The sequence below is a fragment of the Myxocyprinus asiaticus genome, chromosome 5 (assembly GCF_019703515.2).
Source record: "Myxocyprinus asiaticus isolate MX2 ecotype Aquarium Trade chromosome 5, UBuf_Myxa_2, whole genome shotgun sequence".
Taxonomy (NCBI): domain Eukaryota; kingdom Metazoa; phylum Chordata; class Actinopteri; order Cypriniformes; family Catostomidae; genus Myxocyprinus; species Myxocyprinus asiaticus.
Genome location: NC_059348.1, coordinates 2,642,401 through 2,714,489, shown reverse-complemented (window position 1 = coordinate 2,714,489; position 72,089 = coordinate 2,642,401). Strand labels below are relative to the sequence as shown.

Genomic DNA, 72,089 nt, shown 5'->3' with positions numbered 1-72,089 from the left:
TGTGTTCGCAGTAGGTGACGCAGTGAAAGAGATGGGCGCTGTCAATTATATTAAAATATTGATGGACAAGCTATATTCAATTTATAGCACATCTAACAAAACCGAATGGAGCTGAGAGAGTCTGCAGAGAGTTTAGATGTCCAGCTATGCAAAATCATATAATGAGTTTTTAAACGAGACTTAAAAACAGATACAGATTCAGCAGATCTAATCTCCCAGGGCAGGCTGTTCCATAATCGTGGGGCCTTCACTACAAACACTTTATCACCTTTAGCTTTACATCTTGATCTTGGAATAGCCAACAGTTCGTGACAAGAATATCTAACTGGTCTAATTGTTTCATAAGGTTTTAAAAGTTTGTAACACGACAGTTTTTTTGTTGAAGAGGAGGATATCTCATCTCCAACAGATACTACAAATTTCCTATTTGACAAATAGGTAACAAACCAGTCTAAAGCCACCCCAGATATTCCCACCCATCTCTTCAATTGCCCCCCTGAATAATAAGACTGTCTATGTCAAAAAAGTCAAATGTTTTATGGGACATACTGTGTTGCTTGTTTTAATCATCTAAACCTATCTTTACAGCTATCTGAGCATTTAACTAGAAGAATGATGAAGGTAGAATCCAGGCAGGTGGGAAAACATGAATCTGCCCAGTTATTACCCCCCTGAAAAATAAGACTGTCTATATCAAAAGAGTCAAATGCTTTATAGGGCATACAAAGTTGCTTGTTTAATCCACCAAACGCCTTTTTATGACTATCTGAGCAACCAGTCAAAACAATAAGGGAGATAGAATCCAGACAGGTAGGTTAAATGACCCCGCCCAGTAGGGTTGGGAACCGAAAACTTGTTCAGAACCGGTTCCATTCTTTAAAAAATACCGGAATCGGATGATCTTCGTGACTTTCGGTTCCATTAACGGTTCTCTGCGTGCAATTTTCCGCCGATGCGGCTGGAAAAGCGTCCTGAAATAGTCTGACAGTGTTTCCAGCAGCACATCTCTGCAGCAGCGCTGCCCTCTACTGACTCTACACCGTAAAACACAGTTCTACCAGTGCATTTGATTCCTGATCTCGAGCAGGCTCTTTTGAATCTACAGGTGCATCTCAATAAATTAGAATGTCGTGGAAAAGTTCATTTATTTCAGTAATTCAACTCAAATTGTGAAACTCGTGTATTAAATAAATTCAATGCACACAGACTGAAGTAGTTTAAGTCTTTGGTTCTTTTAATTGTGATGATTTTGGCTCACATTTAACAAAAACCCACCAATTCACTATCTCAAAAAATTAGAATATGGTGACATGCCAATCAGCTAATCAACTCTAAACACCTGCAAAGGTTTCCTGAGCCTTCAAAATGGTCTCTCAGTTTGGTTCACTAGGCTACACAATCATGGGGAAGACTGCTGATCTGACAGTTGTCCAGAAGACAATCATTGACACCCTTCACAAGGAGGGTAAGCCACAAACATTCATTGCCAAAGAAGCTGGCTGTTCACAGAGTGCTGTATCCAAGCATGTTAACAGATGCACAACCAACCGAGAGAACCGCAGCCTTATGAGGATTGTCAAGCAAAATCGATTCAAGAATTTGGGTGAACTTCACAAGGAATGGACTGAGGCTGGGGTCAATGCATCAAGAGCCACCACACACAGACGTGTCAAGGAATTTGGCTACAGTTGTCTTATTCCTCTTGTTAAGCCACTCCTAAACCACAGACAACGTCAGAGGCGTCTTACCTGGGCTAAGGAGAAGAAGAACTGGACTGTTGCCCAGTGGTCCAAAGTCCTCTTTTCAGATGAGAGCAAGATTTGTATTTCATTTGGAAACCAAGGTCCTAGAGTCTGGAGGAAGGGTGGAGAAGCTCATAGCCCAAGTTGCTTGAAGTCCAGTGTTAAGTTTCCACAGTCTGTGATGATTTGGGGTGCAATGTCATCTGCTGGTGTTGGTCCATTGTGTTTTTTGAAAACCAAAGTCACTGCACCCGTTTACCAAGAAATTTTGGAGCACTTCATGCTTCCTTCTGCTGACCAGCTTTTTAAAGATGCTGATTTCATTTTCCAGCAGGATTTGGCACCTGCCCACACTGCCAAAAGCACCAAAAGTTGGTTAAATGACCATGGTGTTGGTGTGCTTGACTGGCCAGCAAACTCACCAGACCTGAACTCCATAGAGAATCTATGGGGTATTGTCAAGAGGAAAATGAGAAACAAGAGACCAAAAAATGCAGATGAGTTGAAGGCCACTTTCAAAGAAACCTGGGCTTCCATACCACCTCAGCAGTGCCACAAACTGATCACCTCCATGCCACGCCGAATTGAGGCAGTAATTAAAGCAAAAGGAGCCCCTACCAAGTATTGAGTACATATACAGTAAATGAACATACTTTCCAGAAGGCCAACAATTCACTAAAAATGTTTTTTTTTTATTGGTCTTATGATGTATTCTAATTTTTTGAGATAGTGAATTGGTGGGTTTTTGTTAAATGTGAGCCAAAATCATCGCAATTAAAAGAACCAAAGACTTAAACTACTTCAGTCTGTGTGCATTGAATTTATTTAATACATGAGTTTCACAATTTGAGTTGAATTACTGAAATAAATGAACTTTTCCATGACATTCTAATTTATTGAGATGCACCTGTAGTTCGATTTCCGAAAGAATCATCCTAATGAGCCGGTTCTTTTGAATCTACAGCCCAAAACATACAGCGCTTACGGTACAGTTCGATTCCCAAAAGAATCATTCTAATGAGCTGGTTCTTTTGAATCTACAGCGCAAAACATATAGCGCTTCCATTTATAGTCCAATATATGAGTAATCTTTATACTGATGTGCAAGTTATGAATGTCCAACTCGAAATTAAATAAGAACTGTTGAAATCTCACAAGCCTGAAGTACAACATTAGGCTACAAAATACAGTCTAAACTGTCCCTGGAACTGTGACTGTTTATTTAATGATCAGCTGTGAGACTTAAATCAAGCAGTGCAGTTACTGAATAGTATGACAATGTATAATTAAAGATACATGAGATTTGTTGTAATAAGTATAATTTTCTAAAATAATAAATGAATTAATTAAATATAAAGAATAGTTAAAGAAAACACTTCACCAATGCCATAGCTCAAAACAGAAACAAACCTAGACAGTAACTAAAATGATAAACAAGAAAGAAAGAAAAGAAAAAAAAAAGAAAAAAGAAAGAGGGCATTACTTAAATTAAAAGAAAATTACACATTAAAGTAAAAAGTTTGTAGGCCGTGCAAATTGTACATGTTCTGAGTGCTTTTTTGTTAAGAGAAGATGAAATTGTAATCAAATAATGTTTTATCTCTTGTAAGAATACCAAAAAAATAGGTTTACAATTCAAAAACTTACATTTATGAATATAAAATCTACATAGGAAAATAATTAGATTTATTATAAAGCAGGCATTTGGATCCGCTTCAACAAATCCAAAAATAATAGTTTTGAGATTCATTGAAAAACTTTGCAAGATGTTGCTTGAGATAAACAAATTAATATCTTTCCAAAGTTGCAGAGTATAACTGCACGACCAAAACAAATGAAGAGGAGTTTCAGTGTCATTCTGACAAAAAGAGCAATTAGTGTCAAAATCAGATCTGAATTTTTTCTTTAAGATATTTTTGACAGGGTAAATATTATGAATTCATTTAAAAGATATATCTTTTACTTTGTTTCTGAGGAAAAATCTTTGTTGCATGGACCATATATTTTTCCTATTTAAATGATCAAAGAGTCCATTCCAATATGAGACTGCAGGAGGGGCAGAGGCAATGTTCTCAAGGAATAGAGCTCTTATTTTATGATTCCTTCCTTTTTTTTCCAGTGAAACATATCTCACCAATAGGTGTGTTTACAGTTTCAGGAGAGGGTAATGAACCTAAAGAGAGAGTATTATTTTTGAAAAGCACGTGTATGCCAGATGGAATAGTATCCATAATTGTGGCAAACTCTTTAAGAGTTACTGGTATATTATATTCTGAAAGAAATTCTGTATACCTAAAAAGCAGACCTTCATTATTAAAGAGCTGTCTAACATGAAATATTCCATTACTGAATCAGTGATTATCGAACAAAGATTTATTCTTAAATAAAATGTTCCTATTGTTCTATATGTAACACCGATGAGGAGAAAAATTATGCTTGTAAATTAGAGTCCATGCCAAAAGAACTTGTTGGTGAAAGTTAGATAGCTTGACAGGGAGTTTTTGAATATCATCACTTTGTGCCACCAAGTTGTGAGAAGGCAAGCTGAGGGAAAAGATTCCAAATAGAGGTGGGATTTTTAAGGAATCGATTAAGCCAGTTTATTTTAATTGTGTTATTTAGTGAGCTAAAATCAATGAAGTTTAAGCCACCCTTTTTCAAATAATGAGATTTGTTTTTCCATAAAAATTTAATTAAGATTCCATCACACGTGGGCTTATCAACGTACAATGACTGAGCGGCATAAGTTAGGCGAGACAGACCCTCTGCTTTAACAAGCAAACCTCTGGAGGGGAGTACGTTGACGCCATGCAAAGGGCAGACGTGTGAGAGACAGCTCTGCACACTTTGCTAATTCTTTAAAATTATTTTCATGATATAATCCGGTGAAATTTGATACACCCAGTTACACATTTACTGTTTGAGGCAAAAATGGCAAAGAAGTCAAAATCCTCGGGCTCTGGAGACATTAAAAGACACTTACGGGTTCAAGATGAAAGCCCAGACAGGCCTGTGGACCGGGGACTCGATTTGGATGGCGCGGTGGGAGAAGGAATCCAGCGTCAACTGTCCAACATGTCGGTGATGTTGACGAAGGTACTTGCGCACTTGGAGGATCTTGCTGTAATACGTCGATCGATTACGGTGATGGAAATAAAATTCTCTGAGCTAGTCACAAGAGTGACAGATGTTGAAAAATGAATAGATTTTTTGGAGTCATCAGAGAGGGAATTAGCTGCTAATCTGCCCGCGACCAAAGTTGATTTGGAACTTGTTCTTGAAAAGCTTGAAGATCTTGAGAATAGAAACCGCAGGAATAACATTAGAATTGTTGGAATTCCTGAGCATGAGGAGGGCAGAGATATGGTGAAATTCCTAGAGGAGCTTTTCCCGAGTCTGCTTGACATAACAGGCCACAAGCTGGAAATCGAGCAAGCTCACAGAGTCCCATCTCACAGATCTGCTGAGGGAGGAAGGCCCCAATCGATTCTGGCCAAATTTTTGAGATCATCTGATAAAGATCTCGTATTGCACCAGGTGAGGAGCAAAGGAAAGCTTTCTTGGAAGAATTACAATATTTTCTTGTTCCCGGACTTTGCGAACTCGACAAGAGAGAAACGCGATCGGTTTAGGGAATGCAAGAAACTCTTACATCAGCGGATCATCACTTTTGCTCTGTTGTTTCCAGCCAGACTGAGAATAAACACCAAGGATGGCAGCAAAGTATTTACATGTCCCAATCAGGCAATGCCTTTTATTGAAACAATGGGTGAGTAACCATTGGGTGTTTTTCTTGTGAGTGGATTGACTCACTGTACATACTCTGGCTTTCGGAGGAAGCTGGGCGCCATTTTTGTTTCCTTTTGCGTTGGCTCCGCCGAGTGGTTGGAGTTTGTTTTGTTTTGTGGATTAACACTTTTCCTTAAAGAAAGTTTTGCATTGACGGAAGATCACTTTTACAATGAACGGATGACTGCAAAATATCTAAATGCCCACACAAAGGATGTCTTTTATAAAGTTGGCGGACTGTGTAAATCATGGGATATACTTTTATGCGGCCTCCGAGCGAATTGACTTTTTTTTATTTTTTTTTTTTTTATTAACATTTTTATTGATTTCTAAATTAACACAAAAAATACAACAAAATCTATATAATGAATCAAACACTTTAAACATTAACCCCCCCCCCATATCCCCTCCCCCTACCAAACTCTCAACCCACCCTGACCCCCCCACGAACACCCCTGTGGTCAACAGAATATAGACACACACACAGAAAACTAAAACAACAACCTTAAATAACATACAATAATCAAGTATAATAAAAAAAAAAATAAAAAAAACCTCTAAATTACTTCCTCCACTGCCCCACCTCGAGATTCCCTCAAAAATGCTAAATAATTGCTCCATTTCTTATTGTAAGATTCCCTAACCCCCATCCTAATGCTTGACCCCTCCTCGAAGGCAGCCACCCTCCCCATCTCCGCGCACCACTCCGGGAACGAGGGTGCTCCATCCGACTTCCATCTCCTCAAAATAACCTGCCTACCAGTCATCACACTGGTCAAAACCCAGTCCTTCATGTACTTATCTACCAAATCCATGACTTCCCTATCTCCCAAAATACAGAATCTGGGGCAGAACAAGACCTGAGTGCCCAACACATCACACACAAAACTTTGCACTTTCAGCCAAAATTCTTGGATCTTAAGGCACCCCAAAAAACATGAATGGTGTCTCCATCTTCAGTATGGCATCGCCAGCAGATGGGTGTGTCCTTAAGACCAAGCCTATACAATCTAGAGGGGGTCCAATAAAATCTATGTAAAATCTTAAATTGCATAAGGCGAACCCTTGCATCTCTAGATGCAGACTTCATGTTTTTTAGAATCCTTGCCCACACTCCCTCCTCCAATAACAAATTTAAATCTTCCTCCCATAATCTTTAGAGAATTTAAAGCTCCGTCCCCTAGACTCTGAATTAACAGGGAGTAATACACTGATGCCTCATGACCCTTCCCAAAAGCAGCAATCACCACTTCCAGAGTATCTGCCGCTCTAGGGGGGTGTATGGTACTCCCAAAAACAGAGCAGAAAAGGTGGCGCAGCTGTAAATACTTATAAACTTGAGATCTGGGAATCCCAAAATGTTGAATCAAATTTTCAAAAGATCTCAATACTCCACCCTCATACAGGTCACCAAGTGTATTAACCCCCCTCACAATCCAATCTGACCAACAGAAAGGGGACTTATTAATACATAGTTTAGGGTTCAGCCATATGCTCGAGGCTATGTTTAAATAAATATCAGAATGAAACACTCTTGACACTTTTGTCCATATCGAGTGCAAATGCAAAATAACAGGGTGCGACCAGCTAGTTTAATCGAAAGGCTTTGCAGTGGCGAGATAGTGGCAAGTCCTTTTCAATACAAAACCAGGGAGGAGCTCTCTCAGTTGGAGGCGACCAATGAACCAAATGTCTAAGACTGAATGCATAATAATAAAATAAAATCTTGGGTAGGCCTAACCCACCTTTGTCAATCGGCCTATGTAACTTACTGAAATTTAACCTGGGATGATTACCATTCCAAATGAAGGACTTTGCTATGCTATCAAATTGCTTTAAATAAGAGAGGGGGACATCTACAGGGAGAGATTGTAGCAGGTAGTTACATTTTGGAATACAATTCATTTTAATAACATTAACCTTCCCAATCATCGATAAGTGTAATGAAGCCCACCTTTCCACATCATTCGAAAAACTTTTTATTAAGGGATAAAAATTAACTCTAACTAAATCAGACAAATTTGATGGGAATAAAATTCCCAAATACTTAATTCCCTGTTTGGGCCACTGGAAGGCACCCAGCTGGAAGGCCGTTACTGGACAGTACGCTATCAAAGACAAAGCTTTGGATTTAGACCAATTGACTTTGTATCCTGAGAATTTGGAAAAGTAGTTAATAATTCTGTGGAGGCAAGGCATAGATCTAGTAGGGTCGGAGACGAATAATAAAATATCATCTGCGTAAAGCAGAAGCTTATGCGCCACACCTCCCGCCGTCACCCCTGGAAAATCATCCTCCTTTCTTATCGCGGCTGCTAATGGTTCCAGGGCAAGACAGAACAATAATGGGGAAAGAGGGCAACCCTGCCAGGTGCCCCTATCCAGAGTAAAATAATCTGAAATTAATCCATTTGTTTGTACCGCTGCTACAGGGTGTTTATAAAGTAACTTAATCCAACCAATAAATGTACTCCCGAACCCATACCTTTCCAAAATCTTAAAAAGATAATCCCATTCTACCATATCAAATGCCTTTTCGGCGTCAAGAGAGATGGCAGCAACCGGAGGTTGATCATTCGCTACTGACCACATGATATTGATGAGACGCCTAATATTATCAGAAGAGCTACGGCCTTGAATAAACCCCACCTGATCTATATGTATAAGTGATGTCATAACTTTACTTAATTGATTAGCCAGAATTTTGGACAAAATTTTTACATCTAACTGGATTAGGGAAATTGGGTGGTAACTTTTACGCTCGCTTGGATCTTTGTCCTTTTTTAGAATCAGACTGATTCGGGCTTGTGTCATGGTTGGTGGAAGCTTTACATTCTTTAATGATTCCGTATAAACTTCTAACAAAAGTGGAGCCAGTTCTGTAGCATAAGATTTGAAAAACTCAGAGGAAAAACCATCAGGCCCCGGAGCCTTGCCTGTAGGCAAGGCTTTAATTATCTCATCAAGCTCCTCCAAGGTTATCTCAGAATCAAGAGAATTTTTTTTGCACAGTCATCAGTTTAGGGAGATCTAATGGTTCCACAAAGTTCCTAATATCTTCATCAGTGGATGAAGACGTGGAACCATAGAGATCAAGATAAAACTTTTTAAAGGCATTATTAATATCAATAGCCAAGGTAAATATTTCACCACAAGCAGATTTCACTGAGGGAATGATAGAAAAAGACTCTCTCTGCTTTATATATCTAGCCAAAAGTTTTCCTGCTTTGTCACCCGACACAAAGTATGACTGTCTTGCCCTGAATAACCAAAACTCCACTTTCCGTGACAAAATAGTATTATATCTATATTTCAATCGGGTTAATTCTCTGAGGCCATCAGATGACATTCGGTGCTTCAGCTCTGCCTCAGTACTTTTAATATTTCCTTCCAACTCCACAAGCTTTGGATTTTTAATGAATGAGGCAGACTGTATGATCCGACCCCTAAGAACCGCCTTAAGTGCCTCCCAAGCCACGCCCACAGAGGATACTGAGGACCAGTTGGTCTCCATATAAACATTGATTTCAGTCTTTAACATTTGTTGGAAATCAGGATTTTGCAAAAGGGACACATTAAGGCGCCAACTATATGATTTCCTTTTCTCTGTATATGGCAACACCTTTAAACTCACCAGAGCATGATCTGAGACTAAGATATTTCCAATTGAGCAATCAACAACAGATGAAATGAGGGATTTGGATATAAAAAAAAAAATCTATTCTGGAATAAATCTTATGGACTGATGAAAAAAATGTATAGTCCCTACCAGATGGGTTCAAAAGTCTCCAAATATCTGTAAGACCAAGATTTTTACACATCCTGCGAAGCGTCAATGTTGCTCTAGGGGACTTACACACTTTTGTTTCACTATGATCAAGGACTGAGTCCATCAAAAGATTAAAGACTCCTCCCAATATTATATCATGAGGGGTGCCAGCAGTTTGCAGCATCCCTTCAAGATCTATAAAAAAGCCCTGATCATCAGTGTTAGGTGCGTAAATATTAGCCAAAATCAACCTTTGCCCTTGAATTTCAACTAACACAATAATTACTCTTCCTAATTTATCTTTAATCTGTTTGAGAAATTTGAATTTTAGATATTTATTTACCAATATAATGACTCCCTTGCTCTTACTTGAGCCAGCACTAAAAAAAACATGTCCACCCCATATCTTCCCAAATTTTTCAGCTTCCTGTGGGGAGAGATGTGTTTCTTGAAGAAACACTATATCATATTTCTTACGTTTAAAAAAAGAAATAACCTTCCTTCTTTTATGGGGTGCCCCAACCCATTTACATTCCACGTGGATAGAGATAGTACACTCATATTAACAACTGACATATTGATATAATAAAAAAAATAAACTGTGTGTCAAAAACAAAATTATACAGACCACATTCCCCATTAGTGAAACAATCAACGCTCAAACATCCCCCCGAACAAAACAAACCAGCGACAATCACTTTAAACTCAAAAGGTCCATGAACGCCCACAAGCCCCCACGACAACTTTGCCATCGGATTGCTCAATTTTGCCTCACAAATTTGTGAGGCAAAATTACATAACAGAAAATACTTTGTAAAATAAACCCAGTCAATAGGAATAAATACAATAAACACAAAGAACGTGTAGATTCATTCACAGAACTGTCTCAAAGGTGTGATCTTCCACAAAACAAATTCCAGCTGATATAAAACCGTTCAGATTCCTTGGACAGACAAACGAATGTTCAGTGAGCCGGCTCTTATGAGTTCAGCGTATGACGTAATCATTCCAATGTCTCGTAAAGAAAACTCAACAAAACAAACTACATCCAGCAGGAGGAATAAGCATGAAGAACAAACAGATTAATCCACAGCTGTTCCAAAGGAGTATTATTCAATAGAACAAGCTCCAGCCGCTAGGCGGAACCAATACAAAAAGAAACAAAACCGGCATCCCGGTTCCCTGGATGGTCGAGTCAATTCACTCGGAGGCCTCATAAAAGTATATACCATGACTTACATAATCCGTCAACTTTATAAAAGACATCCTTTGTGTGAGCATGTAGATATTTTGCGGTCATCCATAGTGTCCACTCTCAATCTGTCCGGGAACTTCAATGCAAATGTAATCTTTCATCAATGCAAAAGTTTCTTTAAGGAAAAGTGTTATTCACAAAACAAGCTCCAGCCAGTCAGACCCACTCACATGAGAAACATCCAACGGTTTACTCAGACATTGATTCTATAAAAGACATTGCCAGATTTGGACATGTAAATACTTTGCGACCGACCTTCGTTTCTATTCTCAGTTTGGCCGGAAACATCAGAGCGAACGAGATCTTTTTCCGATGTAAGAGTTTCTTACATTCCTTGAACCGATCGCGTTTCTCTCTTGTCGAACTCGCAAAGTCCGGGAACAAGAAAATATTATGGTTCTTCCAAGAAAGCTTCCCTTTGCTCCTCGCTGGCGCAACACCAGATCTTTATCGGAAGATCTCAGAAATCTGGCCAGAATCGATCGGGGCCTGTCTCCCTCAGCAGATCTGTGATTTGCTGAATTTTCGATTATTCTCATGTTATAATCTGGTGAAATTTGATACACCCAGTTACACATTTGTCCTTTGTTGCAAAACATGGCAAAGAAGTCAAAATCCTCGGGCTCTGGAGACATTAAAAGACACTTACGTGTTCAAGATGAAAGCCCCGACAGGCCTACAGACCGGGGACTCGATTTGGAAGGCGCGGTGAGAGAGAAGATCCAGCATCAGTTGTCCAACATGTCGGTGATGTTGACGAACATTCTTGCTGACTTGGAGGATCTCACTGTAATACGTCGATCGATCACGGCGATGGAAATAAAATTCTCTGAGTTAGGTAATGTAAGAAACTCTTACATCAGAAAAAGATCTCGTTTGCTCTGATGTTTCCTGCCAAACTGAGAATAGAAACGAAGGACGGTCGCAAAGTATTTACATGTCCAAATCTGGCAATGTCTTTTATAGAATCAATGACTGAGTAAACCACTGGATGTTTCTCATGTGAGTGGGCCTGACTCGCTGTACCTAACTCTTGAGGAAGCTGGGTGAAATTTTGGATTTTTTGCATTGGCTCCGCCGTGCGGCTGGAGCTTGTTTTGTGAATAACACTTTTCCTTAAAGAATCTTTTGCATTGATGGAAGATTACATTTGCATTGAAGTTCCCAGCCAGTTGAAAGTGGACACTACGGATGACCGCAAAAAATTTACATGCTCACACAAAGGATGTCTTTTATAAAGCTGATGGATTATGTAAGTCATGGTATATACTTTTATGCAGCCTCCGAGTGAATTGACTTGACCATCCGGGGAACCGGGATGCCGGATTTGTTTCTTTTTGTATTGGTTCCGCCTAGCGGCTGGAGCATGTTCTGTTGAATAACACTCATTTGGAACAGCTGTGGATTAATCTGTTCGTTCTTCGTGCTTATTCCTTCTGCTGGCTGTAGTTTTTTTTTTTTTTTTTTTTTTTTTTTACGGGACATTGAATGATTACGTCATCCGCTGAACTCATAACAGCCGGCTCACTGAACATTCGTTTGTCTGTCCGAGGAATCTGAACGGTTTTATATCAGCTGGAATTTGTTTTGTGGAAGATCACATCTTTGAGACAGTTCTGTGAATGAATCTACACATTTTTTGTGTTCATTCTTCCTATTAACTGGGTTTATTTCACAAAGTATTTTCTGTTATGTAATTTGGCCTCACAAATTTGTGAGGCAAAATTGAGCACTCCGATGGCAAAGTTGTCGTGGGGGCTCGTGGGCGTTCATGGACCTTTTGAGTTTAGAGGGATTGACGCCGGTTGGCGCTGTCGTGCGCGGGGTTAATGCGCACATTTTTCTTTTTTCTATTTGTTTTGTTCCGGGGGATGTCCGGGGGTTGATTGTTTCACTAATGGGGAATGTGGTCTTCATAATTTTTTTTCACACACAATTTTTTATTTTTATTATATCAATATGTCAAATGTTAATATGAGTGTACTATCTCTCTCCACATGGAATGTGAATGGGTTGGGGCACCCCATAAAAGAAGGAAGGTTATTACTTTTCTTAAACGTAAGAAATATGATATAGTGTTTCTTCAAGAAACACATCTCTCCCCGCAGGAAGCTGAAAAATTTGGGAAGATATGGGGTGGACATATTTTCTTTAGTGTTGGCTCAAGTAAGAGCAAGGGAGTCATTATATTGATTAATAAACATTTACAATTCAAATTTCTCAAACAGATTAAAGATAAATTAGAAAGAGTAATTATTGTTTTAGCTGAAATTCAAGGGCAAAGTCTGATTTTGGCTAATATTTACGCACCTAACGTTGATGATCAGGGCTTTTTTATAGATCTTGAAGGGATGTTGCAAACCGCTGGCACCCCTCATGATATAATATTGGGAGGAGACTTCAATCTTTTGATGGATTCAGTCCTTGATCATAGTGAAGCTAAAGTGTGTAAACCTCCTAGAGCAACACTGACGCTTCACAGGATGTGTAAAAATCTTGGTCTTTCAGATATTTGGAGACTTTTGAACCCATCCGGTAGGGACTATACATTTTTTTCATCAGTCCATAAGATTTATTCTAGAATAGATTTTTTTTTTATATCCAAATCCCTTATTTCATTTGTTGTTGATTGCTCAATTGGAAACATTTTAGTCTCAGATCACACCCTGGTGAGTTTAGAGATGTTGCCACATATAGAGAAAAAGAAATCATATAGTTGGTGCCTTAATGTGTCCCTTTTACAAAATCCTGATTTCCAACAAATGTTAAAGACTGAAATCAATGTTTATATGGAGACCAACTGGTCCTCAGTATCCTCTGTGGGCGTGGCTTGGGAGGCACTTAAGGCGGTTCTTAGGGGCCAGATCATACAGTATGCCTCATTCATCAAAAAATCCAAAGCACGAGAACTTGTGGAGTTGGAAGGAAATATTAAAAGTACCGAGGCAGAGCTGAAGCACCGAATGTCATCTGATGGCCTCAGAGAATTAACCCGATTGAAATATAGATATAATACTATTTTGTCGCGGAAAGTGGAGTTTTGGTTATTCGGGGCAAGACAGTCATACTTTGAGTCGGGTGACAAAGCAGGGAAGCTTTTGGCTAGATATACAGGTGCATCTCAATAAATTAGAATGTTGTGGAAAAGTTCATTTATTTCAGTAATTCAACTCAAATTGTGAAACTCGTGTATTAAATAAATTCAATGCACACAGACTGAAGTAGTTTAAGTCTTTGGTTCTTTTAATTGTGATGGTTTTGGCTCACATTTAACAAAAACCCACCAATTCACTATCTCAAAAAATTAGAATATGGTGACATGCCAATCAGCTAATCAACTCTAAACACCTGCAAAGGTTTCCTGAGCCTTCAAAATGGTCTCTCAGTTTGGTTCACTAGGCTACACAATCATGGGGAAGACTGCTGATCTGACAGTTGTCCAGAAGACAATCATTGACACCCTTCACAAGGAGGGTAAGCCACAAACATTCATTGCCAAAGAAGCTGGCTGTTCACAGAGTGCTGTATCCAAGCATGTTAACAGAAAGTTGAGTGGAAGGAAAAAGTGTGGAAGAAAAAGATGCACAACCAACCGAGAGAACCACAGCCTTACGATTGTCAAGCAAAATCGATTCAAGAATTTGGGTGAACTTCACAAGGAATGGACTGAGGCTGGGGTCAAGGCATCAAGAGCCACCACACACAGACATGTCAAGGAATTTGGCTACAGTTGTCTTATTCCTCTTGTTAAGCCACTCCTGAACCACAGACAACGTCAGAGGCGTCTTACCTGGGCTAAGGAGAAGAAGAACTGGACTGTTGCCCAGTGGTCCAAAGTCCTCTTTTCAGATGAGAGCAAGATTTGTATTTCATTTGGAAACCAAGGTCCTAGAGTCTGGAGGAAGGGTGGAGAAGCTCATAGCCCAAGTTGCTTGAAGTCCAGTGTTAAGTTTCCACAGTCTGTGATGATTTGGGGTGCAATGTCATCTGCTGGTGTTGGTCCATTGTGTTTTTTGAAAACCAAAGTCACTGCACCCGTTTACCAAGAAATTTTGGAGCACTTCATGCTTCCTTCTGCTGACCAGCTTTTTAAAGATGCTGATTTCATTTTCCAGCAGGATTTGGCACCTGCCCACACTGCCAAAAGCACCAAAAGTTGGTTAAATGACCATGGTGTTGGTGTGCTTGACTGGCCAGCAAACTCACCAGACCTGAACCCCATAGAGAATCTATGGGGTATTGTCAAGAGGAAAATGAGAAACAAGAGACCAAAAAATGCAGATGAGCTGAAGGCCACTGTCAAAGAAACCTGGGCTTCCATACCACCTCAGCAGTGCCACAAACTGATCACCTCCATGCCACGCCGAATTGAGGCAGTAATTAAAGCAAAAGGAGCCCCTACCAAGTATTGGGTACATATACAGTAAATGAACATACTTTCCAGAAGGCCAACAATTCACTAAAAACATTTTTTTTATTGGTCTTATGATGTATTCTAATTTTTTGAAATAGTGAATTGGTGGGTTTTTGTTAAATGTGAGCCAAAATCATCGCAATTAAAAGAACCAAAGACTTAAACTACTTCAGTCTGTGTGCATTGAATTTATTTAATACACAAGTTTCACAATTTGAGTTGAATTACTGAAATAAATGAACTTTTCCACGACATTCTAATTTATTGAGATGCACCTGTATAAAGCAGAGAGAGTCTTTTTCTACCATTCCCTCAGTGAAATCTGCTGGTGGTGAAATATTTACCACAGCCATTGATATTAATAATGCCTTTAAAGAATTCTATATTGATCTTTATAGTTCCACGTCTTCATCTACTGATGAAGATATTAGAAACTTTGTGGAACCATTAGATCTTCCTAAACTGACAACTGAGCAAAAAAACTCTCTTGATTCTGAGATAACCTTGGAGGAGCTTAACGAGGTAATTAAGTCCCTACCTACTGGCAAGGCTCCGGGGCCAGATGGTTTTGCCGCAGAATTTTTTAGATCCTATGCTACAGAACTGGCCCCACTTTTGTTAGAAGTTTATACTGAATCATTAAAGAAGGGAAAACTTCCTCCAACCATGACACAAGCCCGGATCAGTCTGATTCTTAAAAAGGACAAAGATCCAAGCGAGTGTAAAAGTTACCGTCCAATCTCCCTGATCCAACTAGATGTAAAAATATTGTCAAAAATTTTGGCCAACCGATTAAGTAAGGTTATGACATCACTTATACATATAGATCAGGTGGGATTTATTCGGGGCCGTAGCTCTTCTGATAACATCAGGCGTCTCATCAATATCATGTGGTCAGTGGCTAATGATCAGTCTCCGGTCGCTGCCATCTCACTTGACGCCGAAAAGGCGTTTGATATGGTAGAATGGGATTATCTTTTTAAGATTTTGGAAATGTATGGGTTCGGGAGTACATTTATTGGTTGGATTAAGCTACTTTATAAACACCCTGTAGCAGCGGTACAAACAAATGGATTAATTTCAGATTATTTTACTCTGGATAGGGGCACTCAACAGGATTGCCCTCTTTCCCCATTATTGTTCTGTCTTGCCCTGGAACCATTAGCAGCTGCGACAAGAAAGGAGGATGATTTTCCAGGGGTGACAGCGGGAGGTGTGGCGCATAAGCTTCTACTTTATGCAGATGACATTTTTTTATTTGTCTCTGAACCTACTAGATCTATGCCTTGCCTCCACAGAATTATTAATTCCTTATCCAAGTTCTCAGGATACAAAGTCAATTGGTCTAAATCCAAAGCTTTGGCGCTGACAGCATACTGCCCAGAAACGGTTTTGCAGCCGGGCGCTTTCCAGTGGCCCAAACAGGGCATTAAGTATTTGGGGATTTTATTCCCAGCAAATTTGTCTGATTTAGTTAGAGTTAATTTTGACCCTTTAATAAAAAGGTTTTCGAGCGATGTCAGCAGGTGGGCTTCATTACATTTATCGATGATTGGGAAGGTTAATGTTATTAAAATGAATTGTATTCCAAAATTCAACTACCTGCTTCAGTCTCTCCCTGTTGTAGGGCCTTGGCCCACTTAAAATGGCAGCAGAGACCGCATGGCCCTTTGTTCTATGGTCAAAAGGAGAGACATTGAACTCAGTTTCCCAAGGTCCTTCACAAATTCACAACTGGATGTGAAGTCCCACCCATGGACCCAGGCTTAAACGCCATTGGTTGAGTGGCCTATGACCGATGACGTCATCTCGTCAACAAAACCCACGGACAGATGAATTTCGCCCTCTCTGTGCTAAGCTCTGCCTGGCTCTAAAGGGACATCTGTACTGTGCACATACTGAAGGAGTTTTCCCTCCGTTTGGACTGAGAACAAAGAGACCACGTTTTTCTAACCTCGCCATTTGGCCACGGTAGAGTAAGATTAACTTTGTTCAAGTCTTATAGTATACTTATATCAACCGGTTCAGTTTCACTGTAAAGCAACAGTGAATATATTTTGAAAAACGGAAAGGCGACCAGTTTCCCTTCTCCCTCTTTTTCATTCAACGTTGACTATCTGCATTCTTCCCCACCGCTGGATCCGAAGAATAAAGCAGAGATGCGTCTTTCCGCTGACGAGCGTAAGACAAGGAACCATCCAGACCGTTTCTCCTGACCGCTCAATGCAACAGGAATTCCAACGGACAAACCTACTGAAATCACACAGGATTTCCCAAGTAAGGCTTGATATCTGGGCAGATTTAGTTTAGAAACTGATTTTTCTTGTGAATCTAAATCGTATTTTTGATTCTAAATGCTGATGTTTTGAATATATATATATTTGTATGTTAAACTCTGCTCGCTGTTTCAAGTGGGGATATTTGTTTTAGTTTCTTTTGGGGTTACGTTTGTTTTGTTGAGTGATTTGAACTAGTAATTCAGTCCCGCTGTTACGAGCGGTTACCCTTAACTAAACTGCATGCATTTTTCCTCGCTCCCGCTCGCTCTCACTCTCTCTTTCTCTCTCTCTCTCATTGATATTCATTGAGTGAGCGGCGCCTCAGTTCGTGTTCGACTCAGGCTGGTGAACCAAATTCTCCCGCCTGTTTCGTCAGTTCCTTTGTGTGTCCTTTAATTTCCATTCGCACATGGGATCAGCTCCATTTTGGACTTAACCCTCCATTCTGAACCTGATCCTCCATTTTTTGATTCCTTTGTTACCACACCTGGACACACACACACACACACACACACACACACACTATCATATAGCTCCACTGTTATCTTAGGATATCATTGATTTTATTTTTGGATTATATTCAGATAGTATTGGCTGTGTTCACTGGCTGGCCGCCAAATTCTCCCACCTGTTCCGTCAGTCCCTTGGTGTGTCCGCTCATTTCCACCCGCACGTGGTATTAGCTCCATTTTGGATTTAACCCTCCATTTTGAACCTGATCCTCCATTTTGATTCCTTTGTTACTACACCGGGACACACACACACACACACACACACACACACACACACACACACACTAGCATATAGCTCCACTGTTAGCTTAGGATATCATTGATTTTAACTGGATTATATTCGGATAGTATTGGCTGTGTTCACTACTGCTTGTTTATAATAAATCTTGTTATAAGTACTCCTGTTTGTTTTTGTTTGAATGTTGTGTTGAAGCCAACCTCTGCCACGTGAAGAACTCCCAAGTTACCTCAGAGTACTATTATGCTGTTGGTATTAGAAACTAACTGTAACTAGATTACTGTTGGATTTGTGTATCAAAATAATTGAACTAGGTTTCCCCTTTGATTATTTTGATTAACAATTAAGATACTCAACCTACAGGGTAGATTTTATTCTATGAGACTCAGTCAGTAACTTGCTATCATTTTTCTCTTTTCAAAGAGTGGTGCCCCGAGAATAGAGTTTAATGAATTAAATTCTATTTAATTACTATTTAGCTATTTGATTATTCCATAATTAATAACAATTAATTATTGATCATTTCTGGAGAATAGTTTGTTAAATTCTATTTAGTTATTTAATTGTTATTTGATTATTCCATAATTAATAACAATTAATTATCGATTATTTCTGATAGTAAAACTGATTTAAACAACCAGTAGCACCTACACTGTAGATGTCCCCCTCTCTTATTTCAAGCAATTTGATAGCATAGCGAAGTCCTTTATTTGGAATGGTAAGCGCCCCAGGTTAAATTTCAATAAGTTACCCAAGATTTTGTTTTATTATTATGCGTTCGGTCTTAGACATTTGGCTCATTGGTCACTTCCACCTGAGAGGGCCCCTCCCTGGTTTTGTATTGAAAAGGAAGTTCTTGCCCCTATCTCGCCACTGCATAGCCTTTCGATTAAACTAGCCTTAGAGAGATTAAGTCGCATCCCGTTATTTTGCATTTGCACTCGATATGGACAAAAGTGTCCAGAGTGTTTAATTCTGCTCATTTTGGGTGATGGAGCGGTCATGCATTTAGGGGACAATCATATAAAAAATTGGGTTCTGACCAGTCTCATGATCGGCAGGCAAGTAATTTTAAGGGGCTGGAAGTCAAGTGGAGCACCCTCTTTTTCGGAGTGGTGTGTGGAAATGGGGAGGGTAGCTGCATTTGAAGAGGTGGTAAGTAGAAGGCTGGGGTTGAGGGACTTATTTGCTAAAAAATGGGGCAAATATTTAGTTTTTTGGGGGGAATCTCGGGGAGGGGATGTGGAGAGTATAGTTTAATCATGTATGTTTATTATTTTATTTATTTGTGTATATATGTATGTGTATGTATATGTATGTGTATCTGTGTATGTATGTATATGTATGTGTGTGTGTATATATGTGTATATATGTGTGTGTGTGTGTGTATGTATATATATATATATATATATATATATATATATATATATATATATATATATATATTTATATATATTTATTTTATTTTTTTGGATTGTGTGTGTTTTATGTGGGACCACAGGGGTGTTCGTTAGGGGTCAGGGTGGGATTGTATTAGTAGGGTTTAAATGTAAAATGTTGATTCATTATATATGTTTTGAGTTTTTTTCATTGTCATATGCTCATGAATCAATAAAAATGTTAATTACAAATAGATAAAAAAAATAAATAAAAAAAATATCCAAATCCCTCATTTCATCTGTTGTTGATTGCTCAGTTGGAAACATTTTAGTCTCGGATCACACCCTGGTGAGTTTAGAGGTGTTGCCACATATAGAGAAAAAGAAATCATATAGTTGGTGCCTTAATGTATCCCTTTTGCAAAATCCTGATTTCCAACAAATGTTAAAGACTGAAATCAGTGTTTATATGGAGACCAACTGGTCCTCTGTATCCTCTGTGGGCGTGGCTTGGGAGGCACTTAAGGCGGTTCTTAGGGGTCGGATCATACAGTATGCCTCATTCATCAAAAAATCCAAAGCACTAGAACTCGTGGAGTTAGAAGGAAATATTAAAATTGCAGAGGCAGATCTGAAGCGCCATATGTCATCTGATGGCCTCAGAGAACTGACCCAATTGAAATATAGATTTAATACTATTTTGTCGCAGAAAGTGGAGTTTTGGTTATTCAGGGCAAGACAGTCATACTTTGAGTCGGGGGACAAAGCAGGGAAGCTTTTGGCTAGATATATAAAGCAGAGAGAGTCTTTTTCTACCATTTCCTCAGCCATGAAATCTGCTGGTGGTGAAATTGTTACCTCAGCCATTGATATTAATAATGCCTTTAAAGAATTCTATCTTGATCTTTATAGTTCCACGTCTTCGTCTACTGAAACTTTGTGGAAACATTAGATCTTCCTAAACTGAAGACTGAGCAAAAAAACACTCTTGATTCTGAGATAACCTCGGAGGAGCTTGACGAGGTAATTAAGTCCCTACCTACTGGCAAGGCTCCGGGGCCAGATGGTTTTGCCGCAGAATTTTTTAGATCCTATGCTACAGAACTGGCTCCACTTTTGTTAGAAATTGTAGGGCTTTACTGGTTGTTTAGATCAGTGTTACTATCAGAAATAATTGGTAATTATTTCTTTAGTTATTAATTAATATTTTAATTAATTAATTGAATCTAACTCATTAAAACCTCATATGGGGCTCCAGTAAATGTAGTGCGCTACATTTAGGAGCAGGTTTGGTTATTAGCAATAATTAATAATTATCAAAGATAATTATAAATTATTAAAATCAATAGAACATTGATGAGAATCAATGTTAGCTTTTCTAATCCTTTAAATCAACAATTTTCAAAGATAATCGTTAATTGTTAACATCGATGAAACATTAATTAAAATTAACACTAGCTTATTGATCCTCAAATTCAACAATCATCAAAGAATTATCAATTATCAAAAATCAATAGAATATTAATAAGGATTAACATTGACGGGGCACCACCCTGGAATCAGGGACTAATAACCAGATAATATAACAGTCTCAATATTAGATTGTTTTCTTAGGAAAATCGACAATGAATGAAGGCTTGAATCCGAGCACTGACATCCCGTCAGCATGACACAGGTGTATGCAAAACAAACCAAAACACTTCTCTTTGTAATATAACAAAGTTTATTTATGCAGTAATATCAATTAATAATTAATACAATGCAGTCAATAAACTTCTGACTTACAACTACAAACTAAACAGTGATATGATTAGATATGGAAACTAAAATAATCCATAAACACATAAGGTGTGTGTGTGTGAGAGTGTGTGTGTGTGTGTGTGTGTGTAAGGAGGGACGTGCACAAAATGGCGGACGTGACTCTCGTGGAGAGTATGTAACGCGAGACTTCCGGCCAGGGAATATGGCCGCGAATGTGGGCGGAGAGAAACCAGTCAGTGGTAGCTTAGGGACAAAGCTGAGCTTTATCACGAAGCTATCTTCTAGCCAAAAATGTGTGCCAGAATGTTTGTGATGGGTCGCATGTGTGTGTGGTTAGTACGAGAGAGAGAGAGAGAGAATGAAGTGTCGGCCCCAAAGCCGATTTCGCGATCGTGGGAGAGAAAGCAGCTGTTAGTTTATCACACAGAGACGCGGTGGACGGCTCGTAAACCATCCCGCAGTCTCTGATTCTTTAATGGATAAACTCAGTTTGCCGGTCTCAGCTGCGATGGCGGAAATGCACAACAGCCCAGTGTGGTTGGACTACAATACAGCAAATCAAATTCGTGATAATTAATACCCTGAGTATTAATAATGAGCGGACATGGCGGTCCGTAAACTGTACAAGCAATAACCTTGATACACAAGAATAACACACTATAATATTCTATCTCTGCCCAGACGTAAAGCTCTTACTTGAATCGCATGAGGATGCAAGATGTGTGTTCATCCGTCCTTTAACTCCGACTCGGTTCCTTGAGGCTCGGGTGATGACGGGAGGCTGTTTCCTCGCTCTGTCGGCAGGCGGTATGGCTGCTGATTCTCGGCGGGCTGGCGGAGAAATCAGCGATGTTGACTTAATTGAAGAGGGAAGAGAAATCTTTTCTCTTCACTTCTGCAGGCAAACGGATGAAGATGCAAATTGCTCGGCGGTCTCCTTCGGATCCGTTAAGAGTGTTCGGTGGAACACAGAGTAATCTCAACTCGTCCAGCGAGATGGAGATTGTATGGCCACAGTTTCAAGTTGGACGTTACTTCCTTGTGCCACGAGGCTGCACCTGAGAGCAGCGATAAGCTGCATCTACACACGGCGAGCAAAGTTGCTGGAAGCAAATCCCGGAAGCATTTCAGAGGTATTTCTACTCCTGATGATGTCATGGTTGAGGTGCGTTCTGTCGTGTGCCTCATCCAATAGGAGTTGAGAGTTCGATCCTTTAGTAAGCAAGGCTTCATGGGATTTGTAGTCTGTTTTGGACTCCCTTTGTTTAATTTTGGCACGGTTTTTATCAGTAAGATTTACGACTTGTTATGTGGGTGCCTGAGTTAGGTTTTACGACTGATTTTGATTTGATTTGATTTGTGTTTCAAGGTTTTTGCTTGTACAGTTTACGGACCGACATGTCCACTCATTATTAATACTCAGGGTATTAATTATCACGGATTTGATTTGCTGTATTGTGGTCCAACCACATTGGACTGTTGTGCATTTTTGCCATAGCGGGTGAGACCGGCAAACTGAGTTTATCCATTAAAGAATCAAAGAACGCGGGACTGTTTACGAGCTGTCCACCGCGTCTCTGAGTGATAAACTAACAGCTGCTTTCTCTCCCACGATCGTAAAATCGGCTTTGGGGCCGTGACTTAATTCTCTCTCTCTCTCTCTCGTACTAACCACACACACACACACACGCGACCCCTCACAAACATTCTGGCACACATTTTTGGCTCGTAGATAGCTTCGTGATAAAGCTCAGCTTTGTCCCTAAGCTATCGTACAAGCGGATACACACGGTAACTGGTAGATGCCATTGACTGGTTTCTCTCCGCCCACATTCGTGGCCATATTCCCTGGCCGGAAGTCTCGCATGACATACTCTCCACGAGAGTCACGTCTGCCATTTTGTGCGCGTCCCTCCTTACACACACACACACTCGCTCTCACACACACACACACTCTCATGTGTCATAGGATTATTTTGATTTCCATATCTAATCATATCACTGTTTAGTTTGTAGTTGTAAGTCGGAAGTTTATTGACTGCATTGTATTAATTATCAACTGATATTACTACATAAATAAACTTTGTTATATTACAAAGAGAAGTGTTTTGGTTTGTTTTGCATACACCTGTGTCATGCTGACAGGATGTCAGTGCTCGGATTCAAGCCCTCATTCATTGTATTCTTCGGATGTCGATTTTCCTAAGAAAACAATCTAATATTGAGACTGTTATACTATCTGGTTATAAGTCCCTGATTCCAGGGTGGTGCCCCGTCAATGTTAATCCTTATTAATATTCTATTGATTTTGGATAATTGATAATTATCTTTGATGATTGTTGAATTTGAATGATCAATAAGCTAGTGTTAATTTTAATTAATGGTTCATCGATGTTAATGATTAGCAATTATCTTTGATAATTGTTAATTTAAAGGATTAAAAAAAGCTAACATTGATTCTCATCAATGTTCTATTGATTTTAATAATTAATAATTGTCTTTGATAATTATTAATTATTGCTAATAACCAAACCCGCTCCTAAACGTAGCGCACTACATTTACTGGAGCCCCATATGAGGTTAATGAGTTAGATTCACTTAATTAATTTAAATATTAATTAATAACTAAATAAATCATTATTAATTATTTCTGATAGTAACACTGATCTAAACAACCAGTAAAGCCCTACAATGTACAGGAAAGGAAAGAACTACATAGAGAATTACTGGCTGCAGGATGTAATGAATTCACAATTACAAGTATTTTAAATATAAGACAAGTTAATGGAAAAATTATAATGGCAGTTATTAAATTAATAAGAATCAGTGGACTTAAAAACAAGATGTAAGAAATCATCCATTTAAGCCTACACTGAATTCAATTCACAATGTAGTACAGGAGGTGGCGGTATGCACCTAAAAAGCTGGTTTGCAACCCGCCATTAAACCCACTGAAGAAGAAGTTGGCGCAAGATATCGTAAGAGTCGAATCGTTTTACCATCATTCAAGGAGTTTGGCCGAACTCTCAAACACATCGCGATATTTGGCTGTAGTTTACCTGCGTTGACCTAGGTGAGTAGTTGGTTCCAAACTGTCCTAATGTTCGATATAAATCCATCATCAGATTTAGCACCTTTACATTTCATAATGCATTATATCTGTCCGCTCATCATAGGCTACCGTTGTATTCAACTGATTTAAACCAAATACAACTGAAAAGCTAGGGCGAGGAAATGATTGATCATTGTTCATATCAGTTACTGATAATAGTCGCCGTTGGCTACTAAATTACGGTTTAAGGAATTCCTATTTAAATAGTTTGCAATACAAGTTTATCCCATTACAAACTACGTGAATTAACCATGGTTTTACTACAGTAACCGTAGTTTAATTGTGCTATTTGCAGTTAAAACCAAAGTAACTACACAATTTACCCTGGTTTTTACCACAGTAACCATAGTTTAAATATGGCATTTGTAGTGCAACCATAGAAATAATACATGGAAACCAGAAATATGGTTCTAAAAATCAGGATCATTCTGCCAAAAAATAAAACATGGTGACTACAGTTTCACTATTGTAATAACACCACGGTTAATTTGTGGTACATGTTACATGGTTAAAAAAAAAAAAAAAGGTCATGGTTACTGTACTTCTAGTACAGTACAGTGAAGCCATGGTTATGTTCATAAGGGGAAACTATTTTTGCAATTGAAGTGCTTGCCTACATCAGTGAACACATTGCATAGATGTATATGGGTCATTCAAATAAGGTTGTGTGGGGTGTTAAAATAAATCTTTTAATTATACTTATTACATTTCTAACGTTTCTCTTTATGTCCTGTTTGGTTCCATCCATTTTTGAAAAACCTTTATATAATTTTCTATAAAAAGATTTAAAGACTTCAAAAATGTCATGTGGTGTAACCGTGAAGTAAATTAGTATTAAATAACTTTCCTTGCACATTGAATACATGAGAGAGTATAAACAACTTAATCATTAATTTCATTAAAGTTTTCCAACACATTTCCCAAGGTAATAAGTATTATGAATTTGAGTAAAAAATTATCAAGAAGTTTTCTCAGGGTTACACCACATGACCTGAACAAAATGTGCCTTTTTAAGTTTTTTTAGACCCTCATCTTGAGAGGTCCTCTCTGTTTTATGATTTTTGTCAACATAAACTAAATATTTCCAGCTTTTCATAAATTTTTCTTCTGCCTAATAGTAAAGGCAACCCCACAGTTTTATGTAAAATCCAAAAATTGTCATGTAATTTAACACAGCTGTCATTCTTTCTGTTTTGCAGTTACTTCAGACTGCAGAAACACGTACACATGGCACCTGGAACCACAAAACGCCAGTGCAGTTTTTGCAATCAAAAGATTGGCAATGCCTCCAAAACATGCTGTCACTGCGGGATGAAGGTTGCACAAAAGAAGAAACTGAAGGCCCAAAAAATTAAATACAACAACCAGTGGGCTGCCAAATTGAAAAAAGATCGCAATTTTAGCAAAGTAATGAATTCTGTGGACTTGCTTGTAAGTGTTATTGAGTTATTTTTTTAAATCATTATCAAAGTAACAATATAATTGTCGGAGGTGTAGCCCAGAGCTCACTGGTTCATGTCCCGATCCTCTTTCTCTGGCTCTACTTTTCTGTCAGAACAAAAAAATGACCAATACTATACTGATATTTACAGAACATTTACCATTCTTTCAATAAAGCTTATTGTTAATTTGTTCAAATTAATAATTCCTGAAATTCTCTTACAGTAGTTTGACAGTATCTTTATTGTTCAAAGCATTTTGTTCTCTCTTCTCAGCTTCATAAGTTGGAAGTACTTGGTGTCTTCCCAATGCTGTTTATAACCAAACAGAGAGGCCGGCAGCGCTCCTCAGGAGTTTTGATGAAAGACCACTTGATGCAAAGCCATCCCTCTCTGCCAGCCATGCAGCAACTGTATGACACTATTGTCAGAGGTATTTATTTGTACCTACCAAGCTCCTCTCACTATGTTACTGAGGGTCACTTTTGACCCATGACTTGCCTCAAACATTCTTATTATGATATCAAACTTTTTATATATTTTCAACACCAAACATTTTGTTATTCTGAATACTTTTAACATTTTTGGATAAATTACTTACCACATAAACTGGCAAAATCTTGCCATAATGTCTGTAAATAACAGCATGTGTGAATCTGGTATTGTTAAAATGCTACATATGGTTCAGACAATACTACGTCAAAAGTTTACCTGATACAGTAAATGCCCATGATAGCTTATTATTTTTACCTCTTTTTAAAAGTTAATTGCATCTATTTATTGTCAGGAGGTTCATTCAATGAAAGTGTTGCTGAATTTCAGCAGAACTTTGGGTTGTATCACTGCCTGATCATTATATTATTAAAAAAGTGCCTTTATCAGTTTCCAATGTTCTCCAAACAAAGAAATAAATATATATTTAACTAATAAAAAACATTGCTAGGGCTTAAATTCATTTATCAAGTCAGTTTTATTTGTTTAGCACTTTTCACAGAACAGCATGTTTCTAAGCCATTTATGTGGTGTAAGTGTGATTTAAAGATTTGTTGTACATTTGGAAGAGGTGTTAGGGAGGCCAGCAGGGGGTGCTCAACCTGCCGTCTGTGTGGGTCCTAATGCCCCAGTATAGTGACGGGGACACTATAGTGCTAAATGCACCGTCCTTCGGATGAGATGTTAAACCGAGGTCCTGACTCTCTGTGGTCATTAAAAATCCCAGAGCACTTCTCATAAAAGTGTAGGTGTGTAACCCCGGTGTCCTGGCCAAATTCCCCCCATTGGCCCTTCTCAATCATGGCCTCCTAATAATCCCCATCCGTAAATTGGCTCTGTAACTCTACTCTCTCCTCACCACCATTAGCTAGTGTGTGGTGAGTGTACTGGCATACTATGGCTGCCGTTGCAGCATCCAAGTGGATGCTGCACAATGGTGGAGGTTGAGGAGAGTCCCCTGTTCACTGTGTGAAGCGCTTTGTGTGTATTGTCCGAAAAAGCGCTATATAAATGCAACATTTATTCATTAAAAATGCAACATTCATTTGTAGTGAAAATGTATTTATTCATTTGTTGTTGTGGCGCACAGAATAAGGCCACATCCAAACTGATCTGTTTAAGTTTGAAAACTCTATTTCTCAGTTTTTGAATCATTTTCCGAAGAATAGAGAGCATTTTCAAAATTCTCAATTTTTGGTGGAGGAAAATGCTATTTTACGTGGATGAGAGGCATTAAGTAGATTAAGTAGATCTGGCGTAAAACCTGTGCCAAGTCAAATATGAGGATAAATAAATATCATGGATGGTCTGTTGTGGCAACCCCTAACGGGAGCAGCCGAAAGGAGGAGGCATTAAAGTAGCAAAATCAGTGTGTTTTCTTATGAAAACATATTAATGCTGATTATACTTTTGCGTTGGAATTCACTATTGGAATTAGTCAGTTATGTGAACGTTTGCTACATAACCCAGGGTTCTCCAAATTTCAGTATCCTGTAATCGTGTACACTATGCAGTGTTACTTTTAGTCAAATTTTGTTATATCGGCAATATTGAAATGAGATGTACCACACTGTGAAACCTATTTAAAAAGGTACAAATATTTTGGTGAATGTTTATTTTACTGTGTGCATGTAATGGATGTAAACACCTAATATTGCATTTGCTCCATTACTGATGCCCCCTTACAAAAAATATTTTATAATTCAAATGATAAAATATGCCATAAATAATTGATAAAACTGCACTTAATATTTAGTCTTTGAAAGAAGTGAATGTTGAGATTTTGCTGTTCTGATCAAAGAACAACTCCTATAGCAAGCAGTTACTGTTCGTATTTTTATTTTATTTTTCTGAGTAGAAAGTTCCTGTAAGCAGAGGTCTACGCAGTCTCTTCCACTCGATTTCCCAGCACCTGCTCCATTCAGCCTTAACTCTGCCCCTGCTAATGCTGGCACATCTGCTCTCACCCCTTCTACACACTTACTGCCAACTTCTACTCTGAGCACGTCCACCTGTATCGGTCCCACCTCTGCTGTACACATACCTGCCTCTGCTCAAAATGGTCATGGTAAACATTTTTGCTTATTTTTAAAAAAACTACAGTCAGTCAATTTGAATGCTATTTCTGTTGAAGTGGTTTAGATTGTCTAAAGATAACTTTATCTCTTAACTGAAAAAAAATCATTTTAATTATAGTTGTGCATTGTTGCAATCCAGATTGCAATCATAACGGCCAGGAAGTGTACCATGGGAAGAGTTAGGAAGGTTAGTCAGAATAAAGAAAAAAATAATTTTATTATTATAAAAAAAATCCCTGCTTCAAACCAGTGAAAAGTAATTTGAATAGTAGAATTCAGTTTTACTAGAAATACCACAGATATTGTAGTTTAACCATGGTTAATTGTCGTAAGGGTTGGGCAGTCTTGGATTGTAAACTAAATAAATAGGAATTACTTGAACCCTATTTACTAGTTAACGGCTTTATTATCAGTAATGGATATGAATATGATCAATCATTTCCCTGCCGTATCTTTTTAGCCAGATGCGTTTTTTTTAAATCAATGGAATACAACGGTAGCCTATGCAGAGCTGACAGATATAGCGCATTGCTGAAATGTTAAGATGCTAATTTGATTGATAAAAAAACTCAATGGATTTTATTTCAAACATTAGGACAGCGTGGGACTGAATACTCTCAAAGAAAAGGTACAGTTAAACTACAGTATTCTGTACGACACTTGGGCCACGCTCCTTAAATGAGAGTAAGTTGTATGTTTTTATATCTTAATTTTCATTAGATACTCTGTTTCTCCTTCCCTCTGCTCTTTTACAATGATATCATTAGTAAAATAAGATAAGGAGTATACAACCATACTATATAGCAGGGGTACTCAATTGGCGGACTACGGTCCGGATCCGGACCGAAAGACAATTAAATCCGGACTGAGCTCTGTAGCTTTGTGCTAGTTATCTGACACCTGGCTAAGTTTTTATGTAAGCATACGTGTATTCGCCCGCGGAGCAGGAATAAATAGCGTTCAGTGCTACTCACTTTATTCCTGCTCCGCGCCAGTTGCCTCTCTCCCCGCTATTGACACGAGGCGCTGCATAAAGCCTTATTTACTGTACGTACGAGTTGCAGGTGCGGTTATTTTAACAGTAGCGGAGATACCGCTACAGATACTGGCATCTTTTGCTTAAATACACTGCAGAAAACAAAAATTTAGTGACACTATCTTCATCTGTCTGATATGTGATTCAGCTAAGCCAGGTTTGTGTCAGGACAAGTTAACGTGCCGCCTTAAGACTATAACGTTTTTTCCATCTAAATTTAGCTTCATTAATCAGCATGTTACGAGCCTTTCATAATAAACAGATTTTTGTTCTAATTTTGTGAAAATTAAGCAGAGACGTCATCATGGCAAGGAAAGCCTATTTATCCTTAAATTAATCAAACAGATATTTAATGCTTCACTGTTATGTAAATTGTTTGTTTGTTGTTAGTAGATTCTCACTTTAAGGAAAATATAAACATGGTCCATTCAGGCTTTTACATTTTTATATTTTCTCTCTGAGGACACCCCTGAACCCACAGTACATAGGTATAGATTCTGAATGTAAAAATATTTCAACAAAACTAGACTGCTGTCATTCAGCTTCAAAACAAACTGTTGATCTTATCTTTTAATATTCACATCCAAGTGCCCTCGACTAATGAAATATTTTAATCTTTTGGTAGAAAAGATCTCTCAGACCCCACTAGCTGTCTCTGGGCCCCCAATGTCCTCATCAGGATTTTTTTTCTTTTTTTACAAAGTACTATTGCTGTCAACATGGCAAGTTATAAAAACTATTAAAAAAAAAAACATTTAAAAAAAAGATACATTATATCTTAGCCATATAACTACTGACACCATGTAAGCTACATACTATCTGGACCATTGCTGGGAAGGAAATGTAGAGACCGGACCTCTTGGAACTTTAATTGAGTACCCCTGCTATATAGGCATAAAACAACACTTGTTATAGCTGCAGAATTATGCAAAAAAAATTATGACGCAGCAATTTCATTGCCTAGTGTACACATGGGACAGTCAAAAAATTCAAATTACTGCGCTGAAACATCGACGGTGTCCAAGCATTAATTTAACTGGCACAGGCAATTATATAGAGGTTATACTTAAAGAAAATGTATTTTATGGTTTTCACATTCTGAAGGTTGTAGTAGGCTACTAGTGGTTTACTACTAGGGATGTCCTGATACCATTTTTTTTTAGAACGAGTACCGATACTTCGTTTTTGGTACTCGCCGATACAGTCCGATACCTGTTTTTTTTTTTTTTTTTTTTTTACTCCATATAAACAGTTTATTTCAGTTGTATCATCAAAATGGTATTTAAATAAATGAATTCATTAACTTAATCAAATTAAAAAATATCAATTAATTTATCAATACTGTTCTTTTTTTTTTTATCAAATTAAGTGCTTATATACAGAACCTCGCAGCACATTCCAAAATACAACATTGGAGTTTTATATGGTCAGATAAAGTGCTACATAACAGAGCATCACAGATGTTAGATACTGCTTAAGTATAATACAATTACTACTGATTTATTAGTAGTAGTAGTAGTATTACAGTGAATATTACATAACTTTACAGTAGTGAGATATTTCTGTAATTTCTCCTATAAATTTAGCTTTTATTTTGGTGGACCTTTTATTTTGAGGTGTTTCTGTGTTGTTTTGACCAAGGAGCACTGACGCTATGATGGCAGATTCCCACTCTGGAAAAGCCGGTTGCTATGTGACTCAAAGTGATTATTAAACCGCAATAGTCTGCTATTTAATTAAATAAGTATGTACCTCGTGCTACAATGTGAATTTACACTCCGTTTACTGTCATCTGCTACAAACAGAGCGCGCAATGCTCATGACAGTGTTTTCCCTGTATTAGACTTGGAGGAGCTTTAAAAGGTATGAGCAGCCTGCATCAGCACAACACTGTCTCCACACATTCACAAGCGCTCACATTTGAATTACATTCAAACTATACACCGATCAGCCACAACATTAAAACCACATGCCTAATATTGTGTAGGTCCCCCTCATGCTGCCAAAACAGCACCAACCCGCATTCTGAGATGATATTATGCAGAATAGCATTCTGAGATGGTATTCTTCTCACCACAATTATAGAGAGCAGTTATCTGAGTTACCATAGACTTTGTCAGTTCGAACTAGTCTGGCCATTCTCTGTTGACCTCTCTCATCAACAAGGTATTTCCGTCCACAGAACTGCCACTCACTGGATGTTTTTTGTTTTTGGCACCATTTGGAGTAAATTCTAGAGACTGTTGTGCATGAAAATCCCAGGAGATCAGCAGTTACAGAAATACTCAAACCAGCCCATCTGGCACCAAGTACAAGAGTACAAGTACATGAATATGGTATCGGATCCGATACCAGTATCGGTATCAAGAAATCCCTAATTGCTACAGGTCATATTTTTACAGTATATCCCATTATATGTTATAGGGCTGCACAATTAATCGAAAAACTAATCGCGATTATGACTCTCACGATTATGTAATTGTGAAAACTGACGATTACGGCATTCAATTTAAGTCTACTCCTGTTGCGATTATGGTTTCTATTTAGAATGTTTTTTTGCAGCGGTTGAGTTTCTAACCAATCCCAGACATGTGCGTTGAGCAATGAAACGGCAATGGCCAATCAGAGACGCAGTGATTCTACAGTAAAGTTCTGTCAGTAATGACAACCAATCCTTATGCGCAAGTTTTGAATAGTCTGACGTCCAGATGCTTGCTTTACAGTATTTCATCTTGGTTTGCGATGGCACACGAAAATTAGTGTTAAAGAAACATCACCTGACACTCAAAGAAGCTGTAGAACAAAGGAGCAATTTAGAATTATTTTCAATTTGTTAAATGTCGCCCCATTTTATTTATCATAGGTAAACAACCTGCAAACGAGCAACGCGACAAAACTAAAATGATCCCTGACCGATATAATCAAGGTACAGACAGGGTCTAAATAAGTGATTTATTGTGTTGTTTAAACAGCTATATTTATAATGAGAACATTTGTGAGTGCAGAACAGGAGAGTCTGAATATTGTTGGGTTGCCCAATTTTTGTGTACAACGTAAAAAAAAAAAAAAAGAATAACAGTTGTATTGATGTATTAAACAAGCTAAAATGTAGCGTTGTGGTGGCGGGGGCGTGGTCGAGCATTCGTCCGGAGAGAAAGCGGTAAGGGTGCACACACCTGAGCGCTATAATGTCTAACACCTGTTTCTGATTGCAGTAAGCACTGGGGAGAGCGATAAAAAGGGACCACGGCAGAGACAAGGGAGAGAGAGCTACCTGTCAGAAAGAGACTATGTTGAGTTTGAGCTAAAGAGTGTTATGCTGAAAAGCTGTTTTTAGTTTGTTTATTAAAGTCATACCTTTGAATTGAAGTCCCAAGTTCCCTGTGTCCTCCTTTCCATCCCATCATTGAAACGTTACACTGGTGCTGAAACCCGGGAGAATTGGAGGAAATACGCCGGCATGGAGTCCTCGCAGTTGGCGGAAGTCATCAAGACCCTTGCCAGTATGCACCACGCGCAATATCTGGCCCTGCTTGAGCTACACCAGGACCAGGATCACCGATTCCAGGAGGTGCTCCAAGCTTAAGCAGAGGACCGGCACGTAATCCGGAGCCTACTTCACCAGGAGAAAGCCCCGGCCACGACCCCGGACCCAGCAGCCCCCATTTGCCCTCATGAAGATGGGGGTCATCTGTCCCTTCACTGCAGCCCATCCCAGTACCCCGGAGGCGTGGAAATGTGCCGTCGAAGCCAGCTCCCCATTCGTGGGGGTTTGTTCCGCCGCCGGTTGCCCCAGTGCCTCGTCGCTCTCTCTCCCTCAGATGGATGTATCCGCCGACACAGGTGTGGGTGTAACACCTGGGCCGGCCTGCTGGAGATGCGGGGATCCAGGGCACTTCCGGGACCAATGTCCAGTGATGGAGCTGGGAACTGTGGTCCAGGTCCCCGACACTCCACGGGCTGTCCCCAGTGGAGCCGGAGCGTACAGAATACCGGTGAGTGTCAAGGGGAGTACACATCAAGCCTGGGTGTATACGGGCTGCAACCAGACCACTATACACCAATGTTTGGTTCAAGACGAGGCTTTGGTTAGTTCCCGCCTCACCCATCCAATAATTTTGGGAATTAATTGACCGGAATTTAAAAATGTATTAAAGGAATCTGTGTGGATGGGTCCTGTGAGAATGTTTTTAGATGGGAAATGTGCAATGCCTTGGCAGGGGAGGCAGAGCCGGGGTGATCTTTGTCGGCTCCACGTCAGGATGACGTAAGGGAGGGGGAGGCTTCGGCCCCTCCCGTCCTTTTGAGAATTTTCCGAAAGGGATTTCCCTCTAGAGCAGTCGAGACGTGAAACCCTTAGGCATGCCCTTGACCAAGTGAAAGTTATTGATAGTCAACGACTCCAACCAAACAACACACTTTCATATCCATATTTCACTATTATAAAAGAGCGGTTGTATAGAGTGATGCAGGCCACTCAGACAAAAGAGGATACAACCCAGTTGTTAATACTGCGGAGCCGTCGGGAAATGTTATTCCAGACAGCTCATTATAATATGATGGAGGATAACTTGGGGCAGGAAAAGACACTGAACCAACTTATGGCACGTTTATATTGGCCGGGCATTCGTGGGGATGTTTGCAGGTGGTGTGCGGCATGCCGTGAATGTCACCTGGTGAATCCGCCGGCTACCCCAAGAGCGCCATTGCGCCCCCTTCCATTAATCGAGGTCCCCTTCGAAAGAATTGGCATGTACCTCGTTGGACCATTAGAGTGGACAGCATGCGGACATCACTTTGTATTGGTTCTGGTGGATTATGCAATACGTTTTCCAGAAGCAGTGCCTCTGCGCAACATCTCAGCACGTAGTGTTGCGGAGACACTCTTCAAAATAATCTCCTGAGTGGGGATTCCAAACGAAATCCTCACTGATCAAGGCACTACATTTATGTAACGAACACTATGTGAACTATATGAATTATTGAATATTAAATCGATTCGCACCAGTGTTTACCATCCACAAACATACGTGTTGGTGGAATGATTTAATAAAACCCTGAAAAGTATGATTATAAATTTGTGCACGAGGATGCTAGAAATTGGGATAAATGGCTCGAACCCCTGTTGTTTGCAGTTCGAGAGGTCCCACAAGCCTCCACTGGGTTTTCCCCGTTCGAGCTGCTGTATGGTCTGCGGCCATGCGGCGTGCTCCACATCATACGGGAAACTTGGGAGGAGGGACCTTCAGAGAGTAAAAATGAAATTCAATATGTTCTTTTTCTCCCCGATTTGGAATTCCCAATGCACTAAGTCCTCATGGTGGCATAGTGACTCACCTCAGTCCGGGTGACGGAGGACGAATCTCAGTTGCCTCCGCGTCTGAGACAGTCAATCCACGCATCTCATCACGTGGCTTGTAGAGCACGTTACCGCAGAGACATAGCACGTGTGGAGGCTTCACACTATTCTCCGCGGCATCCACGCACAACTCGCTACATGCCCCACCGAGAGTGAACCACATTATAGTGACCACGAGGATGTTACCCCATGTGACTACCCTCCCTAGCAACCGGCCCAATTTCTTTGCTTAGGAGATCTGGCTGGAGTCACTCAGCACGCCCTGGATTTGAATTTGTGACTCCAGGGGTGGTAATTCAATATGTTCTTGATCTTAGAGCAAAACTCCACACTTTGGGTCAACTAACACAGGAGAATTTGCTCCAAGCTCAGGAACGTCAAAGCCGACTATATAACAAGGGTGTTCGGCTAAGGGAATTTGCACCGGGAAATAAATTGCTCGTATTACTCCCCACATCGAGCTCCAAATTACTCACCGAATGGCAAGGGTCCTTTGAGGTCACACAACAAGTGGGAGATCTCGATTTTGAGGTAAAACGAACAGATAGAGGTGACGCACATCAAATATGCCATCTCAGCCTCCTGAAATTATGGAGGGAGGCGGTCCCTGTGACGTTGGCAATGATAGTTCCGGAGAGGGCGAAGCTCAGACCGGAGGTGAACGTAAAAGCCAGTCATGTTGCCCCGGTCACTTGTGGAGACCACCTCTCACTGTATCAAGTCACAGAGGTTGCCAAGTTGCAGAAAGAATTTGCAGACGTGTTTAATCCTCTGCCAGTCTTACAAACCTCATCCAGCACCACATCGAGACAGTGCCTGGGGTAGTGGTACGTAGTCGTCCCTACTGACTGCCCGAGCACAAAAAGAAAATAGTTTGGGAAGAAGTAGATGCAATGCTTGATATGTGAGTAATAGAGGAATCCCACAGTGATTGGTCCAGCCCGGTTGTTCTAGTTCCTATGAGCGATGGGTCTGTACGGTTCTGTGTGGATTATAGGAAAGTCAATGCGGTGTCTAAATTTGATGCATACCCAATGCCTCATATTGATGAGTTGCTCAATCGGTTGGGCACAGCTCACTTTTATTCGACACTGGATTTGACAAAGGGTTATTGGCAGATCCCCTTAACGTCAATATCCCACAAAAAAATGGTCTTCTCCACACCGTTTGGCTTACACCAATTTGTGACACTTCTGTTCGCTTTGTTTGGGGCCCCGGCTACGTTTCAGCGCCTCATGGACTGAGTCCTCAGATCACACTCTGCTTATGCCGCTGCCTATCTGGATGACATCATTATATACAGTAATGATTGACAGTGGCACATGCAGCATCTGAGGGTTGTTCTGAGGTTGCTGCGACGGGCGGGACTCACGGCAAACACCAAGAAGTGCGCAGTTGGACGGGTGGAGGTACGGTATCTGGGGTTCCACGGGCAGGTGCGACCTTGCCCAAGACTCAAGACCAAAAAGGAGGTGAGACTGTTCCTGGGGCTGGCTATTATAGAAGGTTTGTGCCTAATTATTCGGACGTCACCAGCCCGTTGACTGATCTCACTAAAAAGGGAGCTCCAGACCCGGTCCAGTGGACGGAGCAGCGTCAACAGGTGTTTACGCAGTTGAAAGCTGCACTTTGTGGCAGACCGCTTTTACATTCACCTGATTTCTCTCTCCCTTTCATTTTACAGATGGACGCTTCAGACAGGGGGCTGGGGGCTGTGCTCTCGCAGGTGGTGAAGTGGGAGGAACGCCCAGTGCTGTACATTAGCCGCAAGCTCTCACTGAAGGAGACTAAGTAAAGCTCCATTGAAAAAGAGTGTCTTGCCATCAAGTGGGCCATCCTCACTCTCTGGAACTACCTGTTGGGGTGGGTCTTCACCCTCTGTTCAGATCATGCCCCACTCCAATGGCTCCACCACATGAAAGATCACCCGTTGGTATCTGGCTCTTCAGCCGTTTAGATTCGAGGTGGTTCACAGACCGGGGGTCGCGGACTTCCTTTCCAGAAAGGGGGGGGGGGGAGTGGTGGGCAGACCGGATGACTCCCCATCCTGAGTTGGGTGGTGGGGATATGTGGCAGCGGGGGCATGGTCGAGCGTTCGTCCGGAGAGAAAGCGGTAAGGGTGCACACACCTGAGCGCTATAATGTCTAACACCTGTTTCTGATTGCAGTAAACACTGGGGAGAGTGATTAAAAAGGGACCACGCCAGAGACGAAGGAGAGAGCTACCCGTTAAAGAGTTTAGTTTGTTTATTAAAGTCATACCTTTGAGTTGAAGTCCCAAATTCCTTGTGTCCTCCTTTCCCTTCCATCATTGAAACGTTACAAGCTTGTTTTGAAGTCAGCTTGTTTTGGATGTTTTGGACATAGAAAAAGTCTTGAACTTTAAATTTCACAGACCATCGTCGTTATCGCGTATTAGATTTAAATTAAGGAATCACACAAAATCACAAACAGGCTGATCTTACTTTCCAAAGTGCAACTGCTGTGACAGATTTGAGGCCAAATATGATTTAACGATGATCTTATGCGAACAAGATCCCAATACAGGATTTTAAATGCAGTAAGGAAGTTCAATCTAAATCAGCTGTTCAGTTTGACTATTGAATATGTCAAATATTGTTATTTACTGTGTGTGGACCAATAATTTAAGCAGTAAAGACACACATTGCATGTCTGTCAGTAGTTTTTGATTTTTATGCCACGTTTTTCAGGCTTTGGGAGTGTGTTAAATGTGTGAGGATGTGTATACATCAGCATGTTACATGAGACATAGGCATATTGACTGAAGTTAAAACTGATTTTGTCAATAGTGCAGAAAGAACCTACATAAATTTATTCACTGTAAACCATAGATATACCTTTATAATAATCTTTCGTAACATTAACAAATATTATTACAGTATTTAATGCTTAAAATAAACTGCAGCCCATAACCACCTGATGTTCTGAAGAACCTGCAAGCACATTTGCCTGACATCACAGTAATTTAATCTATTAGTCGTCAATAATAATCGCGATAACAATATCAAGGGCAATAATCGTGCAGCCCTAATATGTTATATAATATATCCAGTTATAACATGTTATAACATATCCAGCATTATTTTATTTTAGGGGGAAAAAAATCATTAAAATGCACCCAAATGATAATTTCACATCCCAAAGGTTGTAGTAGGTAGCTGGAAATATATGACCTGTAGTAAGTCCCTCTGGGAGTCTATTACAACTGTTGGAATGTGAAAATATAATGTGTGAATTTTTATCTAAAATAATTTAATACTGTGTCCGTATAATTGTATATATGGGACAAATATGACCTGTAAGTCAGTCATCCCACTGGTAGCCAACTACAATGTAATGTGACAATAACATTTAAAGGAATAGTTCACCCAAACTTGAAAAATCTCTCTTCTTTTACTCACCCTCTTGCCATGCCAGATGTCTTTCTTTTTTCTGCTGAACACAAACTAATATTTTTAGAATATCTAGGGTGAGAATCTGATCAATATTTGAGTCCTTTAGACCATTTATTTATAGGTGCACTCAGTAATTTTTTGATGTCAAAGTGACTTTCATTGGCATACAGTGACACCTAGTGGCCTGGATGCTGCATCATTCAAACACAGTAGTTGTCAGTTACAGATGCTTTAGTGCTGGCTCAAGTAAGAGCAGGGGAGCCATTACATTGATAAGTAAGCATCTACAATTCAAATGTCTCAAACAGATTAAAGATAAATTAGGAAGAGTCATTATTGTTTTAGCAGAAATTCAAAAGGTTGATTTTGGCTAATATTTACGCACCTAACGCTGATGATCAGGGCTTTTTTATAGACCTTGAAAGGATGTTGCAAGCCGCTGGCACCCCTCATGATATAATATTGCGAGGAGACTTTAATCTTTTGATGGACAGTCCTTGATCATAGTGAAGCATAAGTGTGTAAGCCCCCTAGAGCAATAGTGACGCTTTACAAGATGTGTAAATATCTTGTTCTTACAGATATTTGGAGACTTTTGAACCCATCTGGTAGGGACTATAATTTTTTTTCATCAGTCCATAAGATTTATTCTAGAAAAGAGATTATATATATATATATATATATATATATATATATATATATATATATATATATATATCCCCCAAGTCCCTCATTTCATCTGTTGTTGATTGTTCAGTTGGAAACATTTTAGTCTCAGATCACACCCTGATGAGTTTAGAGGTGTTGCCACATACGGAGAAAAATAATTCATATAGTTGCCGCTTTAAAGGGGTCATGATCTGCCTTTTTTTATTTTGTACTGTTCTCTGAGGTCCACTTATAATGTTATCAAGATTTTTACATAAAAAAAAAAACAACATAATTTAGAAGTAACAGGCTATTTTCTATCCTGTTTTGACCCTCCTCATCATAACACGCCGTTTGAATAGGCGTGACGGATTGTAGACTCGGAAGTAAACGCCCACTGGTATGATTGGCTAACAGTTTTGCATATTTAGAAATTTTCAACGCCCCCTTCAGTACACGTGTGGAATTGTTTTGAAAAACTTCCGATGTTGAGAAATGGCAGCCGGTGAAATTCAGCCATACATGTTTGAGCCAAAGTCTGATACCGATTCAGAAGACAACGAACCTGCACCTCAACTGGCAAGGATACTACAGCCTGCGACAGCATGGTAAATAATCATCTTTATTTATATTTATACTTTATGTATTTGTGAGGTAGTTAGCCTATTACATTATATTAGAGTTTAGCCGAAGACGCTACAGAAAGCTGTTTGTGTCGTTATGTTGTTAACATTTATGCATATTACACGTTTTATATTTCATTGGTTGTTGCATATGAAGTTTAGATACTACGCGTTAATACAGTTATAGCTGACCGAGGATAATTCTTGATAATTCTCTGCTACATGTAAACGAAGTATAAATGAATGTACCATCGTTTGTCAAGCTGTCGTTCTTATATTCATCGTCCATCATTTTCATTAAAGTAAAAAACTTGTTCCAAAGGACAACTGTGTGCCCACCGATGTAAACTTCTGCATGTATGTTTGACAGCCTACATCCTTCACAGATGGACGCTGCTGTGATTTAGGTTAAAAACGCATAAATACTCTGTACATATCAAACGATCTGTAATAACAGACAAAGCAATAGTGAACACGTAACACAGTTACTCACACTTCTGTGGTGCGACATTACTGTCGGATCCAATATAGTCGGCACAACATTGTCTTTTAGTTTCAGTCTTTCTGAAAATCCTGCGTCGAATTATGCCTTGTTTGTAAACGAAACCGCGGTAAAATGAAGGACCTAGTTCTTACTGATGCGGTCTGGAACTTCATTAAAAATAAAGTTCAACCACTCTTTCCTAATGTTGGGATCAGAAGGAAGGCAATGCAAAGACTGTGTTTTTCCACAACTTGGCAATGCACAGCGTCTTGTTGTCTTAGGAGCCATCTTTATCGTTTGGTTTCTGCGTAGACCTGCGTTTGCCTCTCTCGTTATTTACCAACTACATGCGTGAATCTGTGGGCGGGGCTAAACAGGCAGTGACGTAGAAGCAGGCGTTGATCATCTTCTGCGGAGGCGGTGTTTAGCCACACTATTACGTAATAAAGTGGCACATTCCACATCCTGTCGTTTTGGCAGATTGGCTTCAATATAAGCTGTTTTTAGACTAACGAGAAAGTTTTGAGTTTTGAAACTTACAGGATGTTTTTATAGTACAATGACCTCTTATATGTCAAAAGATCAAGGGAATTTTGATTTCTCAGTTCATGACCCCTTTAATATATCCCTGTTGCAAAATCCTGAATTCCAGCAAATGCTATAGGCTGAAATCAATGTCTATATGGAGACCAACTGGTCCTCAGAATCCTCTGTGGGCGCAGCTTGGGAGGCACTTAAGGCGGTTCTTAGGGGACGGATCATGCATTATGCCTCATTCACCAAAAAATCCAAAGCACGAGAACTCATGGAAATAGTTAATAAGGGAATATTAAAAGTGCTGAGGCAAACCTGAAGCGCCGAATGTTGTCTAATTGACCCGATTGAAATACAGATATAATACTGTTTTGTCACGTAAGGTGGAGTTTTGGCTATTCAGGGCAAGACAGTCATATTTTTAGTCAGGGAAGCTTTTGGCTAGGTATATAAAGCAGAGAGAGACTTTTTCTACCCAGTGAAATCTGCTGGTTATGAAATATTTACCTCAGCCATTGATATTAATAATGCTTTTAAAGAATTCTGTCTTGATCTTTATAGTTCCACATCTTCGTCTATTGATGAAGGACAAAGACCCAAGCGAGTGTAAGAGTTACCGTCCAATTTACCTGATCCGTTTAGACGTAAAAATACTGTCAAAAATTTTGGCTAACCAACTAAGTAAAGTTATGACATCTCTTATACATACAGACCAGGTGGGGTTTATTCGGGGTCATAGTTCTTCTGATAACATTAGGCGTCTCATCAATATCATGTGGTGAGTGGCGACTCCGGTCGCTGCCATCTCACTTTACGCTGAAAAGGCATTTGATATGGTAGAATGGGATTATCATTGAGCAAATGATCAATCTCTGGTCGCTGCCATCTCACTTGATGCCGAAAAGGCGTTTGATATGGTAGAATGGGATTGTCTTTTTAAGATTTTGGAAATATATGGGTTCAGGAATAATTTTATTGGATGGATTATGTTACTTTACAGACACCCGGTAGCGGAGGTACAAACAAATGGATTAATTTCAGATTAATTTACTCTGGCCAGGGCCCTCTTTCCCCATTATTGTTCTGTCTTGCCCTGGAACCATTAGCAGCCGTGATAAGAAGGGAAGGCGATTTTCCAGGGGTGGTGGCGGGAGGTATAGCGCATAAGATTTTGCTTTATGCAGATGATATTTTATTATGTATTCTAAAATTCAGCTACCTGCAACAGTCTCTCCCTATAGATGTCCCCCTTTCTTATTTTAAGCAGTTTGATAGCATTGCGAAGTCCTTCATTTGGAATGGTAAACGTCCCAGATTACATTTCAGTAAATTGCATAGGCCGATTGACAAAGGTGTGCAAGGCCTACCCAAGATTTTGTTTTATTATTATGCATTCAGTTAAGTTACACCCCGTTATCTCGCATTTGCACTCGGTATGGACAAAAGTGTCCAGAGTGTTTAATTCAGATATTTATTTAAATGTTGCCTCGAGCATATGGCTGAACCCAAAATTATGTATTAAGTAATTCCCCTTTCTGCTGGTCAGAGTGGATTTTGAGAGAGGTTAATACACTCCTATATGAGAGTGGAGTGTTGAGATCTTTTGAAAATTTGGTTCATCATTTTGGGATTCCCAGATCTCAGTTTTCTTTAGGTATTTACAGCTGTGCCGCCTGCTCTGTACTATTTTTGGGAGTAGCATAGAGTTTTATGTGTGACGTATTGGACACTCGGATTTCATTTTGCCCCAGACTTGTGTTTTGGGCGATGGGGCAGTCATCGATGTGGGGAATAAACACATAAAAAATTGTGTTCTGACCAGTGTAATGATCGCCAGACAAATTATTTTAAGGGGATTGATGTCGGCTGGAGTGCCCCCATTTCAGGAGTGGTGCACGGAGATGGGGAGGGTGGTGGCTTTTGAGGAAGACTGGTAACTTGGAATTGTTTGTTGGGAAATGGGGCAGTGGAGAGAGAGGTACAGGTATAAATGTGTGTGATATATATATATATATATATATATATATATATATATATATATATATAATACATACATACATACATACACACACTACCGTTAAAAAGTTTAGGGCACTTGCCTGAAATGTTTCTCATGATCTTAAAAACCTTTTGATCTGAAGGCGTATGCTTAAATGTTTGAAATTAGACAAAAATATAATTGTGCCAACATATAAATGTATTTAATTACAAAACTAACATTTAAAAAAAGAAAAAGAAAAGCAGCCACTAAGTGCCCAGCATATAGATGGGAACTCCTTCAATACTGTTTAAAAAGCATCCCAGGGTGATACCTCAAGAAGTTGGTTGAGAAAATGCACTTTGAAGATGCTAAAATATAACAGTTTTTATTTATTTTGGATTTTTTTTAGTCTTAACATAATTCCCATATTTCCATTTCTATTATTCCATAGTTGTGATGACATTACTATTATTCTAAAATGTGGAAAAAAGAAAAAAAAGTGACTTTTTAATGGTAGTGTGTGTATGTATGTGTGTGTATGTATGTATGTGTGTATATATATATTTTTTTTATTTTTGTGTGTGTTGTGTATATACTCATGTGTGACCACAAGCATGTTTGTTGAGGGTCAGGGCGGGGTTGGGGATTGGGAGGGGGAGGGGTAATAGTGGGAGTTAAATGTTTATTCTATGCATATGTTTTGCTTTCCTTTATTTACTGTATGAATCAATAAAAAATGTTAATCACACACACAAAAAAACAAGTTTTTGACATTGCACCAATGACATGAAATTAGGGGACAAACATTATTTGTAAATTATTATTTTGCTTTTTTTTTTTTTTTTTTTTTTCCACACTTGTTAGGCCTTGCACTAATGCCTGACTTGAGAAAACAAAATGAGTAAAAAATAAACATCTGTAAAGGTGGTGTACCAGCTGAAGGGGACAGGTTTTGTTTTTATGGCTGAAGTTAAGGACATATGTCACAATATTTTGATGATAAATTGTGCTGCTTTAGCTCAGATCACACACACACACACAAAAGAAATTATCCTGTCCTTTACCTGTAAGGCAGGCCTCCTTTATGCATTTGTTGATCATTGGGCATTACAATTTCAATTTCTCCCATTCATTTTAATAAAAGTGGCCCGTCTCTGCTAAATAGTCTCTGCCATCACACTGGCAGCATACTACAACCGTTAGAATGCCAAAAAAAAAAAAATGTTTGTTAGAACGTGCTAGCTAGTCAATTGAATGAACCAACGTTTTAGCTTAATAGGTGGACTTTTCAGATGGTCCCTTACGCATCGTAGGTGAATTTCGAATTTAAAACTAACTATACCCCGCTTATTTGTACACATTCAGAAATTTGGGAATGGGGATTATGATTTGTGCACATATATTATACTTGTGTTAGTGCTACACCCTTTTCAATAGACCCGCTTTCTCTCGTTTGTTCTCACGAGTTTACGATAGTCACATGCCGAACTGAACATACGTCATGCAGCGCCCGGCCCGCTCAATGTTAATACCCTTGTAAATATCTCTGCCCGACAGCTTTCATTCACAACCACATAGCGATCGCATTCCCACGGCAATATATGCTAACTCAATGCCTCCTACAAGAGAAGAGGACACGGATGAGCTGCAAAATGTATTAAAGGAAGGAAAAGAGGAAAACGTTTAGGATTAGTCGAGTATGAGCACTATTGTAAAGATGGAGTTTAGTGATCCAGATCCCTGCAGGATAAACAGTGGAGATACTGAGGAACCAAAAGGTTGGTGTCCATTCTGGATTCTTTATTAGTGACTGTTGAGGAACATTAAGATTCACATTAAGATTAAGCTTAAGGAGTTAGAAAATCAGGTAAAATAAAAATAACAAGGCACATGAAAATGGGGATTACAAAGAAGGATGACAGAATTTACCTTTGGCATAATATATAACGTAAAATCAGAGGCGCGAAAACCATATATGCAAGGTATGCAATGCATAGGGGTGGAGCAATCGGCCTCCTCGACCCCTTCAACATTACCCCCCCCCCAAGCTTGACAGATACGTGGGGCACAACATTTTGTTTTGCATACCCGCTCGGAAATTTGTAATTGCGCCCCTGCGTAAAATATGTAGGCTACTTGACCTGTGTTGCTTTGTGCCATAAAATTGTGGGCACTCTTTATTTCTTGATTATTTATTTGGCCTTGATTTAATTTTTGTCAATAAACTTTGTTTCAGACCAAACGGAAGTGAAAGAGGAAAGTCAAGAACTGAGTGAAGTGGATGAGAAACAGCAGCAGCAATCTCGTTTTATTAATGGAGAAAAATCTTCAAGTTGCTCTGAGACTGAAAACAATTTAACAAAAATAAAAAATGAAGATACTGAGGAACAAAGAGGTTGGTGTCCATTCTTAATTCTTCATAAATGACTGTTGTTGAACATTAAGAAAACAAAGCTTCAGGCAGTTCAATAGATTTGATGGTTGTAATTATAAAATAAGATAAACAAATAAATTATGGGCGACATGTGCAGTTGCACAGAGCAGCATCTTGCGCTGGGGTGGCACGGGGCACTATGTCCCAAATGACATAGACACACACATGCACAAAAAACTAAAAACAAATAAAAAAACACATCCACAAATGACAAATACCCGCCCCATTTCTCCACGAACACTTTATACCTCCCCGTTCCTCTGAATGTAACTTCCTCAAAGGCTGCCACCCTTCCCATCTCCGAGCACCACTCCTGAAAAGAGGGCGCTCCAGCCAACCTCCAGCCCCTCAAAATTATCTGGCTGGCAGTCATGACACTGGTTAAGACCCAACTCTTTATGTGTATACTTTCAATGTCAGTGACCGCCCCATCATCCAAGATACAGAGTCTGGGGCAGAATGATACCTGAATGCCTAACACATCGCACACCAAACTCTGCACCTTTAACCAAAACTTTTGTATTTCAACACACCCCCAAAAGACATGGGTTATATCTCTGTCCTCTGATTGGGATCGTCAGCAGGTGGGTGTGTCTTTAAAACCAAGCCTATACAATTTAGAGGGGGTCCAATAGAACCGATGTAAAATCTTGAATAGTATAAGGCGCACCCTTGCATCTCTAGATGCAGTTTTTATGTTTTTTAAAATCCTAGCCCATTCTCCCTCCTCCAATTCCAAGTTTAAATCTTTCTCCCATAATCTCTTGAGAGTGGTTGAGACTCCGTCCCCCAGACTCTGAATTAATAAGGAGTAATACACTGATGCCTCATGACCTTTTCCAAAAGCAGAAATCACCTCTCCTAGAGTATCTGCTGCTTTAGGGGGGTGTATGCTATTCCCAAAAATAGTACAGAGCAAGTTTTGTAAGCTGAAGATACCTAAAAAACTGAGATCTGGGGATCTCAAAATAGTGAATCACATTTTCAAAGGATCTCATCACACCACTCTCATAAAGATCACCGAGTGTATTAACCCCCCTCGCCATCCACTCTGACCAACAAAAAGGGGACTTATTAATGCATAGTTTGGGGTTTAGCCATAGGCTCGAGGCAACATTTAGATAAATATCTGAATTAAACACTCTGGACACTTTTGTCCATACTGAGTGCAAATGTGAAATAACGGGGTATGATTTAACTTCACTGGTTAGATTGACAGAAAGGCTTTGCAATGGCAAAATAGGGGCAAGAAATTCTTGTTCAATGCAGAACCAGGGAGGGGCTCTTTCAGGTGGAAGTGACCAATGAGCCAAATGTCTGAGACCGAATGCATAATAATAAAACAAAATCTTGGGTAGGCCCAGCCCACCTTTGTCAATCGGCCTATGCAGCTTACTAAAATGTAATCTGGGGCAATTACCACTCCAAATAAAAGACTTCTCTATGCTCTGAAATAAGAGAGGGGGGCATCTACCGGGAGAGACTGTAGCAGGTAGTTACATTTTGGAATACAGTTCATTTTAATAACATTAACCTTCCCAATCATCGATAAATGTAATAAAGCCCAAGTGCCTACATCGCTCAAAATCCTTTTTATTAAAGTGTCAAAATTAACTCTAACTAAATCAGACAAATTTGTTGGGAATAAATTATCCAAAAACGTAATGCCCTGTTTGGGCCACTGGAAGGCGCCTGGCTGGAAGGCCGTTACTGGACAATACGCTGTCAGAGCCAAAGCTTCGGATTTAGACCAGTTGACTTTGTATCCTGAGAATTTGGAAAAGGAATTAATAATTCTGTGGAGGCAAGGCGTAGATTTAGTAGGATCAGAGACGAATTATAAAATATCATCTGCATAAAGCAGAAGCTTATGCGCCACGCCTCCCGCCACCAACCCTGGAAAATGATCCTCCTTTCTTATCACGGCTGCTAATGGTTCCAGGGCAAGACAGAACAATAATGGGAAAAGAGGGCAACCTTGCCGGGTGCCCCTATTCAGAGTAAAATAATCTTTTATCTTCAGAGAAAAATTAATCTATTTGTTTGTACCGCTGCTACAGGGTGTCTATAAAGTAACTTGATCCAACCAATAAATGTACTCCCGAACCCATACATTACCAAAAGATAATCCTATTCTACCATATCAAATGCCTTTTTGGCGTCAGGTGAGATGGCAGCGACTCTTTGTTCCATTTTTAATTTAAAAATAAATGCATAGCTGTATTTTATAGAAAAACAATGTTTTGTCAAAGGCTATCTAATGTTTTGTCAATAGGGCATGAACTGTGACAGTAGGTAATGTAGAATAAAAAATTAATACCTCTAAAAACAAAATAAATGTGTTGGTAAATGGTACATGTGCAAATCGCACTGGTGAGAAACACAGGATTTCAAAGGTAGGCCTATTGTTTTTAAAGACATTCAAATTACATTACGTGGGATAAATGTATTCGAAATTGTTCAGTTTTTTCTTTTCTCTTGTTTTATATGGATAGGCCTATACTTTGTAAATTTCACTGCAGAGTCTATTTTTAATGCTTTCTTGTAATAGGCTAAAATGTTGTCCCTTGAATTATTTTTTTGCAGAAAACATGTACCACATAGTAAGCTTTGCAGATAATGAGGAAGTGGAAGTTGTTCCTGCAATTTGGGTGAAGGATGATGTGTGTTTTTGGCCTCCATACAAGAATAACAGAATTCAGAAAGCAATCAAGAGTTTGGAGCAACCTCAAGAGAATTGGACTCCATACATAATCACAGTGATTTATACTGCAGGTGTGTATAAAGAGAATCAATTCAGTAGTGAGTAAATAAATAAATATAAACATTGTTAAAGTGTGTATGTTTTTGACTTTTGAATTTGGTCATTGACAGATAATTACTATGAAGTGCTAAAGAAAATTCCTCTTATGGAACAGCAGATCGATGTCTTGTCCAAAGCTGAAAATGACTCCTTAAGGCCACCAAAAAGGAAAATCAAGTAAGACTGTGCACGAGAAAATGTAATGTTATGTTATTTCACACAGGACTGTCTAACTGTATCACATGTCCGTTTAAGACTGTAGCTGCGTCTGAAATCGTGTACTATCAGAGTATTTACTGTGTTTAATGAAGGACGCTCGGCCGGTAAAACAGTACGTTCTTAGGTATGCATATAAGTAGTATGAATAGATTTCAGACATGCTTCATCTTGTAACATGGGTTTTGTCCCGTTACCCACAAATATGATGTAATAACAATCGTGAAAATCTAAACACAAGGAACTACTTTCTTTGTATAAAAACAGTTGAAAATAGCCATCCGACTCTGCCATTTTTTTTAAATCCATTGTTTTGAACGTGAAGTTTCTTTAACTCCCAAGGCATTGTGGGATAGAAAAGTGTCCAGTTTTATGCACACTTCAGAATCTTGCTGGATGGATGTAGTAGGTCATCAGGGTTTCTCGTTAACTGTTTTATGAATACTGAGGATTTGGACATACTACTCCCAGGATTCCCATACTTCCTGGAAAACCTGGAATTTTGCAACGCAGTTTTCCAGTCATGGAAAATTAAAAAAAATACCAAATTTCCTGGAAAAAAATGAATTGTCCTGTAAAATATTTTATTTATTTATTTATTATTATTTTTTTACAAGTATAGTCAACATTCGGTTAACCGTTCGATGCGCCACTATTAGACTATCAAAATCGCTATTTGGTTATTCTACACGTGCAATAGAGGTCTTCAACCGAGCCGAATTGGAAATGTTCTGACAAACTGTCGGGTTTTCCTGCCAGGTTTGGGTCAGTGAGTTTATCAGCTGGGTCAGTGAGTTAGGGGCTGTTCAAATATGCTTTTCTGTGCATCTGCGCTGTTTTTCTATTAAAGATCAGTGATACTGACTGACACGTGCTGGACGGGTGTCTTTGACTGTTGCACTGGCTGAATCTCACTTTTTCAGTGTCTTGCGCAGAATCAACGCATTTTTAAACACAGTAAAGTTAAAAAGACTTTAATTTTTATGAAACACCTAGGTTGTGTTTCATTCGCTGTGCTGCTTTCTGAAGAAGAGTACTCTGTGACGGTTTGTTACACCATTAAACATGATTCCAGTTTGTTTTTACTGCTTGATAAACAGTAAGACAGTGTTTTTTTTTCCCTTTTGCTCTGGTGTGCATATTTAGTACAATAATTTTACAAGTTAAATGTCATCTGATTTTAAACCATTTAAAAATCGAAGCACCCCGAAGAGGCTATTTAACCGCAGCTGTGTGACTCCACGCACATGATGTGTCTCGTTTCGAAGGCTGCGTGCTAGTTAGAACGCGTCCTTTGAAGGCTGCAGTATACCGAGTGTCCTCCTTTAAACAAATCTCATTTAAACGAGATGTCCTTCGTAGGACAAACGGAATGGAACATGGTTGCTATAACAGCACGCCACTCTTTAACAAGCGCAAGAGCGCTTCGAGAGAGAAGGTATCAAAGTCCCTTTAGAAGGGAATGTATAATTTATTTTTTAGGAGATGTGAAGATGTAAAGAGAAAAGAAAATATATTTTACAGGTGTACTTTTGTCTAATACTTTATTTCAATTATATATTCTGATTAACAATTTTTATTGATTCACATAAATGTACCTCATAGAACAAAACATATATACATAGAATCAAACTTAACCCCAACTATTACTCCTCCCAATCCCACCCTAACCCCAGCAACATAACAGTGGTCTTAAATGACAGACACACATGCACACACATAAAAAAGAAATACATAAAAAATAAATAAATAAACAAATAAAAAAAAAACACAACAACAATAATCACACATCCACAAATGACAAATACCCGCCCCATTTCTCCAGTTGACTTTGTATCCTGAGAATTTGGAAAAGGAATTAATAATTCTGTGGAGGCAAGGCATAGATTTAGTAGGATCAGAGATGAATAATAAAATATCATATGTGTAATGCAGAAGCTTATGCGCCACACCTCCCGCAATCACCCCTGGAAAATCTGCTAATGGTTCCAGGACAAGATAGAACAATAATGGGGAAAGAGGGCAACCCTGCCGGGTGCCCCTATCCAGAGTAAAATAATCTGAAATTAGTCCATTTGTTAGTACCGCTGCTACAGGGTGTCTATAAAGTAACTTAATCCAACCAATAAAAGTACTCCCAAACCCATACATTTCCAAAATCATAAAAAGATAATCCCATTCTACCATATCAAACGCCTTTTCGGCGTCAAGTGAGATGGCAGCGACCGGAGATTGATCATTTGATACTGACCACATGATATTGATGAAACTCCTAATGTTATCAGAAGAGCTACGGCCCCGAATAAACCCCACCTGATCTATATGTATAAGTGATGTCATAACTTTACTTAATCGGTTAGCCAGAATTTTTGACAATTTTTACATCTAACTGGATCAGGGAACTTGGATCTTTGTCCTTTTTAAGAATCAGACTGATCCGGGCTTGTGTCACGGTTGGCGGGAACTCCAACAAAAGTGGAGCCAGTTCTGTAGCATAAGATTTGAAAAACTCAGCGGCAAAGTCGTCAGGCCCTTTGCCTGTAGGCAGGGCCTTAATTACCTCATCAAGCTCCTCCAAGGTTATCTCAGAATCAAGAGAATGTTTTTGCTCAGTCGTCAATTTAGGGAGTTCTAATGGTCCCAGAAATTTTCTAATATCTTCATCAGTAGATGAAGACGTGGAACTATAGAGATCAAGGTAGAATTCTTTAAAAGCATTATTAGTATCAATGGCTGAGGTAAATATTTCACCACCATCAGATTTCACTGAGGGAATGGTAGAAAAAGACTCTCTCTGCTTTATATATCTAGCCAAAAGTTTTCCTGCTTTATCACCTGACTCAAAGTATGACTGTCTTGCCCTGAATAACCAAAACTCCACTTTCCGCGACAACATAGTATTATATCTATATTTCAATCGGGTCAATTCTCTGAGGCCATCAGATTACAAACGGCGCTTCAGCTCTGCCTCTGCATTTTTAATATTTCCTTCCAACTCCACGAATTCTCGTGCTTTGGATTTTTTGATGAATGAGGCATACTGTATGATCCGACCCCTAAGAACCTCCTTAAGTGCCTCCCAAGCTACGCCACAGAGGATACTGTGAACCAGTTGATCTCCATATAAACATTGATTTCAGTCTTTAACATTTGTTGGAAATCAGGATTTTGCAAAAGGGATACATTAAAGCGCCAACTATATGATTTCATTTTCTCTATATGTGGCATCACCTCTAAACTCACCAGGGCTTGATCTGAGACTAAGATATTTCCAATTGAGCAATCAACAACAGATGAAATGAGGGACTTAGATATAAAAAAAAAAAATCTATTCTAGAATAAATCTTACGGACTGATGAAAAGAAAGTATAGTCCCTACCAGATGGGTTCAGAAGTCTCCAAATATCTGTAAGACCAAGATATTTACACATCCTGTGAAGCGTCAGTGTTGCTCTAGGGGACTTACACACATTTGCTTCACTATGATCAAGAACTGAGTCCATCAATAGATTAAAGTCTCCTCCCAATATTATATCATCAGGGGTGCCAGCGGCTTGCAACATCCCTTCAAGATTTAAAAAAAAGCCCTGATCATCAGCATTAGTTGTGTAAATATTAGCCAAAATAAACCTTTGCCCCTGAATTTCAGCTAAAATAATAATTACTCTCCCTAATTTATCTTTAATCTGTTTGAGACATTTGAATTGTAGATGCTTATTTACCAATATAATGACTCCCTTGCTCTTACTTGAGCCAGCACTAAAAAAACATGTCCACCCCATATCTTCCCAAATTTTTCAGCTTCCTGCGGGGAAAGATGCGTTTCTTGAAGAAACGCTATATCATATTTCTTACGTTTAAGAAAAGTAATAACCTTCCTTCTTTTTATAGGGTGCCCCAACCCATTTACATTCCATGTGGAGAGAGATAGTACACTCATATTAACATTTGACATTTTGATATAGTAGAAAAAATAAATTGTGTGTCAAAAATAAGATAATACAGACCACATTCCCCATTAGTGAAACAATCAAACCCCGAACTTCCCCCCAAACAAAACAAACAGAAAAAAGAAAAACGTGCACACGACAGCGCCAACCGGCGACGATCCCTCTAAACTCAAAAGATCCATGAACGCCCACGAGCCCCCACGACAACTTTGCCATCGGAAAGCACAATTTTGCCTCACAAATTTGTGAGGCAAAATTACATAACAGAAAATACTTTGTAAAATAAACTCCAGCCAATAAGCAGAATGAACACAAAGAACATGTAGATTAATTCACAGAACTGTCTCATAGGTGTGATCCTCCACAAAACAAATTGCAGCCGATATAAAACCGTTCAGATGCTTCAGACAGACAAACGAATGATCAGTGAGCCAGCTGTTATGAGTTCAGCAGATGACGTAATCATTCCAGTGTCCCGTAAAAATACTCAACAAAACAAACTCCAGTCTTACTCAATCCGTCAACTTTATAAAAGACATCCTTTGTGTGAGCATGTAGATATTTTGCGGTCATCCGAAGTGTCCACTCCCAAACTGGCCGGGAACTCCAATTCAAAAGTAATCTTTCGTCAATGCAAAAGTTTCTTTAAGGAAAAGTGTTATTCAGAAAACAGGCTCCAGCCGCTTGGCAGAGCCAACGCAAAAAGCAAAAAGAAACCAAAATGACGCCCGGCTTCCTCAAAAGCCAGAGTAAGTACAGTGAGTCGACCCACTCATATGAAAAACACCCAATGGTTTACTCACCCATTGATTCAATAAAAGACATTGCCTGATTGGGACACGTAAATACTTTGCGACCGTCCTTCGTTTCTATTCTCAGTTTGGCCGGAAACATCAGAGCAAAAGTGATCTTTCGCTGATGTAAGAGTTTCTTACATTCCTTGAACCGATCGCATTTCTCTCTAGTCGAACTCGCAAAGTCCGGGAACAAGAAAATATTATGGTTCTTCCAAGAAAGCTTCCCTTTGCTCCTCGCCTGGCGCAACACAAGATCTTTATCGGATGATCTCAGAAATCTGGCCAGAATCGATCGGGGCCTGTCTCCCTCAGCAAATCTGTAAGCTGGGACTCTGTGAGCTCGCTCGATTTCCAGCTTGTGGCCTGTTATGTCGAGCAGACTCGGGAAGAGCTCGTCCAGGAATTTCACCATATCTCTGCCCTCCTTATGCTCAGGAATTCCAACTATTCGAACGTTATTCCTGTGGCTTCTATTCTCAAGATCTTCAAGCTTTTCAAGAACACGTTCCAAATCAACTTTGGTCGCGGGTGGATTAGCGGATGATTCCCTCTCCAAAGACTCCAAATAATCGATTCGTTTCTCAGCATCTGCCACTCTTGTAACTAACTCAGATAATTTTATTTCCATCGCCGTAATCGATCGACGTATTACAATGAGATCCTCCAAGTCAGCAAGAACCTTCGTCAGCATCACCGACATGTTGGACAACTGACACTGGATCTCCTCTCCCACCGCGCCATCTAAATCGATTCCCCGGACTGTAGGCCTGTCGGGGCTTTCATCCTGAACACGTAAGTGTCTTTTACTGTCTCCAGAGCCCGAGGATTTTGCCATGTTTTACCTCAAAGAGCAAATGTGTAACTGGGTGTATTGAATTTCACCAGATTATAACATGAGAAAAATTAGCAAAGTGTGCAGAGCTCGTTGCTCACACGTCTGCTTCTTGCATGGCGTCACGTGACCCCATTTTAATTATATATTAATATAATAATACATATTATATACTCTGCACCCATCTACTGAGGTACTTCAACTTGGGAATTAACATTACTTGCATTTGAACATCATATTTACGGGCAAATTGGCGTTATTCTTTTTAGACATTTCCATTGAAGCAAAGAATTGTGGGTTGTGAGTGCCCACGAAGGATACACCTCATGCATCCTCCGAATTCCCGTGAAAGAAGGCTGCATTCGAAGTGTCCTACTCGCTTTTATGAAACGAGACAGCCTCGATGACGTATGCGGCCAAGAAATGCGACCTCCGGAGGACGCAGCCTTCCAAATGAGACAGCCAATATTTGCGTTCGTTGTCTCACGGAAATGTGAAGCTGCCCGTGCAGAGCGCATATAATGATTATTTTTGTATGACTTTAATGTGAGATTTTCTGATTTGAAGATCTACAGTACGTATTGTGCTATTTAGACTCATAGCTCACTGTGCACTTTATTTGCTGCTGTTTTGAGTCGTGTTTGAGGAAATTCCATTGCAAAAACGTTCTTTATTCCTGCATCCCAACTCCCATTCATGAAACCTCGCGGTTCACCGAATGTTAAAAATGGTAACCGTGCACATCCCTAATTGATATAGTACAAAATACAACCTCAATCCCGAAAAAGTTGGGACAGTATGAAAAATGCTAATAAAAACATATTCACCCTTTGCTATATTGAAAGCACTAAAACTACACAATATATGATGTTTTACCTTGTTAATTTAAAGGTTTATTTGAAAATATGCACTCATTTCAAACCAGATGATTGCAACACGCTCCAAAAATTTGGGACAGTCAAGTGTTTACCACTGTGAAACAACACCATTTCTTCTAATAACACTTATTAAGCGTTTGGGCACTGAAGACACAAGTTTAAGTTTAGAAAGTGGAATTTTCCCCTATTCATCCATTATGCAGGTCTTCAGATGAACAATTGTACGGGGTTTTCGTTGCCTTATGGTGTGCTTCATAATGTGCCACACATTCTCAGTTGGAGACTGGTCAGGACTGCAGGCAGGCCAATCGAGCACCCACACTATCTGATTACACAGCCATGCACTTGTAATGCGTACAGTATGTGGTTTGAAGTTGACCTGCTGGAAAATGCAGGGATGTCTCTAGAAAAGACGGTGCTGGATGGCATGTTGCTCCAAAATTTTTACATATCTGTCTGCATTAATGGTGCCCTCACAGGTGTGCGAGTTACCCATCCCATGGGCACTGACACACCCCTGGCCCTTACAGACACTGGCTTTTGGACCTGACACTGATAGCAGCTTGGATGGTCCTTTTTCTCTTTGGCCCGGAGAACACGACAGCTGTGCTTTTCAAAAACTATTTGAAATGTTGACTCGTCAGACCAAAAAATACAGTTTCACTGTTGTACTTTCCATCTCAGATGAGGCCGAGCCCAGAGAAGTCGGCAGCGCTTCTGGACAGTGTTGATGTAGGGCTTCTGCTTTGCATAGTAAAATCTTACAGTAACTTGCATCTGTGGATGCAGCGGCGAGTGGTGTTGACTAACAAAGATTTACTAAAGTAATCCCTAGCTCATGTCATGATATCCATTACAGATGAATGACGTTTTTTAAGACGGTGACGGCTGAGGGATCGGAGATCAGTCACATACAGAAGTAGTTTTTGTCTTGCCCTTTACGCACCAAGATTTGACCAGATTCCTTGAATCTTTAAACTATCTTGTGCACTGTAGTGGGTGAAATGCCCAAAATCCTTCCAATTTGTCTTTGGGGAACATTGTTCTCAAAGTGCTGGATTATTTGCTAAAGCATCCGTTTGCAAATTGACAATGATTCTTGCTCTTGAAGGACTAGGCTGTTTTTGGAGTTTCCTTATATACTGACACGATTGCCTCACTTGTTTAACATCGGTTTCACACTGCCTTGTTATTTCAGCTCGTCAAATTATTTGTAAATTGCCCCTGTCTCAACTTTTTTGGAGCATGTTGCAATCATCTATTTGTTTTTTTGAAAATGTACTGTAATTACAATTAAATTAACAAGGTAGACAACATATAATTAGTAGTTGTAGTGCTTTCAATATAGCAAAGGGTAAATATAATTTACAAATCATGTATTTTTGCTTTTATTAGCATTTTTCATACTGTCCCATCTTTTTCGGAATTGGGGTTGTAAGATTTTTTTCTTTCGTTCCAACATTGCTGTTAACCAAAAAACATGAGTTATAAACTTTAGACAACGTTGATGGTCAGACCACAGATTTTTTTGAAAATTAATTAACGTTGGTAGCATTGCGATTCGCCCGTAATACCTCGGTATGTGAATTAACAATGATTCAACGATCAGTGAACCACGATTACCACATGTAGTAAGCAGGGAAAAAACGTACGGAATCACAAAATCTAGTTATAAAAATGGCATTAGCTGTAAAAGTCATGGAATATTACATATTTGAATGAATGTTTGAATGCACAATCAAATTAAAATTGCGATATGTACTAGTGTGATAATTAAACTGCAGAAGTATGTGATTTAATGAATTGAATATATAATCTGCAAGTAATGCGTGCTTAAAAATTAGAGTGTGATGCTGGGCACTCGTACACTGAAAACACCTCATCATGATCATCACGCACATTCTTTAGTGCGTGAGATGACAGTGAGCAGAGCACTCTGAAGTGCGCAGCACTTACAGACTATGTATTTACTTAATTAAATCACAGTTTTACAGGGATTAATAATCACACTGGGCCATGTAGCAAACTGCTTATCTGGAGGTGAGAAACTACTGTCAAAAACACACAAATGCCAAAACAAATGCTCAAATTAAATGGATGCATATGTTTTTGCTTAAATATTTCACTTGTTGGGCACATAAACTATCCTGGAAATGTCCTGTAAAATTATGCCTTGAAAAGAGTGGGAACCCTGTACTCCATTGGCATATTGTTTTTGGCATACTTTACTAGCGAAGTATGAATATTCGGAAGCAGCCATTGTGTCGATCAAAATATGATGTAACTGCTATAGTAATAATTGAATATTGAATTTTAATAAAATATTCTAATTACAAAAGTACAATGTCACTTTTGTAACTGTGTTCTTCTCCAAAGACGAAATACGGACCTGCTTACATCTGCAGATGCAGTACAGAATCCAGCAACTTCAACAGCATCCTTGAGTCCTGAATGGTGGAGCAAAATCTCTGGGTCACCTCAAAGGCAAGATGTTAATATATCAGAGCAGCCACAGCAACAGACTGCCCAACAATTGTGGCAAGAGCAAAGTTGTGTCAGACCTTCCCTGGACCAGCTTAACCAAGTGTCATGGCAACAGCCATTGTTGGACCAGGAAGATCCAGAATCATCCATGCACCAGAGACATGGAAACAACTTGTGCTGTCATCCATTCTTAGGATGTAAGATTTGTCATACTTTACATCTGTTTGCAATCGAATGTTCGGTATAAGGTCAAATTTGTCTGCCATAACAGTTAACTTAGTTACTGTATTAAATGTTTCAGCAATTCTACAAGACCTGTTAAACAATCAGGAAATTATGAAAGAGCAACAAAGGAGCCTAATGAGGATGGTTCAAGATCTTCAGACAAATAACACACAGGAGATCATTACTGTTAATGATCTGGATCAAAGGCGCCTTCCAGTTGAGGATCTTGCTTCATTAATGGCTCTAGAAAATGACATCAGATCCTGTCCAGACACCAGAAGAAAAGTGGTTGGTGTCAGATATGCATACTTTTATCATTCGAATGTAGGGATGCAAAGATGTATGCCGATTTGTATCGGCCAAAAATTGACCATATTAAGACCATCAGCATATCAGTTATAAGAATGAAAATGAATTAGTAACACACTTTGTTAAAATTCAAACCTACAATCCAGAAATAATAGCAATAATATGTAGAAGGGTTGTGACTCTTAAGGAAAAACTGCCAGAAATGGTCATGACAATTGTGAAAGCGGCATTCACCTATAGGCTACAACATAATGTTGGGCCTCATGTGCTCAAATAGGATACAAAGGCAGGCCTACACACCGTCATAAAGCCTGACTGGGGCCTGTAGGAACACTCAAAGCCTGATAACACAAAAACAGCACCAAAATCAAACAAAGGCAGTCCAAACAGACTACAGATCCCATCAAGCCTTTACACCGAGGTGTGAAATTCTGAAGGATTGAACTCTCAACTCCTATTGGATGAAACGCACAACAAAACGCGTCCCTCAACCATGATGTCATCGAGAGTATAAAACCCCAGAGATTCCTCCTAAGCTAACTTCCAGCAACAGTATTCGGCGCGTCTAGTTGCAGCCCTGCTGCCCCAGGTGTAGCCTTGCTGCCCAAGGAAGTAATGTAGTACCTGAACTTTGGCCATACATCTCGCTGGATGAGCCGAGATTCTCTGTGTTCCACTGAGCATGCTAACAGATCCGAAGGAGACCGCTGAGCAATCCGCATCTCATCCTTTTGCCAGCAGAAGTAAAGAAGGTTTCTCTTCCTTCTTCAACCGAGTCGACTTTGCTGAATTCTCCGCCAACCCGCCGAGAATCAGCCGCCGTACCGCCCACCGACAGAGCGTGGAAATGGCCTCCCGTCATCACCGAGCTTAAAGGAACCGAGTCGGAGTCAAATGACGGATGAACACACATTCTATCCATGTCCTCACGTGACTCCAGTAAGAGGTTTACGTCTGGGCAGAGGTAGATTATTATATTGTGTTATTCTTGTGTATCAAAGTTATTGCTTGTTCAGTTTACAGATCGCCAAGTCCGCTCATTGCTGCTAATAATACTGAAGGTATTACTGTAACTTACCACAAATGAGAGTTGCTGTGTTGTCGTCCAACCACGTTGGGCTGTTTGTGCATTTCCGCCATTGCAAGTGAGACCGGCACACTGAGTTTATCCGTTAAAGAACCAACGACCGCGGTGGACGGATTACGAGCCGTTCACCGTGTCACTGAGTGATAAAGCTAACGGTTGCCATCTCTCCCACGATCGCTAAACCGGCTTTGGTGCCGTCACCCTGTTGTCTCTCTCACGTACTAACCGCACACACACACGACCCCTCACAAACATACCCGCACACACATTTGGTGAACAGATAACTTGGCGATATAGCCCATCTTTGTCCCTAAGTTATCGTACCAGCGGAGACACGTGTTAAACAGGCAGACGCCATTAACAAGTCTCCGCCCACATTCCAGCCACATTCTCTGGCTGGAAACCTTGCATGACGCATTCTCCATGAGAGCCACGCCCGCCATTTTGTGCACTCCTCTCCTTTAACACACACACACACACACACACACACACACACACACACACACACACACACACCCATTCACACACACACACACACACTTCTACCGTCCTCTCATGTATTATAGGCTTATTTGTTACCAAATCTAATCATGTTACTGTTTAGTGTGTAGTTGAAAGTTTATCGACTGCATTATTGATTATTAATTGATATTACTGCATCAATAAGCTTTGTTATACTAAGATAAATGTTTTGGTATTGTTCTGCATGCATCTGTGCCCAGGGCTGGCAGGGGATGTCAGTGCTCGGATTCAAGCCTTCATTGTTCCCATTTTGAATGTCGATGTTCTCCGGACTTTCCTAAGAGAGCAATCCTATATTGAGACTGCTATACTGTCTGGTTATTAGTCCCTGATTTCAGGGTACTGCCCTGGCAATATTAATTCTTATTAATATTCTTTTGATTTTGATAATTGATAGTTATCTTTGATTGTTGATTTGAAGGATTAATAAGCTAATGTCGATTCTAATCAATGTTCTATTGATTTTAATAATTAATAATTATCTTTGATAATTATTAATTATTGCTAATAATCAAACCCGCTCCTGAACGAAGCCCCAACAATGATGAGGGAAACCATCTGAAATGCTTTGAAACAAGACTTTGACACCGTTTCCACCTGGTATTAAGATGCGTTTTGGGTGATCCGGTCTCAAGTGGTCAGCATGAATGCATCCCACATAGCAGCGAAGCACCACCCCTCACCTGTCAATCAACCACTGCACTAAAACAAGATTTGAAAGTTTACCAGTTCTGAGTGGCTTTAAAAGGAAATAAGTGTCTGATCTGAAAATTTGAAAAAGCGAATACATACACAAGCATGAGAACTGCACAGATCTTCTTCAGTGTGTCAGATATCAACACAGATGACAAGCACACACATCAGAAGCTCAGGTAAACCACTAAAACAATGGATAATTCATGTCTGAAATGTTGCTTTTAGTCTTAGATTAGATTTCAGATGGGAGAAACAGCTTGCCAGTTTTATTTACTCTTTCCTTTGTCTTTATGACTTTTTTTGCAGTTTGTTATCATGCAGTAACACACTAACATAGTGATTGATGCATGTCGTCATGAAATCAGAGACCCTTCCCTCGAAATCTGAACACAAGTGGTCACGAGAAGCATTTATGCGACCAGGGGTAAACAGCGATGTGTCTCCCTGACCACATGATTGGATTACCCCGAGACGCATTTTAATACCAGGTATAAACGGGGTCTTTGACTTTTGAGTATCGGTATGATATCCATTATATCTGCACAATTGATTGAATTTAGATTGAAATCGCAATATGACCTTGCACGATTACTAAACCTTAAAAGGCTACATTCAACACTTCAGTCATCGCTTTATCCATTATACCACTATAATACGGAATTTAAAAGGGGTTTTGTTCATTTGGTTAAAAATGTTATTTTTCCATGATGTGATTGACCTTTCCATGGAATTGCCCAACTTATGCATAGTATAATTTTGTAATGTTATATTACATACAGTACATGTAAAACGTCAGTTCTGTTGTTTTGAACTGCAAAACCAGAAGTTACTTATCTTACATTGTGGCTCTCTATAAAATTTTGGCTTGTCATGTTCAACAGATCAATCCATGTTCAATGGAAATTATTTATTTGTAAGAACAATAAAATAGCTTTTTATACCTCTTTGTAAAACAGGGATCTGAGGCAAAATAAGGTACATGGCGAAATATCGGTATCCGCCTGGTTTTTGTTCAAATCTGTGTCTGAATTGGCTAGAAATTTTCATATCGGTGCATCCCTACTCGAATGATTATATCTCAAAGTATTCCGTTGAAAAAGAGAAAGGAAAATATAGACGAATCAATTTTAAAATCAGTTAACAATATATATTAAAAAAATAAAGAACAAGATGTGTAAAACAACAGTAAAAATATATAAAAATGAATAAAAGGGGGGAAAATATATTCTGAATATTGCAAAAACATGCACTAGTGTTGTTGGCTTTATATTAACAGAGCATGTTTTTTGTTTTTGTTTTATTCAGGTACTTACACTAGGGTTGTTGGGTGGAGTTGATGTGAAGGACACCGTCTGGAGAGTCATGAAGCAGACAATGAAAAATGACCTTGCAAAAATGGTCAACTGGAGAGGGGTGAATGGAAAGACATCTTTCCAAAGCCTGGAGCTTAAGAATGTTGTGATTGGTAGGTGCTTTAATTTTTATGGAAGATCTTTTCACATGATAAGAATGCAATGTTTTAGGCATTTGTTGTTGTGATGGACAACCATTTAGTCCTTGGCTGTTGCTGTCTTGCAGTATGTGCTAAAGGGCCTCATTTTTCAGAGATCGATTTCATCTGCTGGTCATTTTATTACATGTATCTGTGTCCTTATTAATCTCTTTGTATCCTCTTTTCCCAGAGGCTGTAAGAAGGAATCCACTGTGTGCGCAGTCAACAGCGTTTGAGGTGGAAAAGGTTATAAGACGATGGTTTCATCTGGCTGGTGATCGAGAAGGTGGAAGAAAGAGAAGAACACCTTTACAGCATGTTAATCCAGAGAACTGATTTTTAGATTGATCTTTTTATAAGCGGACAGAATACAAACATGCAACGTTGAGTAATGTAGGAGGAAACTTGGCACATTCGAGAAAGCCTGAAATAATTCTTGTTGATCAACAAAAATAATGGGAAAATTGTTTACCTACTTGTTAGATTGTTTTGTTTTTGACATTTAACTATTTTAAATTGTACTGCTTGGTGGTGATGTCTTTTCTGCAGCACATTCAGATATTCATTGCAAATGTTCACAGGGTTCGGACAAGGTGCTTAAACTGCTTGAAGTACTTGAGTTTGGCTTTTTCAAATTTAAGTCCTGGAAAACCCTTGAAAATATAAATTTTTATCAAGAGGTGCTTAAAAAGTGCTTGAATTATAGAAAATAATGAACTACATTGCATAAATCATTTAATAAATGAAATATATTTATTTTCTGAAAAACACGACAACAGACCACTAGCACAGCGCTGAAGTAGGTAGCGGCGCTGTCACGCGGCGCTTGTTACTTTTGGCAGTGCTGTTCAGAATGGGCCAATTACAATCAATTTTTGCTGGAGGATTTAAAAAAAAAAAAGAAATTGTATAGATACTGCTGTGCCGGTTTTAACAAGTATGAATCCTTGAAACTATCAGTTTTAATAAAAAATTACTCTCCAGAGTAAAAAAATTAGTTGAGATGTAAAACGTTCTGAGATTTGAATGCAGATCAATGGAGGATTCAGTTTTGTTAGCTATCTAGCGCACCCCTTGTGTAAAGAAAGCTTTGTGACTCACAAAATAGGTTATTTCTGACAACATTTGGGTCGATATCAAAATATGGTGACAAACATGTCCCTTGACATGTTTTAGTCATGAAAAAGCTTTCAAATAGCAGAAAAAATAAAAGGTATTAATATAACCTAACCATGAAATGAAATGGCTTGACTCTGTTTTGCAAATTGTTTTGAAAATATATAGGAAATTGTCAGTTGCCTGAAAAAATCCTTGTCCCCTTCATCTGGTACACCACTTCTATGACATGTAAAGTTATTTATGTATTTATTTTGTACTTATTTTTAATAAAAGCATTAGAGCAAAGCCAAATAAGTCTACAAAAAAGCAAAAAAAATTATTAATAATGTAAAAAAAAAAATTGTCCCTTGATATCATGGCATTGGTGTTATCAATATTAAAAACCTTTTTTTTTTTTTAATGTTTTTAATTTTTTTGTTTTATGCAAAAAGTTGTGGAAAATAATTTTTAAGGTCAAAGTTCAGAGGCTGCGTAAATATGCATATAGTGATTTTTCCCACCATGTTAAAAAGTTATTAATTCACATTTTAACTAATATTTTCACAAAAAAATTTGGTGTTGTACACCATTGAACATTAGTGTTAACTTTGTGTTAACTTGCTTCGTTCGTGAAACAAAATTAAATAATAAAAGAACAACAGCCAAGTTGTCCTTTATGAATAAAAATTTATGTCAAAATGTTACAAAATGTATACCCTCAGCATTAATAGGCAAAAACTGAACTGAACGGAAAATTTCAATATTTTGTAAGTTGGAAAGTCACTTTTTTTTTTTTTTTTTTTTTTTTGAGAATTACCCATTTGCAATTTAGGTCAGTTCCTCGCTTAAATCTGTTGTGTGACTTTAGAAAACATGGAACACAGCACGAGTCATATGGACTACTGTTTACGGACCTAGTTATTCACTTTTGTTGGAAAGCGAAGTGTGATTTAAGGGAGCACATTACAATTGCTCAATTTCGTCATGAATGGACCAAGAAATGTTACTGTGAGAATATGTAGTTAAAGATACCCATTGAGATATGTTGTTCTTGTAATAAGTGGTGTTTTATAAAAACAATTAACTGAATGAATAAAATATTTTTAGTTTTTAGTTTTAATGACATCTCGAGCATAGTCTTTGAAAACAAATAAAAATGTGCTTGAAAAGTCCTTGAATTTTACTTTGAAGCATCTGTACGAACACTGCGTTCACATATATTTACAGTATATGTGAATATTTGGCTTATGTTTAGATTACATGTGTTTTGCTTCATTTTTTGTTTTTCTCCCCAATTTGGAATGCCCAATTTCCAAATGCGCACTAGTGACTCAATCCAAGTGGCGGAGGATGAATCTCAGTTGCCTCCGCGTCTGAGACCGTCAATCCACGCATCTTATCACGTGGCTTGTTGAGCGCACCACCGTGGAGACGTAGCACCTGTGGAGGCCCACGCTGTTCTCCGCAGCATCCACGCACAACTCACCACGTGCCCCACCAAGAGCGAGAACCACACACCATAGCAACCACGAAGAGGTTACCCCATGTGACTCTACCCTCCCTAGCAACCGGGCCAGTTTGGTTTCTTAGGAGACCTGGCTGGAGTCACTCAGCACACCTTGGATTCGAATTCGTGACTCCAGTGGTGGTAGTCAGCATCAATACTTTCTGAGCTACTCAGGTCCCCCTATGTTTTACTTTTTTGTTTTGGCTTCTTGCTGACAGCCGAAGCGTTTTTATTTACATTTAATAAACACTTTTAACATTCAGTGCTTGTGCTTTGTTTTCGTTTATATATACAGTTGTGCTCAAAAGTTTGCGTTCCCTTGGAGAATTGGTAATATATGTACCATTTTTAAAGAAAACATGAGTGAGCAGGCATAACACATTTCTTTTATTTCTTATGGGATTCATATTCAACTGTAGGTTATAACAGAATGGCACAATCATAAAACAAAACATGGCAACAAAGAAAAATAAATGACCCCTGTTCAAAAGTCTGCATACCCTTAGTTCTTAATACTGTGTATTGTCCCCTTTAGCATCAATGACAGCGTGCAGTCTTTTGTAATAGTTGTCTATGAGGCCCCAAATTCTTGCAGGTGGTATAGCTGCCCATTCGTCTTGGCAAAATGCCTCCAGGTCATGCAAAGTCTTTGGTCGTCTTGCTTGAACCACACGTTTGAGATCTCCCCAGAGTGGCTCGATGATATTAAGGTCAGGAGACTATGATGGCCATTCCAGAACCTTCACCTTTTTGTGCTGTAACCACTGGAGGGTCAACTTGGCCTTGTGCTTAGGGTCATTGTCGTGCTGGAAAGTCCAAGAGCATCCCATGCGCAGCTTTCGTGCAGAAGAATGCAAATTGTGTGCCAGTATTTTCTGATAACATGCTCCATTCATCTTGCCATCAATTTTCACAAGATTCCCCATGCCTTTAGAGCTCACACACCCCCAAAACATCTATAGGCCTTGTTGACCCCCTCTCCAAACATAGCACTTATGGTTGTGCCCATAAAGCTCTATTTTGGTCTCGTCACTCCAAATTACAGTGTGCCAGAAGCTGTGAGGCGTGTCAAGGTGTTTTTTTTTTTTGTGGCATTGGTGCAGTAAAGGCTTCTTTCTGGCAACTTGACCATGCAGCTCATTTTTGTTCAAGTATCGTCGTATTGTGCTCCTTGAAACAACCACAGTCTTTTTCCAGAGCAGCCTGTATTTCTCCTGAGGTTACCTGTGGGTTTTTCTTTGTATCCCGAACAATTCTTCTGGCAGTTGTAGCTGAAATCTTTCTTGGTCTACCTGACCTTGACTTGGTATCAAAAGATCCCTGAATTTCCCACTTCTTAATAAGTGATTGAACAGTACTGACTGGCATTTTCAAGGCTTTGGATATCTTTTTATATCCTTTTCCATCTTTATAAAGTTCCATTACCTTGTTACGCATGTCTTTTGACAGTTCTTTTCTGCTCCCCATGGCTCAGTATCTAGCCTGCTCAGTGCATCCATGTGAGAGCTAACAAACACATTGACTATTTATACACAGACACTAATTGCAATTTTAAAAGCCACAGGTGTGGGAAATTAACCTTTAATTGCCATTTAAACCTGTCACCTTGTGGGTCTGTAACAAGGCCAAACATTCAAGGGTATGTAAACTTTTGATCAGGGCCATTTGGGTGATTTCTGTTATCATTATGATTTAAAAAGAAGCCAGACAACTATGTAATAATAAATGGCTTCATATGATCACTATCCTTATATAAAAGACAGGTTTTTTTTGCATGCTCAGTCATATTTTCAAAATCGTTGCCAAAGTTTCTGCCAGGGTATGCAAATTTTTGAGCACAATTGTATATATATACAAACAGTATACAAGAGCCATAAACACTCACTGAGCACTTTATTAGGAACAGCTGTACGCCTACTTATTCATGTGATTATCTAATCAGCCAATCGTGTGGCAGCAGTGTAATACATAAAATCATGCAGATATGGGTCAGGAGCTTCAGTTAATTTTCACATCAACCATCAGAATGGGGAAAAAATTTTATCTCAGTGATTTCGACAATGGCATGATTGTTGGTTCCAGATGGGCTGGTTTGAGAATTTCTATAACTGCTGATCTCCAGGGATTATCACGCACAACAGTCTCTAGAGTTTACTCAGAATGGTGCCAAAAACAAAAAACATACAATGAGCGGCAGTTCTGTAGACTGAAATGCCTTGTTGATGAGAGAGGTCAACAGAGAATGGCCAAACTGGTTTGAGCTGAGAAGAAAGACTATGTTAACTCTGATAACACCTCTGTACAATTGTAGTGAGCAAAATAGCATCTCAGAATGTTCAACATTTCAAACCTTGAGGCGGATGGGCTACAACAGCAGAAGACCATGTCAGGTTCAACTTCTGTCAGCCAAGAACAGAAAGCTGAGGCTGCAGTGGGCCTACCATCTGCATGTTGCAACAGAAATCAAGATTCGTCAGACCAGGCAATGTTTTTACAGTCTTCAGCTCGTTTTTGTGAGCTTGTGCCCACTGCAGTCTCAGTTTTATGTAAGTAAGTTTTATAAAATGGTGAAATAATAATGACAAAAATCCAGCCCTATAATCTAAAATTAAATCGAACATGCATTTATTTTTTCTAAACCACTGAGGGTAAACTTCCTTGGCTCTGTTACCTCGAATTTGTCTGGCTGCTGAAATTGAAGCAGTCTACACAAACCACTGTTTGTGAAGTACAGCGCTGCGCAAACTTTCCGATGCTGGCTTAGAGGCTAGAGAAATTATGGCTCTGACCGCACACCAAAGCAATATCTCTACAGTCGTACTGGCACCTGAACTACTGTGAAAGGAGATGCTAGAGCAACATCCTCTTGGCACCGTCTCATCAAAACGCACTTACCCTAACACTAGCACCTCTGGTCCACCAGTGAAGAAAAATACAAATGTGTTTTAACACTATTTTACAGCATGTACAATCAACTGAAATGTCCAAATTAATTTCATCGATAATACTGATCATTAAAGTCAAAGAGTGATCTTATGTTTATAGTGATTATATACAGTGCATCCGGAAAGTATTCACAGCGCTTCACTTTTTCCACATTTTGTTATGCCAAGCTTGTTGCATTATACTCAAAAAGACTTGAGGCTGTAATTGGTGTCAAAGGTGCTTCAACAAAGTATTGAGCAAAGGCTGTGAATACTTATGTACATGTGTTTTTTTTTTTTTTTTTAATAAATTTGCAAAGATTTCAAACAAACTTTCACATTGTCATTATGGGGTATTGTTTGTAGAATTGAGGAAAATAATGAATTTAATCCATTTTGGTATAAGGCTGTAACATAATAAGTGGAAAAAGTGAAGCACTGTGAATACTTTCCGGATGCACTGTACGTTCATAGAATGTTCTTAGGAACTAAATTACTTGGCATAAGAATGGTTTATTATGCTGATTGTTGTTTTACAGAAACTGAATTATTTAATGAACACTGGTGTATTTAATTGCTGATACCACCACCATTTTATAAAAGCAACAAGCCACTCGCATTAGAGGGATTTTACCACAAGGAAGGTGGTTTTAGGAACGACGCAATGAACGCCCCTTACCCATGGTAAAATCACAGTAATGCACACCCTCTCGTGACTTACTGTGTAAGTATGTAACTTTTTCTGTTAAAATACATCATACCCAGCTTAATATTCATAGAAAATAAAGTAAGCCATTTATTGTTTAATTGTCTTAAACTGTAAACAAGGTGTCTCTGTGGTGCTATGTGTTTCCAGGGAACACACACAAACTGATAAAATGTTAAAAATGGCTTGAATGCACTGTGAAGTCACGATGGATAAATATTGATCTATATTTATAAATACTTAAATATTTATCGCTTTATCATTCTAATCGCATATTTTTTAGCATTTTGATTAAATACTGTAGTGTGCATTAGCAGACAAATCTTTAAATCATGTGGTGCCAGTCAGTGGAATGCATCATAGTTTACAAAATAATATTAATAAATATGTATTTTTAAGTTGGAATGTTCAGAGCAACTGTGACCAGTTCAGGTTACTCACTAATCAAATACACAAACAAATGTGGATAAACAGATAAAACAATTAGCAAGAACTGGTTCTTTCAAAGTATTGAACAGCATTAAGTAAACAAGTATTGAATAGATACACTAAAGACATTATATAGACCTTTTACATGAATAAGATATAAAATATATAATATAAAATGTTCATTTCTGTGAGAAACAAAATATGGTAAATTAAATGGATATCTGCTAGCAAAATTTTTTTTATTAAACATTCTAAATTCTAAAAACAAAACAGAGTTCATCCCTCATGTTTGGGCTCTATTGAAACAGTCTGAAGGTAGTTGTCATGGTAATGCTTTAGTGTTGACAAATTACATCAACCTCGAGCAATATTAGTTCTGCACTGGTCTACAGGCGGTATCATCTTGACGATATCAGATCTTCTGTGAGCCAATCATCACTTTGGAGACAAAGTTGACGATGGCGCTGGCAGGCTGCTCAGGGTTGTGTTCAGCAAACAGGTGGCACACATTCTCCATGGCACTGCCTTCTTTACGTGCCACAAAGCCAAAGATCCTGCAACGAGAAGGAACTCGTTTAAAAGCCCTTAAACAAATTCTGAAATTAGCGAATATAGTCAATTTCACTTAAAACATGATCGAATTATAGTACTTACTTTGCTGGGGTGCAACCATCTCTTTTCCATCTTGAAATGAACCCAAACAATAAAAGAGAAATAAAAGATTTAAGAAGAAGATCAGTGTAACTGAATTTTTTTTTTGCCTGATGAAGCATAATTGACTCACTTTCTGTCCTGAGGGTCCAGAGCACAGAATATGACTGTGTTGACAGCATAGTGTCTTCTGAAGAACAGTCTAGAAAGAGAACAGGAAATGGTGAGGAGAGAGGAATACTTCATTTTAATTGATCAGATGTTTGTTCCGGCTGCATGGGTATCAATACGAGAGATGGTATATATATCAGCAGAATAAGTTACTTTCTCTGGTTGTCTGTGAGTGTGATGCCTTGTGAGGAAACTTTGAAATGCAGGACAGTTGATGAAGGCAGCGGGTCTGTGCTCAGAATCTCATTGGTGGCTTTCTGTACTGCTTGACAGCCAGTCAATGACTCCATCTCCACCAAACCCAGAAACCACACGTTACACGCTACAACAAAACATCAATACTAGATAACTATTCTTGTTAAAGGATCTGATAGTCAAACAGTTCTGTGCTGAAGTTTGAGATGCACCTGCTCCTTGTTTCAAGAGTTCAGCTGCAGAATTGGTGATGGACTGTGAAGATGCACTAACAGCGTCCTCTAGTGGATCTGAGGAGAAACAAGTGAGTGTGATTTGACTCGCTTACTATTTTAGGAGAGATAGTATGCGATTTGGATGGCAGCCAGTGTATCTCTGTGGAATGAACATTTCGTTCTCTTCAACATACAACCTTATTTTTTCTCAAATGCTTAGAGAGACCCAGAGAATGCTTTGTCAGAATTTTGTGGTTGTGGTATTACTGTAAAAAAAAAAAGACTTTTCTCAGCTGAATCTTCTACCTCTGTTAGGTATGATGAGTTTACAAGGAAGAGCCAAAGGAGTGATGGAGTGTTGAAAGACCAGAGCAGTGAGACTTCCTGTTGGACAAACAAACACACACTGAGAACTGAACAGTTCTCTACAGCAAAATCTGATTCTGAAAAAGTATTTACAGTATGTTTTAATTACACGTCGTCTTGAACTATTATCTTTACGTCTCTTCAGTATGTTGTAGCTTGCCTCTAGCAGATTACTATCAAGTAGCCTTGCATAAACGCATCTGCTAAATGAATAAACAAAAATGTACAGTACTTTGCAGCAGTTTTGAGTTATCCAGGCAGGGTCAGAGGGGATAATTAATATTCTGAGAGAACTCAATAGATGGTTTAATGGCAGGACTGAGAGAGGGCTTACCAAAGCACGGCTCATTAGGGCATCCCTTGAGTCGAACCCCTTTTTGTGTACACTCAATGAGGAAGTGACGTACAAGCTCATAGGACAGATCTCCTGAGACTGAAAGAGTGAAACAGAAAGAGCATAAAAAAGACTAAGATTTGTAGGCTGTATTGATCTGTGAATTAGTCAAAATAATTCTCCTGTATTTAAAGCATTATTGTGAGCTCAGATTACAGACTCTACTCTCATTTCAACACTCTTCGGTTCTCTTTCTTTCTGAAGGAATTCTCTTAGGGCCTTGTGCAGGGTTTAGTTTCACACTCACAAAAGGTCTTAAAGTAAGGCACATATCTGTGATTTTGTCAGTACAGGTGGACACAATGCTTGAAGGCTTAGCGAAAACAAAGGTTGGTAGGTGTGTGTACAGTGGTGTGAAAAAGTGTTTGCCCCCTTCTTGATTTCTTATTTTTTTGCATGTTTGTCACACTTAAATGTTTCAGATAATCAAACAAGTTTAAATATTAGTCAAAGATAACACAAGTAAACACAAAATGCAGTTTTTAAATGAAGGTTGTTATTATTAAGGGAAAACAAAATCCAAACCTACATGGCCCTGTGTGAAAAAGTGATTGCCCCCTAAACCTAATAACTGGTTGGGCCACCCTTAGCAGCAACAACTGCAATCAAGCGTTTGCGATAACTTGCAATGAGTCTTTTACAGCGCTGTGGAGGAATTTTGGCCCACTCATCTTTGCAGAATTGTTGTAATTCAGCCACATTGGAGGGTTTTCGAGCATGAACTGCCTTTTTAAGGTCATGCCACAGCATCTCAATAGGATTCAGGTCAGGACTTTGACTAGGCCACTCCAAAGTCTTCATTTTGTTTTTCTTCAGCCATTCAGAGGTGGACTTGCTGGTGTGTTTTGGATCATTGTCCTGCTGCAGAACCCAAGTTCGCTTCAGCTTGAGGTCACAAACAGATGGCCGGACATTCTCCTTTAGGATTTTTTGGTAGACAGCAGAATTCATGGTTCCATTTATCACAGCAAGTCTTCCAGGTCCTGAAGCAGCAAGACAGCCCCAGACCATCACACTACCACCACCATATTTTACTGTTGGTATGATGTTCTTTTTCTGAAATGCGGTGTTACTTTTATGCCAGATGTAATGGGACACACACCTTCCAAAAAGTTCAACTTTTGTCTCGTCAGTCCACAGAGTATTTTCCCAAAAGTCTTGGGGATCATCAAGATGTTTTCTGGCAAAAATGAGATGAACCTTAATGTTCTTTTTGCTCAGCAGTGGTTTTCGTCTTGGAACTCTGCCATGCAGGCCATTTTTGCCCAGTCTCTTTCTTATGGTGGAGTCATGAACACTGACCTTAACTGAGGCAAGTGAGGCCTGCAGTTCTTTGGATGTTGTTGTGGGGTCTTTTGTGACCTCTTGGATGAGTCGTCGCTGCGCTCTTGGGGTAATTTTGGTCGGCCGGCCACTCCTGGGAAGGTTCACCACTGTTCCATGTTTTCGCCATTTGTGGATAAGGGCTCTCACTGTGGTTCTCTGGAGTCCCAAAGCTTTAGAAATGGCTTTATAACCTTTTCCAGACTGATAGATCTCAGTTACTTTCTTTCTCATTTGTTCCTGAATTTCTTTGGATCTCGGCATGATGTCTAGCTTTTGAAGATCTTTTGGTCTACTTCACTTTGTCAGGCAGGTCCTATTTAAGTGATTTCTTGATTGAGAACAGGTGTGGCAGTAATCAGGCCTGGGTGTGGCTAGAGAAATTGAACTCAGGTGTGATAAACCACAGTTAAGTTATGTTTTAACAGGTGGGGCAAACACTTTTTCACACAGGGCCATGTAGGTTTGGATTTTGTTTTCCCTTAATAATAACAACCTTCATTTAAAAACTGCATTTTGTGTTTACTTGTGTTATCTTTGACTAATATTTAAACTTGTTTGATGATCTGAAACATTTAAGTGTGACAAACATGCAAAAAAATAAGAAATCAGGAAGGGGGCAAACACTTTTTCACACCACTGTATGTGTTTAAAGTCTGTGTCCCTCTAGCCAATTCGAAACAACTTGATTTTAGCCAAGGATGAGACTTGACGAGACCACAAGGGCTCTCCCCAACGACCGAACAATTTTTTTCAAAAACAACAGAAGTTCAGTTTTAGTTGGTGAGACCATTATTATCATTATGGCCTACAGCTGAAAAAATCAAAGGAGAGACACCAGCTGGTGAAGATGTGTCAAGGTGAAGATATCTGTGAAGTGCTTTTTAGATGGATGACACTTTAACGAGAAATTGTTGGACATTGCAGTACTTAATTTCCCTCATCTTTAATGACTGGAGTCCAATTATTAAATAAACATCATGTTTTATAGGTAATTTCATTAGTTATATTTGAGATGATGGCCCAGGCTGATACGTCCATGTCA

General features: G+C 39.2%; 2 protein-coding genes across 4 annotated transcripts in view; one reads left to right on the top strand and one right to left on the bottom strand.

Moving 5' to 3' along the window:
- The first annotated feature begins 24,085 nt into the window (after nt 1-24,085).
- On the top strand, nt 24,086-62,976 carry LOC127440742 (uncharacterized). Of its 3 annotated transcripts, XM_051697550.1 has the most exons (11): nt 24,086-24,211; nt 25,450-25,681; nt 25,966-26,122; nt 28,040-28,249; nt 44,577-44,735; nt 47,361-47,549; nt 47,649-47,754; nt 56,627-56,931; nt 57,036-57,247; nt 60,879-61,038; nt 61,256-62,976. In XM_051697550.1, exons 2-11 carry the CDS (start codon nt 25,478-25,480, stop codon nt 61,399-61,401), a joined length of 1,848 nt encoding a protein of 615 aa, XP_051553510.1. In that variant the 5' UTR covers nt 24,086-24,211; nt 25,450-25,477; the 3' UTR covers nt 61,402-62,976. The 3 variants fall into 3 exon arrangements, with proteins under 3 accessions (XP_051553510.1, XP_051553511.1, XP_051553513.1); XM_051697551.1 differs by lacking the exon at nt 28,040-28,249; XM_051697553.1 differs by lacking the exons at nt 24,086-24,211; nt 25,450-25,681; nt 25,966-26,122; nt 28,040-28,249 and adding an exon at nt 43,002-44,118.
- A 4,144-nt stretch (nt 62,977-67,120) lies between these two features.
- The window catches only part of LOC127440552 (tensin-3-like), a gene marked incomplete at its 5' end in the record, with an annotated part of 39,630 nt that continues 34,661 nt past the window's right edge, over nt 67,121-72,089 (bottom strand). The window contains 7 exons of the mRNA XM_051697225.1: nt 67,121-68,283; nt 68,384-68,413; nt 68,514-68,582; nt 68,705-68,873; nt 68,959-69,036; nt 69,268-69,345; nt 69,662-69,760. Coding sequence (XP_051553185.1) covers nt 68,142-68,283; nt 68,384-68,413; nt 68,514-68,582; nt 68,705-68,873; nt 68,959-69,036; nt 69,268-69,345; nt 69,662-69,760 — 665 coding nt within the window. The remainder of the gene's footprint in view (nt 68,284-68,383; nt 68,414-68,513; nt 68,583-68,704; nt 68,874-68,958; nt 69,037-69,267; nt 69,346-69,661; nt 69,761-72,089) is intronic.

Coding starts and splice junctions, on each gene's coding strand:
- LOC127440742 (XM_051697550.1), top strand. CDS start 25,478: ATGGCACCTGGAACCACAAAACGCCAGTGCAGTTTTTGCAATCAAAAG. Junction 44,736..47,360: donor AGATACTGAGGAACAAAGAG/GTTGGTGTCCAT, acceptor ATTTTTTTGCAG/AAAACATGTACCACATAGTA. Junction 47,550..47,648: donor CACAGTGATTTATACTGCAG/GTGTGTATAAAG, acceptor GGTCATTGACAG/ATAATTACTATGAAGTGCTA.